At 43.4% G+C, this 72089-nt stretch overlaps 2 protein-coding genes across 6 annotated transcripts; both read left to right on the top strand.

Moving 5' to 3' along the window:
* The first annotated feature begins 3390 nt into the window (after window positions 1-3390).
* On the top strand, window positions 3391-12927 carry LOC110521232 (cytochrome c oxidase subunit 5A, mitochondrial). Of its 2 annotated transcripts, none has more exons than XM_021598670.2 (5): window positions 3391-3594; window positions 6534-6653; window positions 11417-11538; window positions 11854-11971; window positions 12744-12927. In XM_021598670.2, exons 1-4 carry the CDS (start codon window positions 3522-3524, stop codon window positions 11959-11961), a joined length of 423 nt encoding a protein of 140 aa, XP_021454345.1. In that variant the 5' UTR covers window positions 3391-3521; the 3' UTR covers window positions 11962-11971; window positions 12744-12927. The 2 variants fall into 2 exon arrangements, with proteins under 2 accessions (XP_021454345.1, XP_036824978.1); XM_036969083.1 differs by lacking the exon at window positions 3391-3594 and adding an exon at window positions 4755-4857.
* A 2731-nt stretch (window positions 12928-15658) lies between these two features.
* Window positions 15659-45321, top strand: LOC110521233 (AT-rich interactive domain-containing protein 3B). 4 transcript variants are annotated; one of them, XM_036969042.1, is made up of 10 exons: window positions 15659-15989; window positions 16156-16228; window positions 17951-18589; window positions 34247-34321; window positions 35827-35899; window positions 40611-40794; window positions 41135-41421; window positions 42672-42977; window positions 43184-43279; window positions 43452-45321. In XM_036969042.1, the coding sequence occupies exons 2-10, from the start codon at window positions 16205-16207 to the stop codon at window positions 43595-43597; spliced, it is 1830 nt and encodes a 609-aa protein (XP_036824937.1). In that variant the 5' UTR covers window positions 15659-15989; window positions 16156-16204; the 3' UTR covers window positions 43598-45321. The 4 variants fall into 4 exon arrangements, with proteins under 4 accessions (XP_036824937.1, XP_036824939.1, XP_036824938.1 ...); XM_036969044.1 differs by lacking the exon at window positions 16156-16228 and having other exon boundaries at window positions 15659-15858; XM_036969043.1 differs by lacking the exon at window positions 16156-16228 and having other exon boundaries at window positions 15660-15989.
* Window positions 45322-72089: the final 26768 nt, after the last annotated feature.

The raw sequence follows: 72089 nt of genomic DNA on the forward strand, positions 1-72089 counted from the left end.
CATTGCTTGTGTCTCTTGGCCCAAGCAAGTCTCTTCTTATTACTGATGTCCTTTAGTGGTTTCTTTGCAGCAATTCGACCATGAAAGCCTGATTCATGCAGCATCCTCTGAACAGTTGATGTTGAGATGTGTCTGTTAACTCTGAATGTATTCTCTGCAGCAGAGGTAACTCTGGGTCTTCCTTTCCTGTGGTGGTCCTTGAGAGCCAGTTTCATCATAGCGCTTGGTTTTTGTGACTGCACTTGAAGAAACTTGAAGTTATTGAAATTGTCCATATTGACTGATCTTCATATTTGAAAGTAATGGACTGTCGTTTCTCTTTGCTTATTTGAGCTATTCTTGACCTAATCTTTTACTAAATACGGTTATCTTCTGTATACCAACCCTACCTTGTCACAACACAACTGATTGGCTCAAAAGCATTAAGAAGGAAAGAATTTCCATGAATTAACAAGGCAAGTCTGTTAATTGAAATGCATTCCAGGTGACTACCTCATGAAACTGGTTGAGAGAATGCCAAGAATGTGCTAAGCTGTCATCAAGTCAAAGGGTGGCTACTTTTAAGAATCTCAAATATATTTAGATTTGTTAAACACTTTTTTGGTTACTACATGATTCCATGTGTGTTATTTCATAGTCTTTATCATATATGTCTTCACTATTATTCTACAATGTAGAAAAACTACTTTGAATGAGCAGTGTCCAAACTTTTGACTGGTACTATATATATATATATATATATATATAGAGACTGGGGAGAACAAGTATTTGATACACTTCCGATTTTGCAGGTTTTCCTACACACAAAGCACGTAGAGGTCTGTCATTTTTATCATAGGTACACTTCAACTGTGAGAGACGGAATCCAAAACAAAAATCCAGAAAAATCACATTGTATGATTTTTAAGCAATTAATTTGCAAAACATAAGTATTTGATACATCAGAAAAGCAGAACTTAATATTTGGTACAGAAACCTTTGTTTGCAATTACAGAGATCATATGTTTCCTGTAGTTCTTGACCAGGTTTGCACACACTGCAGCAGGGCTTTTGGCCCACTCCTCCATACAGACCGTCTCCAGATCCTTCAGGTTTCGGGGCTGTCGCTGGGCAATACGGACTTTCAACTTCATCCAAAGATTTTCTATTGGGTTCAGGTCTGGAGACTGGCTAGGCCACTCCAGGACCTTGAAATGCTTCTTACGGAGCCACTCCGTAGTTGCCCTGGCTGTGTGTTTCGGGTCGTTGTCATGCTGGAAGACCCAGCCACGACCCATCTTCAATGCTCTTACTGAGGGAAGGAGGTTGTTGGCCAAGATCTCGCGATACATGGCCCCATCCATCCTCCCCTCAATACGGTGCAGTCGTCCTGTCCCCTTTGCAGAAAAGCATCCCCATAGTATGATGTTTCCACCTCCATGCTTCACTGTTGGGATGTTGTTCTTGGGGTTGAACTCATCCTTCTTCTTCCAAACACGGCGAGTGGAGTTTAGACCAAAAAGCTCTATTTTTGTCTCATCAGACCACATGACCTCCTCCCATTCCTCCTCTGGATCATCCAGATGGTCATTGGCAAACTTCAGACGGGCCTGGACATGCCCTGGCTTGAGCAGGGGGACCTTGCGTGCGCTGCAGGATTTTAATCCATGACGGCGTAGTGTGTTACTAATGGTTTTCTTTGAGACTGTGGTCCCAGCTCTCTTCTGGTCATTGGCCAGGTCCTGCCGTGTAGTTCTGGGCTGATCCCTCACCTTCCTCATGATCATTGATGCCCCACGAGGTGAGATCTTGCATGGAGCCCCAGACCGAGGGTGATCGACTGTCATCTTGAACTTCTTCCATTTTCTAATAATTGCGCCAACAGTTGTGACCTTCTCACCAAGCTGCTTGCCCATTGTCCTGTAGCCCATCCCAGCCTTGTGCAGGTCTACAATTGTATCCCTGATGTCCTTACACAGCTCTCTGGTCTTGGCCATTGTGGAGATGTTGGAGTCTGTTTGATTGAGTGTGTGGACAGGTGTCTTTTATACAGGTAACGAGTTTAAACAGGTGCAGTTAATACAGGTAATGAGTGGAGAACAGGAGGGCGTCTTAAAGAAAAACTAACAGGTCTGTGAGAGACGGAATTCTTACTGGTTGGCAGGTGATCAAATACTTATGTCATGCAATAAAATGCAAATGAATTACTTAAAAAAAATTGTTTTAGATTCCGTCTCTCACAGTTGAAGTGTACCTATGATTAAAAAAAATACAGCCCTCTACATGCTTTGTAAGTAGGAAAACCTGCTGATTCAAACGATCACAGCTTGATGATTAGTTGCTGGGGCAAAAAAAACAACACTTGTACCCTTTGGGGTCCCGAGGACCGAGTTTGGGAAACCATGCATAGTGTTACCTGGTCTAATTAACAAAGTAAAGTTGTTCTAATTAAAACCTTATTGTCATTGGCTAACAAGTGTGGGTGGGGTTGAGGAGAAAATTGTTAAATTCTGTCCTTTTCATCCAGCTCAGGGTTGAACACCATTATTATAATTGTTTTAAACAAGGTGCTCAATAGCAGTTTGTTGTGTCTTGTATGTACAGGCAGTTGCTTTAGGCCAGGGCTGCCCAACCCTCTTCCTGGAGAGCTACTGTCCTGTAGGTTCAGTCCAACCCTCTTCTTGGAGATCTACTGTCCTGTAGGTTTTCAGTCCAACCCTAATTTAGCATATCTGATTCAGCTAGTTAAGGTCTTGTTGAGCAGCTAATTAGTAGAATCAGGTGTGTTTTAAATTAGTGTTGGACTGAAAACTCATTGGACAGTAGATCTCCAGGAAGTGGGTTGGACAGCCATGCTTTAGGCTGTTCTTGTAGACTATCTTTAGTCCCAGTAAGGGGAGAGTTAGGCTTTGTTTAGAATTGGATAAGGGGTAATCCCTAGTTATGCTGTTGAGCATTTAGGCCTAGTTTTAGCTGCAGCAGGAACCCAATTGAGGGGCTGCGCTTTAGACTCACAGTCATCTGTCATTTTTGTGAATTTTCTTTTCCTGACTGTTGCTATGGATAACTGTGTGAGGCAAGCCATGTGTCCTGAAATTCATTCATTCAAGTATTGTTTTTGTACAATGATGGGTCCTCATTCTATCACCTCCCTTGGCTACTCTCGGTTCACTCCCTTAAAAGTAGTTATTGTAGTCATTTTCAGCTTTTTAATCATTTGTAAAAATGTCTGAACAAAATTCCCCTTTGACATTGTGGGTTATTGTGTAGATCAGTGGCACAATATAAATTGATCAATCTTTAAATTCGGACTGTAACACAACCAATGTTAGGGGGAAAAATCAATTTTAAAAAGTCAAGGGGTGTGAATACTTCCTGAAGGCAGGCACTATGTATTAAATGTGAGCGGAGAGAGTTACTTTTATAACTTTGCGCATGCGCCGTGGGAACTTGGAATTGCGCTACCAGCTAACATCCTTGAGTCAAAGTCTGATCCCATCAAAATTTGCTTGTCCGTAACGTTAGCTGACTGTCCCTGCATCATGTTTCGAGCCGCCGTCCGACTTTCGGTGTCCGGTGCCCGGAGTTTGACACGGCCACAGCTCGGACTTACAGGTATTATTGTGTTATCACTTAATTTCGTAGTTTGGGACGTTCATGCGGAAATCACTGTCGGCAGTCGTGGCTGGCTAGCTACGTTAGCATGTTACTAGCACAATCAGTTGCGAATGGATAACTACAAAATACACGTTTTCGGTGAACTACAAGTGGTAGACGTGTTAGATGAGCTATACCCCTTTAATCCTTAAAACAAATGTAATGTTTAAAAAGGCTCTGTAATATTCAAGTGGATTTTTTAAAACATTTTTTTATTGATGTCCTTGCAATGACCGACTGCTTGAGGTGAGGCTTAGGCCTGTAACTAGCAAGTTAACTATCTAATGCCATAACCATGGCCTATATTTGTCTAATACTAGCTAGCGAATTAGCACTGGATAGCAGATGACTTGCCAGCCATGTCTAACTAGCTTACGTTTGCATATAGACTGGAATGGTTGTTAAACTCGATGCTAGATTGTGCTTTTAAATGAAGGACTGTAACATTAACTAGTACTAACAGGCAGCAACTCTAGCTAGCAAACCAGCTCGACTAACTAGTAGCGAACTACTGCTGGTTAATAGTACATTGCCGCATAACCCATTAATAGACCTGCTCACTGATTTGGTGCCTATTGACGATGGTATATTATGGCCAGGGGTATTTTAAGATCCCCGAAGCTCGTTCTGAACATGGGCGGCCACATGTACTAATTAGCTGGCGGGCTCCAAACACCGGTGTAAAGGCTTCGGTGTGGCTGGTGCCTAGCCGAATTTAGCTAACCGTGTATGTTACTCCCTTAAAATACCTTCGGCAATAGTACTGTCTGTCCATTTTTTTTTTACAATTTGAAGCCAGTATCCACTTCCTCAATAGTCCGAATTAATCTAAGAACTGAAATCGGTCAATAATTAGTTTTTGCAGATATCTTAATTGCACAATTTCAGATAATGTTTGGTGCAGTATTTTTCAATGAGGAAAATGGTCATGAAAACTAGTAGTCTCTCGTTGAATAACATACTTTTATTGAAGAGTCCCTACTGTTGACCAATCACCGATGAAGGGGTGTAGACTTCGGCTCCGTACTTCCGTTTTCCTCAAGATCATTTGTGCCCGAACAGCCGAAAAAAAAACGAAGTCCAAAACGAACAAACGATGTCATATGTTCGACTGGGGAGCATGCAGACGCCTTATGCGTAACTGGGGAGGAAGTGTCGTTCACTTTAACTGGAGACACACACACACACACACAGTTTATGGATATGTGCAAAGCTGCTACAGTAAGTGTTAAGACTATTTCTCGCTGATATGAAAGATAAGGGGCATATCAGTATATGGTTTGAAAACCATTTATCAAGTGACGATTATTGACTTTAAAACGTTAACACAGCGTCGGAATTTTAGTTCACCAACCGTGGCCGACGCTAACCACTGAAACCCCTACTGTTATATTAAGGGTTTTCTATAGCGAGGTGCTGCACTGCATAGCTCAAGCCATAGCAAATGGCATAACTTGTTAGCTATATTTTCTCAACATATATTGGAACATATTTGGTTCTTAGAAAGCATAACTTACTTTGTCTAGCTACCCAGACTCCTTGCTCTAGACAAACAGGGATGTTATTATATTCTCCACAATGACTGGTTACCTCCCTGCACCGAAAGCTCACACATTTGGGTCTGTCTGATTGGTCCAGAAACCGATTGGTTGGACCAGACCCAGCCCATAGGTGGGTAAAAGCAGCGTTTTAAAAAAAAAATAAAAAAAAGTTAATGACTTTGATACTCTGATTGGTTAGACGATCCAATTGCTGATTACTTTGTACAACACTCCTCATCACCTCAAATGACTAAAATGATGGCCGTCTCAGACCGAAGTATGTAGGGAACGACAGAGCAGGGGAAGCATTTAGTCAGTCGTCAGGCTATAATTTACTGTGCCTTCAATCCTGGCTTCCAATCCCTCACCCTGTTGGACTGTGAACAATTTAACCATTAATGGTGCCATGACTGCCATCTAGCTAGGTCATGCAAATACACTGGTCACACAATGTCAGTTTTTTACTTATTTACATCTACGGCCCTAGTAGATGTAGCTAAATACACTTGACTAGTGATGGCTCTGCTACCCGACCCCTGACGTTATACATCAGGTTAGGGCAGGCCTGTTCTCTTTTTTTCCCCCATCAATAACTAGGGTACGGGCAGGGCTCGGTTATCACTAAATTGATAATTTAGAAGCTTAGTGCTCTGCTTGCTGCGCAGTAAAGTCCCATCTGTCTAAAATCATAACATGGTGTCAGAAGTGCTTCAACCTCATCAAATATAAGACAAATTATTTCACAATGTTCGCGATTTATCGGAGTTTAGAGACGTTAAATCAACAACAACAACAAATAATTGTCATATGCGCCTAATTACAACCGGTGTAGACCTTACCGTGAAATGCTTACTTACAAGCCCTTAACCAACAATGCAGTTCAAGAAATGGAGTTTAGAAAAGATTTACCAAATAAACTAAAGTAACACAATAAGTTAACAATAATGAGGCTATATACGGGGGGTACTGAGTTAATGTGCAGGGGGTACAGTTAAGTTGAGGTAATTTGTTCATGTTTGTAGGGGTGAAGTGACTATGCATAGATAATAAACGGCCCAAGTGTTGTTGCTATGCATACTCAGCCCCTCCCATGTTTTGAACTGGGATCTGAATATCTGTGGCCCTGACTAGAGTCTGAGGCGATGCTCTAGTCAGACTATAGGCTCTCTATTCCCCAAAGAAAAGGGGTGGGGCTTAGAGAGCCTATAGTCTGACTAGAGTCTGAGGCGATGCTCTAGTCAGACTATAGGCTCTCTAAGCCCCACCCCTTTTCTTTGGGGAAGACTCCCAATATCCATGGTGGTATAAGACTGAGGTGACATTTTTCTTTAATAATCCCTGTATCTTTTCCTGCAGCTCCCCTGGTTCAGAGGTGTTATGCCCATGGTGGGAAGCTGGAATCGGACGAGGAGTTTGATGCCCGCTGGGTAACCTATTTTAACAAGGCAGATATTGATGCGTGGGAGCTGAGGAAAGGTGAGTGACGATGAAATCACATGGTCAGCCCTACGATTATGACGAAGAGCATAGTGCACAGCTGCATTGATTACTTGGAAGAGTGTGTGTGTATGTATGTTTTTATGTGTGTGTGTGTAAATCTCTATATACAGTTGACTAGATATCAGTAGTTCTCAACTAGGGTTGTGGAAGTCATGACATTTTGTCAGCCGGTAAGTGTCATGCAAATAACTGCTGGTCTCATGGTAATTGACCGTTAATTAACAAAGCATGTTTAGCATCTTCACTCATAGCCTACAAACCACTGATGCCGACCTTTGGAACATCTACAATTGAAAGTCTAATAAATCAATTTATATATATATATATATTTTTTTTTAATGCAACTTTAGTTGTGATCCGAACCTTAGGCCAAATGTTTTGGTTTCTAATACATTCTTAGGCTGCATGATAAAACTACATATGTTTTGAAAAAAGTTGCATGAAAGGCATGACCTCTGCTCAGTTAATTGGTCAGACTACACACAATCAGTCTCTCATTCACAATGTGACAAGGACTTGATGTTATTCTCACCATCAGACTATTCTCCATTTTTATTTGGTATTTACATATAACCTACAAATGTGTTGAATTATCTTTTTTTTTAGACATTTTTGCTAATTTTTTTTAATGGTGGTTAGACATTTTTGCTAATTTATTAACAAAACTTATATTACATTTACATAAGTATTCAGACCCTTTACTCAGTACTTTGTTAAAGCAGTGATTACAGCCTCGAGTCTTCTTGGGTGTAACACTACATGCTTGACACACCTGTATTTGGAGTTTCTCCCATTCCTCTCTGCAGATTCTCTCAAGCTCTGTCAAGTTGGATGGGGAGCTTCGCTGCACAGCTATTTTCAGGTCTCCAGAGATGTTTGATCGGGTTCAAGTCCAGGCTCTGGCTGGGCCACTCAAGGACATTCAGAGACTTATCCCAACCTTCGCCCCAGTCTGAGGTCCTGAGCGCTCTGGAGAAAGTTTTTATCAAGGATCTCTCTGTACTTTGCTCCATTAATCTTTCCCTCGATCCTGACTAGTCTCCCAGTCGCTGCCGCTGAAAAACATCATGCTTTCGCCACCATGCTTCGCCATAGGGACGGTGCCAGGTTTCCTCCAGGCGTGACGCTTGGCTTTCGGGCCAAAGAGTTCATCTTGGTTTCATCAGACCAGAGAATCTTGTTTCATGGTCTGAGAGTCCTTCAGGTGCCTTTCGGCAAATTCCAAGCAGGCTGTCATGCCGTCTGGCCTCTACTGTAAAGGCCTGATCGGTGGCGTGCTGCAGAGATGGTTGTCCTTCTGGAAGGTTCTCCCATCTCCACAGAGGAACTCTGAAGCTCTGTCAGAGTGCCCATCCAGTTCTTGGTCACCTCCCTGACCAAGGCCCTTCTCCCCTGATTGCTCAGTTTGGCCGGACGGCCGGCTCTAGGAAGAGTCTTGGTGGTTCCAAACTTTCATTTGAAGAATGATGGAGGCCAATGTGTTCTTGGGGACCTTCAATTCTGCAGACATGTTTTGGTGCCCTTCCCCAGATCTGTGCCTCTACACAATCCTCGACACAGTCTCTGTGCTCTACGGACAGTAGAAGTATTTCTGTTTAGTTTTTATAAACGGGCAAACCATTTCTAAACCTGTTTTCGATTAGTCATTTAGGGTGTATTGTGTGTGTGTGTGTGTGTGTGTGTGTAGACAGAGGGCGGAAAATATACATGTCATTTATTTTAGAACAAGGCTGTAACGTAACAATGTGAGTAAAACGTCAAGGGGCCTGAATACTTTCCCGCATACTAATTATACAAATCGGCCCTATTGTAATCAAATTCGCTAGCTTCTACTTGCTTTAGCATGGTTTAAATGATTCCTGTCTGTATGATACAGTACAGTAATACAGTTCACTCAAAGATTAGCCTAATGGAGCTAGTTTAATCGATTTACCCAAGAGAACATGTAGCTAGCTCCATCTATGGGCTTTTGTGTTTTTCCTCTCGTGCGGAATTTGCAGTAGTCTTTATCATATGTATTGGATAACGCCACAATCATTTGGGCTTCCTTGAGCTCATTAATAAATGTATTTTTTTTTGTTATATAGTACTCCTAAAATGTATTTCATGTATGGCTCGTTAGGTTCCGGTAGCATCGGGCTTGACTTTTATACCAAAAGCTATAATCAAATCCAGACATATTTATATACTTTGGAATGACACTTACGGTTTTAGCGGGAAATCCTGGGTTACCCGGGAGTAAAGTGATTTATTCTCGGGATGGAAAACATTTCTAAAATACGGGTATGCACTTGAACAGAGGACTCTCTTCCTGCAGTTCCTTTTCATGCCAGCCGGGTACGCTACTCTTGTCGTGAAGCGGCGCGATATTAATTCATTAACATTAGAGAAGTTGAGAAATAAATGGGCCTAGCCTATAGAACGCTGATGCGATCTTTTTAATACAGGCCATCAACTTTCTCACTCGGTTGCGTTAGCCTATAGAACGCTGATGGGATCTTTTTAATACAGGCCATCAACTTTCTCACTCGGTTGCGTTAGCCTATAGAACGCTGATGTGATCTTTCTAATACAGGCCATCAACTTTCTCACTCGGTTGCGTTAGCCTATAGAACGCTGATGTGATCTTTTTAATACAGGCCATCAACTTTCTCACTCGGTTGCGTTAGCCTATAGAACGCTGATGTGATCTTTCTAATGCAGGCCATCAACTTTCTCACTCGGTTGCGTTAGCCTATAGAACGCTGATGTGATCTTTCTAATACAGGCCATCAACTTTCTCACTCGGTTGCGTTAGCCTATAGAACGCTGATGGGATCTTTTTAATGCAGGCCATCAACTTTCTCACTCGGTTGCGTTAGCCTATAGAACGCTGATGGGATCTTTTTAATGCAGGCCATCAACTTTCTCACTCGGTTGCGTTAGCCTATAGAACGCTGATGTGATCTTTTTAATACAGGCCATCAACTTTCTCACTCGGTTGCGTTAGCCTATAGAACGCTGATGTGATCTTTTTAATGCAGGCCATCAACTTTCTCACTCGGTTGCGTTAGCCTATAGAACGCTGATGGGATCTTTTTAATGCAGGCCATCAACTTTCTCACTCGGTTGCGTTAGCCTATAGAACGCTGATGGGATCTTTTTAATGCAGGCCATCAACTTTCTCACTCGGTTGCGTTAGCCTATAGAACGCTGATGGGATCTTTTTAATACAGGCCATCAACTTTCTCACTCGGTTGCGTTAGCCTATAGAACGCTGATGGGATCTTTTTAATGCAGGCCATCAACTTTCTCACTCGGTTGCGTTAGCCTATAGAACGCTGATGTGATCTTTTTAATGCAGGCCATCAACTTTCTCACTCGGTTGCGTTAGCCTATAGAACGCTGATGTGATCTTTTTAATGCAGGCCATCAACTTTCTCACTCGGTTGCGTTAGCCTATAGAACGCTGATGTGATCTTTTTAATACAGGCCATCAACTTTCTCACTCGGTTGCGTTAGCCTATAGAACGCTGATGGGATCTTTTTAATGCAGGCCATCAACTTTCTCACTCGGTTGCGTTAGCCTATAGAACGCTGATGGGATCTTTTTAATACAGGCCATCAACTTTCTCACTCGGTTGCGTTAGCCTATAGAACGCTGATGGGATCTTTTTAATGCAGGCCATCAACTTTCTCACTCGGTTGCGTTAGCCTATAGAACGCTGATGGGATCTTTTTAATGCAGGCCATCAACTTTCTCACTCGGTTGCGTTAGCCTATAGAACGCTGATGGGATCTTTTTAATGCAGGCCATCAACTTTCTCACTCGGTTGCGTTAGCCTATAGAACGCTGATGGGATCTTTTTAATGCAGGCCATCAACTTTCTCACTCGGTTGCGTTAGCCTATAGAACGCTGATGGGATCTTTTTAATGCAGGCCATCAACTTTCTCACTCGGTTGCGTTAGCCTATAGAACGCTGATGGGATCTTTTTAATGCAGGCCATCAACTTTCTCACTCGGTTGCGTTAGCCTATAGAACGCTGATGGGATCTTTTTAATGCAGGCCATCAACTTTCTCACTCGGTTGCGTTAGCCTATAGAACGCTGATGGGATCTTTTTAATGCAGGCCATCAACTTTCTCACTCGGTTGCGTTAGCCTATAGAAAAATTGTACAATACGGCTTTAATAGAAAGTTATTTTAAATCCATGCATCAACCAGCAATGAGGAGCTGGCTCTCGCTGAACAGGTGCTCCTATTACGCTCCAACTCAATGCCAGGGCTCTGTTTTTATTATTTTTTTTATTTTTTTTATTTCATTAGCATTGATGTCAGAGATGAGAGGGACAATAGAGCACTGAGTACCAGGCCATCAGCAAGTTTTTGTAGGTTATGAATGACCATCAACGACATCCGAGCATTTTGGAGAAGCCTAGTTGCCATGACTTATGACTGCCGATGTGGCGGTAAGATGGTCACCATGCCAGCCCTATGCTCAACCTGTCCTGGTTACTGAACCCCAATCATATTTTCCTCTGCCCTGAGTCTTCCCCAGGGGTAATGGTAGTACGACAGAACCAGCGCCCTAGATGAGCAAAACCATTTTTTTTAAGGAATGATTTGAGTGAACAAAATCTATCCTTTTGGAGTCTCAAGTGACTTGCCGTCATTATTTATTTTTTTTAAATCAACTGTTGTGAAAAGTAGACCTCTTCTATCATCCTGTGGTAACTAACCCTGGCGTTGTTTGTCCAGGGATGAACACGCTGATTGGATACGACCTGGTGCCTGAGCCTAAGATCCTGGAAGCAGCTCTCCGAGCCTGCCGCAGATTAAATGACCTGGCTAGCGCCATACGTATCCTGGAGGCTGTCAAGGTGAGTTGGAGGATGCTCCTCGGAACACGTCAAAATGATAACGATCAGTTCTAGAAGAACGCGTGTTGAATGGCAATGACCCCTTTGACCCCCCCCCCCCCCTAGTCACTAGTCTATCCCCTTTCTGTATGTTTACTCTGAACATGAGGTATATTACAAACTCCCAATTTTATATATATTTTTTGTAATCATTCTGCCCAGAAATAAACAAAACATATATATATATATATATATACACATATGTGTGTGTGTGTGTTGCTGCACATCGTCCCTGACATTTTCCTCAAAGCAGTTGGTTTATGTTGTTTCCCCCAGGACAAATCTGGCCCCCACAAAAAAATCTACCCATACTTAATTCAGGAGCTGCGACCAACACTAGAGGAGCTTGGTATCTCTACACCTGAAGAGCTTGGCATGGACTAAGTATAGATGGGTAGGTATCCAATGGACATGCACTGTCTAAGCAATAAGGCCCGAGGGGGTGTGGTATATGGCCAATATACCACGGCTAAGGGCTGTTCTTAAGCGCGATGCAACGCGGAGTGCTAGGACACAGCCCTTAGCCGTGGTATATTGGCCATATACCACAAACCCCTGAGGTACCTTATTGCTATTATCAACTGGTTACCAATGTAATTAGAACAGTAAAAATAAATGTTTTGTCATACCTGTGGTATACGGTCTGATATTCCGGCTGTCAGCCAATCAGCATTCGAACCACCCAGTTTATTACAGTCTTTATACCCTGAATCCCAAATGAAACATAATCGGCACACGTTGTGTTTGTCATTTTAAATCATATTTATATTGGGGGGGGGGGGGACTCAATATGCTTTCAAATAACTAAAACCGAATTGAAACTGGTGTAGAAATTATAATTATTATTTTTACTGTGTCCACTAATCACTGAACTGAAAGCTAGATTTGTTTTATGCTCTTACTATCTAAAACCATGGGTGGAGGAGTATCTTAGGGCAAATTGACAGCAAATAAATATAACCAATTTTCAGTGCGGCCCTTCGGGCCTAGTTAAAGACTAAATGAGTCACGCCCTAGGCAGTTGTATAGATCTTAGAGGATTGGATAGGTGTAAGCAATATGGTGATGGCTCCATCTGGTATATTACCCTTTAGATAGGCCTGGTGGAAATGCAGCGATAGTGCTTACACCTGTTCTCTTAACTGAAATAATGTTTTCCTCCCTAGTTTTCTCTGGGCTGCTGTTTTCTCTGGGCTGCTGTTGTCTCTCTGGGAACCTTGTACTTCGTCTTTGCCTCGTATAAATGTGATATTTAATTTGGGCCTTTATTAAGTTATTTTGCTTGTATAATATTGATGAACCTAATAAAGGAAAAAATACAATTTTTATTTTTTTATTTTTTTAAATGTGTCAAATGTGCTTCTTGGTATCATTTTAGATATGTTTGCATTTCAACATTGCAGGTGGTTTTTATTATTATTTTCTTCACGTTTTTAAATGTAACTAGGGAAGTCTGTTAAGAACAAGGATGGCCTACACCGGCCAAACCCTAACCCGGACGATGCTGGGCCAGTTGTGCTCCGCCCTATGTGAATGCCGACTGACTGAACTACAGATTGCCTTGAGTCATAAATAACTATTAATTATTTGTAGATCAGTCACAATTTAACCAAAATGCCTCACGTCTGCTGGGGCGGCAGGTAGCCAAGTGGTAAGAGCTTTGGGCCGGTAATCGCAAGGTTGCTGGAGCGGATCCCCGAGCTGACAAGGTAAAAATCTGTAATTCTGCCTCTGAACAAGGCAGTTTAACCCACTCTTCCCTGGTAGGCCATTATTGTAATTGACCGTTGAGGTGGTGGGTGCGGTCTGTCAGGAAGTCTAGGACCCATTTGCAAGGACCATTCTAGTCATTTTAAAGTAGCCCATTATCATCGTCTGACTGCTCAACTCAGGAATCGCCACCCAGTTGACTACTTTAAAATGGTAGAAGCCCTCTGGCAATGTCCATGCTAAAACGCATTATCTGTGATTTAGTCTCTGACAACAGGCTGATGACAACTCTGATAAGTTTGTTTTTGGGTAAGTTGCCAAAAGGTGACCAAGCCATAGAGAAAGATAGAGGACTCATTTGTATCAGTGTTGTTATAGCATCCACTCAGTGCATTTATAACAACCTAAACATTCCAAACATCTATTAAATCAAATAAACCTCAAGCAGCAATTGAGCAATTACCTTTTTTTTGTTTACCAAATAAGACACTCATTGACCTCCATACAGAACTCCTCACTTCTGGGCAGTGTTGTAAAGTACTTCAAAATATTTTAAAGTACTACTGGAGTAGTTTTTGTTTTGTATTTCTACTTTAATATTGATATTTTTGGGAACTTTTACTTCACTACATTCCTAAATAAAATAATATGCTTTTTACTCCGTACATTTTTACATTTTGACACCCAAATGTACTCGTTACATTTTGACAGGAAAATGGTCCAATTCACACACTTATCAAGAGAACATTCCTGGTCATCCCTACTGAATCTGATCTGACGGACTCCAAACACAAACGTGGGCGTGTGCCCCTGGCTATCCGTCAATAAAAATAACGTGTGCTGTCTGGTTTGCTTAATATAAGGAAGTTAAAATGATTTATACTTTTATCAAATTGTATTTGTAACATGCGCCGATACAACAGGTATAGGTAGACCTGACAGTGAAATGCTTACTTACAAGCACTTAACCAACAATGCAGTTTCAAATAAAATAAAAACATTTGAGTAATTCCATTTACTTTTGATACTTAAGTATATTTAAAACCAAATACTTTTACTCAAGTAGTATTTTACTGGGTGCATTTTACTTTAGTCATTTTCTATGTTTTTACTTGGGTCATCTTTTACTCGGGTACGACTATTGAGTACTTTTTCCACCACTGCTTTGGGGTTTATTTTCGTGGACAGATTTTGGGCAGAGAAACCTCTCACTTTCGCTTCTTCCTCTGTCCATGGTCTCTGAGATCTTCCGTCCAACCGCGAACTGAATGATTTGCTTTTCAATGTTTAAATTCCTTATATTGCATTCGAGTAGCACTATAGCACCGGAGAACGTATCTACTAAACGAATGACTCTTGCACTGCTCTACCATGACTATAGCAACTGGTGATGCAGTGTTACATGCATGTTACAGTGTGTTTATGCCACCAGGGAGCAGAATCGAGTCCTGAATTTGATAAGTACTGTTAACATATTTTTATATGCGGTTTTGACTAGAATATAGTTTGTCGCAATTTACCATAATGCATTAAAAAAAAGCCAGTTAGGGGAACATACGCAGCAGGTTAGCATAACTAAGTTAAGGTTAGGAAAAGGGTTTAACTAAAATACACCACCAAAAAAAAATCCACTTTCGACTTCAATTTGACAAACTATATTATGTTTAAGCAATGACCTTGATATGCGCTCATCACGCTGAAGCGCGTGGATGGCCTCCATTATAAAATGGGGGAGACTACATCAACATGGCCAAAGAGCAGACCTAGATATAGATTGTAGGCATAAACATGGTATGGTTATAGTTTTTTAAACATGGTGGTATAGAAATATGCCATGCAAAGAAATTGATAACCGCTGTCTGGTCTCCGCACCAGTGTAACATGTGATCGTACTTCCTAGCATTGTGCTTTTAAAGAAACGACTGTCCAGCCAGTAAACCCAGTTGATTGGTGTTTCTTCTGATGAGCGGGACAACAGTATGTTGATGGTTGTAGATTAGTCTGTTGGCATGAAAATAACTGAATTAGCAGGGAGCTAATGTGACCATTACAATTACAGCATGCTAAGCTAACTCGCTGTTACAGCAATAGCATACAAAAAGCACATATCAGGACGCCCCCAACACCTAACAGGTACCATACATATATATAAACATAGTGAACTCATACACGTTGTAAATCTGAGAATATAATACAGTATTTCAGAACGTGACCGACTGCATGCATGTCAATATCAGACTGGGAAGAATGAATGTTCGCGATCCCCCCCTAATCTGCAAGCATGACCAATGGCGTAACACCTTTTTGATATGTCAATTCAACCAACCAATAGGAATACATAAACATTGAATACATATTTCTGCTGCCTCAAGTGGGAACGCAACTAACCCTGCTACACGTGTAAAATACGTGGATCACCCATGTGCATGTATTGTTGATGGTGTTGGTTAGTAGGATATAAACTATGCTATGAAAAACAGCTTCATATAGCAGGCTACAGTTGCGTCATTTGTTCTATAAACACTATTCATAGTGAATAGTATTTCACTTTGCTGTCTGAGGAGCACTGTGGTAAGAATTGACCAACACCATCATGTTGCGAACGAAGAGGCACCACTTTTGAAGTAGGGCGGGCCTTCTCTTGTTACTGTGGGGGTGTAGTAGACTACTAACCTATACAGGCAAAGACAATCAAGACCAGGGTGAGTTTTTTATGTTCAGGCTGCGGTCAGGGAGGTGAGGCCCGGCATTTACCCTACACTGGCCTCCTCGCCAATCTTCCTATCACAACAGTTACAGGCATTATATGGATTTCAACCGAACGTTTATCATAATAAACTATATTGGTATATAAATTGATTTACGTAGGAGAGAGAACGAGTGGAAAAGAAGGTTAAATTGGGAAGCTGAGGGGAGGATGGAAAACTCGAAATCGCAAATGGTGAGTTTCGATCGAGTCAGTTCGCTGCTGACGGACGGTTTCCTTTGGCACCGTTCCCCCATTTAGTTAGATACTGCAACAAATTGGGCAACAGTCGTGAAAGTGATACGTCGTTTTACACTTTTGAAACTAATATTTAATAAACCATGATGGGACGACATTTTGTTACCTGGTCGGTGAATTGTTTACCTTATTCCTATACGTGTTTAAAGATTGAGACACTACTTTTGGAAAAGTAGGCGACTGTTGTACACGTCATGTTTGCTTTACCATCACCACGGAGCAGAAGAGATCACCTTTCAGAAAGTTGTAGATTGATACATTGTTGTCGATGGAATCTCGTGAAATATACATTCGACAACATGTTTTCTATTCACCGTATAACCCTTCGTAGATCAATCGTAATTGTAAATTCATCTGTTGGAATGGTTTAAATGTAATGTAGACCAGGCGTGAGATTGTATTTATCTCAACAATAAGTTTGTTTGAGCCATCCACGTGCCAGTGTATCCTATTTATATAAAAAAAAAACGGTCATTTCGATGTACTAACGGTCATTTCGATGTACTAACGGTCATTTCGATAGGGGCATATTTTATTTAACTACTTTGGTTTAATAAGTAATATTTAATTAATCATATTTTCATATATTTCTATACCGTGTGGTAGGTAACTGCCCCTGTTTATCAAAGAAAACATGCCTCTCCTTGAATCGCTTTTTAAATAACTTTGAACATGCTGAAAAGAAAAGCCAATTATAGAAACTGTGTTGACTCTTACACTGCCGCCATTTTCTTTCAGGGTAACTTATAGACCTATATGTTAACAGCTGACCATACACTGTGTAGGTAAAATTCTGAAGTGGAGTGGTCGAGGCTCTACCCAGAACCCTAGCCAGCAGATCCGACATGCTTGCTTACTGGCTGCACTAGGATCCCTGTGTATATTAAGGACACTGTGTAGCCATTGTGAGATATGGCTTGGAAAACGTACCTCAATCCAGGGATGAGATATGCATTGGACTCCGAATTGGCCCATTATTCCAACTGTTAAACTGAGAAGATTGAACAACTGCTATACTTATTAAGCTAGCAGTTTAATCTTTACTGTGTAACAGTTAGGATAATGGGACAATTCGGAGTACAACGCATTTCTCTTCCTTGGATTGAGGAACATCTTCAGAGACATATCTTGTGCTAAATCAGCACAACACAGCTGATTTAAATAACCAACCCATCATTAAGCTTTCATTCTTTGAATTGTCTGTGTAGTGCTTGGGGGAAAAAATAAAAATAAATGCAGTTAGGGGGAAGGGGGAGAGCTGATTTAGTTTGGAAACCCTGTCTTGATATACACAGGAATGCTGTCTGACCCTGGTGCAGCTGTAACCGAGCAGGTTGGATCTGCTGTCTACCCAGAACCCCATATATAGGACACAATCTTACACCCCTGTAACACCCGGCCATCAACTACATAACTATACAAATAAGAAAATTCTATCTTTGGGAAAATCTTAATTATTATATAACAGTTATTTAAATTGCTATTTAAAATGACGGCCTCCACAATGTATCTGTGTGTACATTGTTTATCTCTAGTCTATAAATTCCATAATGTATCTTTTTGTACAATATTTTTTACTTCCTTACATCTGTGGGGAAAAATAAGATCTCTGTTTACAATATATTTACTCTACATTTCGTTGCTTTCCTCTCCCTACAGCCCAACCTATCGCAGGAGGCTGGGGGTGGTCTGGGTCTGGGTAGCCCTGTTGGTGTCAGACTAGAGGCTGTGATGGAGCAGCTCCAGAGACAGCAGGAGGCCAAGCTGGAGATGGACCGGCAGGAGAAACACCTCCGCCAGGCCCAGATGATGTTCATTAAACACGTAACTGCCACCCGGAACACTGGAGCCCCCCTGGACTCTGCCTTCCTGGGCAAACGGGTGGAAGGAACCGGGACAGGAAGGACCCCTCAGATGGGTCGGCAACAGACCGAGGCTGGTGGTAGTAACACCAACACTCAAAGTGGTGTGCATAGAGAGAACGGAGAAGAGGGACTGGGAGGTGAAGGGTCAGAGGAAGATGATGAGGAAGAAGAAAGGATGGCATATGAAGAAGAGAACAGTGAGGATGAGGATGATGGTGGCCACATGACGAAGATGTCTCCACTCCAACAGGATAGTTCCTTATCTTTTCCTCTGTATTCGACCTCTCCGTCAGCGGCTGCTGAACACAGCGCCCTTCCTATGAATCTAAAGCAAGAGTCTGAGGAGAAGGACCAGTCTACCACAGAACAACACTCCTTCACATCGTCCAATGGATTTGGAGATTGGAGCTTTGATGATGGACCATTCAAACAAGTAAGTTGTATTTCACCATTCAACCCCTTACACTCTTGTCAATGTTTTGTGGTAAGAGTTTACATTCCAAAAGCCAGGAGTGTGATCTACTTCCACTTGAAGAACATTGAAATGGGTCTCTACAGGGAATGTGCAGCCTAAACTGTGCAGTCACTTTTAATGACTGGCTTCATATGAAACTAATGCTTCACAGTGAGGGGTGGCATTTTTTTTTTTCTCGTCTTCTGTTGTTTTGTTTCCATCCCTCCTTACTCTCTGTTGACCCACTCACACTGAGAGTCAAGGACCGAACACTGCCATCTCTGCTCCTGCTGCTAAAATAATATAGTAACGTACAATGTCCCACTTTAGCAAAACTGTGTTTTTATTCAAAATGACTTGGTAGACTAGAGTGATTGCATAGAGCCTACATTTTTCTATTCTCTTGACGGGCTGTTAACATAAATGGAATAGCTGGCCAGCACACTGAGATTAATGCATTCTTTAGTAGGGGTGTGATCCTTATTGGACATGAACTCATGACTTTGGCATTGCTTGTAGCACCACTGAAATCCTCTTAACAATTGAGTTTACACAGACAGCCTGCACTGCTTCTGCTTCCTGTTTCTTCACATGTAGAGGTCAGGCAGAGAGCACAGAGAACTGTGTTCTCCTGGCAGCTAGCCCAACAGGAAGGGGAGAGGAGGTTATTCTCCCACTTTCTTCTTTGTCATCGTGTCTTCCTGGCCACTAGCCCAACAGGAGGGGAGTTTATTCAGCCTGGCGCTCCAGGGGTTTTCCCACCTTCTTTTGGCTCGTGTGACTTCTTCTTGTTTACGTCCCAAATGGCACCCTATTCCTAATATAGTGCACTACATTCTACATGGACTCTGGTCAAAAGTAGTGCACTATATAGGGAATAGGGTGCCGTTTGGGAGGGTACCCTCCACACTCTTCACACAGAAGGGTTCTTGGCAGAGCTAAGTAGCCTTGGCCTCTGTCCAAGATACTGTTGAATGAATGGGAACTACTGGAAGCAGCTGGTTCAGAATGAGATGTGATAGGCCGTAAAGTGTGAGACTAGTATTTGTGAATGAATATGACATCAAATAGTTTTATGGGGGGGGCAATCGAATCAAATTCTATTTGTCACATGCGCCGAACACAACCGGTGTAGATCTTACAGTGTAATGCTTACCTACAAGCCCTGAATCAAAAAATGTTGTTAAGAGAAATACCTACAAAAATAAGAAATTTAAAGTAACAAATAATTAAAGAGCAGCAGTAAAATAACAATAGCGAGGTTCTATGCAGGGGGTACCAGTACAGAGTCAATGTGGAGGCTATATACAGGGGGTACTGGTACAGAGTCAATGTGGAGTCTATATACAGGGGGTACCAGTACAGAGTCAATGTGGAGGCTATATACATGGGGTACCAGTACAGAGTCAATGTGGAGGCTATATACAGGGGGTACCAGTACAGAGTCAATGTGGAGGCTATATACAGGGGGTACCAGTACAGAGTCAATAGCGAGGCTATATACAGGGGGTACCAGTACAGAGTCAATAGCGAGGCTCTATGCAGGGGGTACCAGTATTTTATATTTTAATTAGGATCCCCATTAGCAGCAGCTACTCTTCCTGGTGTCCACACAAAACATGAAACATTATACAAAACATCATTACACAAGAACAGCTCAAGGACAGAACTACATACATACATCTTGGCCATGTTCTGTTATAATATCCACCCGGCACAGCCAGAAAAGGACTGGCCACCCCTCATAGCCTGGTTCCTCTCTAGGTTTCTTCCTAGGTGTTCTGGCCTTTCTAGGGAGTTTTTCCTAGCCACCGTGCTTCTAAACCTGCATTGCTTGCTGTTTGTGGTTTTAGACTGGGTTTCTGTACAGCACTTTGAGATATCAGCTGATGTAAGAAGGGCTTTATAAATACATTTGATTGATATATTTTTTTAAAGGCACACGTAGCCTACATGTGAATGCATACACACAAACTATCTAGGTCAAATAGGGGAGAGGCGTGAGGTGTTGCTTTGTCTGTTTTTTTGAAACCAGGTTTGCTGTTTATTTGAGCAATATGAGATGGAAGTTCCATGCAATAAGTGCTATGTATAATACTGTACGTTTTCTTGAATTTGTTCTGGCTTTGGGGACTATGAAAAGACCCCTGGTGGCATGTCTGGTGGGATAAGTGTGTGTGTAAGTTGACTAGGCAAATAATTTGGGATATTCAACACATTAATGTTTCTTATTAAATGAAGTGACGCAGTCAGTCTCTCCTCAACTCTTAGCCAAGAGAGACTGGCAGCATAGTATTAATATCAGCTCTCTGATTACAATGAAGAGCAAGACGTGCTGCTCTGTTCTGGGACAGCTGCAGTTTAACTAGGTCTTTCTTTGCAGAACTGGACCATATGACTGGACAATAATCAAGATTAGATAAAACTAGAGCCTGCAGGACTTGCTTTGTGGAGTGTGGTGTCAAAATAAACGGAGCATCTCTTTTTTTTACGGCCAGACCTCTCCCCGTCTCTACAACCATTGAATCTATATGTTTTGACCATGACAGTTTACAATCTAAGGTAACAACAAGTAATTTAGTCTGCTCAACTTGTTCAACAGCCACACCATTTATTACCAGATTCAACTGAGGTCTAGTACTTAATTTGTTTACAGAGAAATAGCATTGTATTTGTTCCAACACAATTTTTTCCAACAGTTTGCTAAGAGCCGGCAGCAAGCTTATAGGTCTGCTGTTAGAACCAGCAAAGGCCACTATACCACTCTTGGGTAGGGACAAGACTTTGGCTTCCCTCCAGGCCCGAGGACAAATACTTTCCTCTAGGCTCAGATTAAAGATATGACAGATAGGAGTGGCTATAGAGTCAGCTACCATCCTCAATAACTTTCCATCTAAGTTGTCAATGCCAGGAGGTTTGTCATTATTGATCGTTAACAATAATTTTCCACGTCTCCCACACTAACTTGACAAAATTCAAACTTGCACTGCTTTTCTTTCATTGTTTTTTTTATACATGAATATAATTGCTCACTTTTTGTCGTTGGGCATTTCCTGCCCAAGTTTGCCCACTTTGCCAATGAAATAATCACTCAAATAATTGGCAACATCAAATGGTTTTGTGATGAATAAGCCATCTGATTCGATGAAAGATGGAGTTGAATTTGTCTTTCTTTGTGCTCCACAACCTGCTCCACCCGTCGATGAGAATGGGGGCGTGCTCCGTCCTCCTTTCCCTGTAGTCCACAATCATCTCCTTTGCCTTGTTCACGTTGAGGGAGAGGTTGTTGTCCTGGCACCACACGGCCAGGTCTCTGACCTCCTCCCTATATCCTGTCTCGTCGTTGTTGGTGATCAGGCCTACCACTGTTGTCATCGGCAAACTTAATGATGGTGTTAGAGTCGTGCCTGGCCATGCAGTCATGAGTGAACAGGGAGTACAGGAGGGGACTGAGCATGCACCTCTGAGGGGCCCACGTGTTGAGGATCAGTGTAACAGACGTGCTGTTGCCTACCCATACTACCTGGGGGCTGCCCGTCAGGAAGTCCAGGATCCAGTTGCAGAGGGAGGTGTTTAGCCCCATGGTTCTTAGCTTATTGATGAGCTTTGAGGACACTATGGTGTTGAACGCTGAGCTGTAGTCAATGAACAGCATTCTCACAGGTGTTCCTTTGTCATCCATTCTTATAAGCTTCCGGGTTAGAGTCCTGCTCCTTGAAAGCAGCAGCTCTACCCTTTAGCTCAGTGTGGATGTTGCCTGTCATCCATGGCTTCTGGTTAGGGTATGTACGTACAGTCAATTTTCGGGACGACATCATCGATGCACTTATTGATGAAGCCAGTGACTGATGTGGTGTACTCCTCAATGCCATCAGAAGAATCCTGGAACATATTCCAGTCTGTGCTAGCAAACCAGTCCTGTAGCTTAGCATCTGCTTTTTTTTATAGACTGAGTCACTGGTACTTCCTGTTTTAGTTTTTGCATGTAAGCAGGAATCAGGAGGTTATAATTATGGTCAGATTTGCCAAATAGAGGGCAAGGGAGAGCTTTGTATATGTCTCAGTGTGTGGAGTAAAGGTGGTCTAGAGTTTATTTATTTATTTTTCTCCATCTGGTTGCACATTTAACATGCTGATAGAAATGAGGTAAAACGCCTTGTTTCCCTGCATTAAAGGTATTTCAGTAACAAACCTCCAAGAACTAACAAAAGGTTGGACATAGACCGGGAAACACTTTTATTAAACTTTGAGTTAGCTGGGTGTGGGGCGACTTTTACCTGGGTGTGGGGCGACTTTTACCTGGGTGTGGTGTAAGATGATGAGTGCGGTGGGGATTTCTTTAGAGGTGCCTGACGTCAATCTTTTACTTGTTATTTTTGAAGGTAGTAATCCATTCTTACATTATTTTAGCCGCCCCCCCCCCAAGGTCATGTATCCACTACCCCGACCCCTTGTAATTTCAACCATTCCATTTATTTTTCGTCTTTACTGCACCCTATTGTCTTCCTCTTTGGTCCTAGTGTCAGTTTTCATTAAAGATGGTGGTGGAGGTGAGAGGATTTGTTTGAGATTATTACATCTTTCTGATTTTCCTTCTGTGTTCAATCCAGTTAAGAAACCATAAAGAAAGATACTTCCTCCATTTGAGTTGGATGGGTGTAGTACCAGGATAGTGTCCCGGATAAAGAATAAGTCTGCCTCCAAATGCTTTAATTCCCTTTCATCTTTTACTGCAGCCTATAGACTAGTTTTCCTCCTTAGTCTCAGGGTCAGATGTCATTAAAGATGGAGGTGGAGAGCCAGACTGGTTTGATGGTACTGTCTGTCCGTACAAAGGCTAGCAGATGCCATAAAATCCATTTACAAATGAGCGATTGGAGGATGGGTTTTAATTTTTAAAGCTTTTTGCTCAATAGATGTAAATAAGAATTTGTTCTTAACTGACATGCCTAATTAATTAAAGGTTAAATTTATAAACCAATAGTAACATAGGCATAGAAAGCATAAAGTACACACACATGATAACATACGCACTACATACACACGTTCACATTGATTTTGAGTTGTAGATATGTGGTAGTGGAGTATGGGCCTGAGGGCACACACACTTAAGTGTGTTGTGGATTCTGTCATTAATTTATTGTAATGTTTTTACTGCCTCAATTTTGCTGGACCCCAGGAAGAGGAGTTGTTGCCTTGGCAGCAGCCAATGGGGATCATTTAATAAATGCAAATACAAAATGGTCGTCTGTTTCTCAGTTGGTAGAGCATGGTGCTTGCAATGCCATGACAGTGGGTTAGATTCCCGGGACCACCCATGCGTGAACTGAATGCACGCAGCACTATATCACTTTGGATTTTGTTTTTAAAAAGTCTGCTAAATACTATATATTATTAATGACAAAATCGATACCATAAACATGAGTTTAAAGGGGCCTGACCTTGTGAGTGGGCCCGAGAGGAGATCTTCTTTTTAGTACTTCATTTCTGTCAATAACAAAGTTAATTTGTCTTAACGAGGCTAGCCTGGTTAAATTAAATCAATTCAGTACTTACGTCATGGACCACCCCTGGTCCTTGCATAATTCCGCTGTTGCTCGGCAACGCTTTGTGCTGCAGTTTTAGCACAGCTGCACATGATCAATGGAGCCCTAAACACGGCCCTGATTTTGGTTTTACTCTGGCCTCCATTTACGTTGATTGATGAGGACCAACTGTCTTGTAGAGAGATACAAGATGGTTTATAAACCAAATAGAGAAAGTTAAAGGGTCTGTCTTTACATTAGTTCTGCCTAGGGGTGTAACAGTTCACCGAACCCATGGTTTTGTACATATTACAGTTTTGGGGAAAGTTTAAATGCCATTCACAATGCTCAGCTTTCATAATGTTCCTTGCATTGTTGTTGTGACCGGATCGACACGTTAGGCCTCTCAAGTTTCCATTCTGATGCTGCGTTTTTAACCATGTAGGAGGTGGGAATTTAAGTCAGAAAGGTTGCATGAATTCATGTGGTTTGAAGTAGTTGAGAAATGCCATTTTGGCTAATGGCCAACCAGGTGTGTCAACCATACACTAAAAGTACAGCTGTTATGCTGTCATCCCATAGGACGGCACACAATTGGCCCATTGTCGTTCTTGGTTAGGGGAGGGTTTGACCAGGCTAGACCGTCCATTGTAATTAAGAATTTGTTATTCACTGACTTGCCTAGTTAAAAGTTAAATAAAAAATAAGTGACAGCCCAATCACATTACCCCATCGTGCTACAAACATGCCTCCTTTTATGAGGGTCACAAGTGTGCATCTGGCGCTGAAGGAGGCGGTGTCATGGTGCGTTCGTAACCAAGTGGGAATCTACCACATACGACTGGGAAGAAAACACTTGAAAAGCTCTCAAACTGGTGATTTACTCATTCTCACACGTGGTGACCTCATTTACTAAAGAAATGGCCTCTAGTACAGCGTTTTCGGCAGTTAAATACAACAACAAAACAGTATTTTATAAAAAGCAATCTATTCATGTGGTTTATGAACTCAGTTATTTGTTTACAAGCATTTTTTTTAATTTAACGTTTTATGTAACTTGACAAGTCAGTTAAGAACCAATTCTTATTTACAATGACAGAATACCCCGGCCAAACTCGGACGACCCTCATATCCGTGGCTATAAACCAAAATATATACCTACCACTCTTGTAATTTATTCTGTCCCGGTCAGAATTAGCTGCCAAGGGCTGCTTGAATTCAGAGGGGAGACAATGTTTCTTTTCGTGCCAGTCCGGTGTACTGGGGTGATGTCTGCGTGACATGGGTCAACGTGTGTGAGGTGTTGGCAGCTGCATAGGCTATTGTTGTTGAGCGTGGCAACACACTGCTTAATGTTTTGATCCACAACTCTCTGTACATCATTGGGAATCTTCTGGGATGCTAAAATGTTCCCAAACTGGCGATTTTTAAAGGACAATGGCAGATCCTCCAATTCTGGTTTATCCACCCATCCACTCGACATCATATAGAACTAGTTCCCGGCTGCGCCTCACAAAAGGACAGTTTTTGGAATGCGTCATTTAAGAATAGAATTTTACACCTTGTGTATAGTCTCTCGTTAAGGGAATAGCCTGGCATGTTTTCAGCTCAGATTTACTCGAGGCCTAGACCGCAGCATAGCCTAGTGGCCTTTGTTTTTATTTTGTACATTTTTGGTAGGTATTAATTAGGATTCACAGTGCGGACTGAACCATCGGTACGAATACATGTACCCTTTACACCCCTAGTCCTGTTCCACCCTATGGGTTAAATGTCTTTTACATTAGTCCTGCCACTCTGGAGAGTGTGTGTGTGTGTGTGTGAAATGCATGCATACATACAGTTGAAGTCAGAAGTTTACATACACCTTAGGCAAATACATTTAAACTCAATTTTTCACAATTTCTGACATTTAATCCTAGTAAAAATTCCCTGTTTTAGGTCAGTTAGGATCACCACTATTTTAAGAATGTAAAATGTCAGAATAATAGTAGAGAGAATTATTTATTTAAGCTTTAATTTCTTTCATCACATTCCCAGTGGGTCAGAAGTTTACATACACTCAATTAGTATTTGGTAGCATTGCCTTTAAATTGTTTAACTTGGGTCAAATGTTTCGGCTAGCCTTCCACAAGCTTCCCACAATAAGTTGGGAGAATTTTGGCCCATTCCTTCTGACAGAGCTCGTGTAACTGAGTCAGGTTTGCAGGCCTCCTTGCTCGCACACGCTTTTTCAGTTCTGCCCACAAATTTTCTATGGTATTGAGGTCAGGCTTTGATGGCCACTCCAATACCTTGACTTTGTTATCCTTAAGCCATTTTGCCACAACTTTGGAAGTATGCTTGGGGTCATTGTCCATTTGCAAGACCCAGTTGCGACTAAGCTTTAACTTCCTGACTGATGTCTTGATGTTGCTTCAATATATTCACGTAATTTTCCTCCCTCTTGATGTCATCTATTTTGTGAAATACACCAGTCCCTCCTGCAGCAAAGCACCGCCACAACATGATGCTGCTGCCCCCGTGCTTCACGGTTGGGATGATGTTCTTCGGCCTGCAAGCCTCTCCCTTTTTCTTTTAAACATAACGATGGTCATTATGACCAAACAGTTCTATTTTTGTTTCATTAGACCAGATTAAATTTCTCCAAAAAGTACAATCTTTGTCCCCATGTGCAGTTGCAAACCCGTAGTCTGGCTTTTTTATGGAAGTTTTGGAGCCGTGGCTTCTTCCTTGCTGAGCAGCCTTTCAGGTTATGTCGATATAGGACTTGTTTTACTGTGGATATAGATACTTTTGTACCCGTTTCCTCCAGCATCTTCACAAGGTCCTCTGCTGTTGTTCTGTGATTGATTTGCACTTTTTCGCACCAAAGTACGTTCATCTCTAGGAGACAGAACGCATCTCCTTCCTGAGCTGTATGATCCGAAACGGCTGATTTTTAATGGAATATCTACATAGGCGTACAGAGGCCCATTATCAGCAACCATCACTCCTGTGTTCCAATGGCACATTGTGTTAGCTAATCCAAGTTTATAATTTTAAAAGGGTAATTGATCATTAGAAAACTCCTTTTGAAATTATGTTAGCACAGCTGAAAACTGTAGTGCTAATTAAAGAAGCAATAAAACTGGCCTTTAGACTAGTTGAGTATCTGGAGCATCAGCATTTGTGGGTTTGATTACAGGCTCAAAATGGCCAGAAACAAAGCACTTTCTTCTGAAACTCGTCAGTCTATTCTTGTTCTGAGAAATGAAGGCTATTCCATGCAGGATATTGCCAAGAAACTGAAGATCTCATACAACGCTGCATACTACTCCCTTCACGGAACAGCGCAAACTGGCTCTAACCAGAATAGAAAGAGGGGTGGGAGGCCCCAGTGCACAACTGAGCAAGAGGACAAGTACATTAGAATGTCTAGTTTGAGTAACAGACGCCTCAAGTCCTCAACTGGCAGCTTCATTAAATAGTACCCGCAAAACACCAGTCTCAACGTCAACAGTGAAGAGGCGACTCCTGGATGATGGCCTTCAAGGCAGAGTTCCTCAGTCCAATGTTTGTTCTTTTGCCCATCTTAATCTTTTCTTTTTATTGACCAGTCTGAGATATGGCTTTTTCTTTGCAGCTCTGCTTAGAAGGCCAGCATTCCGGAGTCGTCTCTTCACTGTTGATGTTGAGACTGGTGTTTTGCGGATGCTTTTCTTTCAAAAACATGGACATATCTAAGTGACCCCAAACTTTTGAACGTGTGTGTGTACACACAAACTATGATCCCTTATTGATGTCACCTGTTAAATCCACTTCAATCAGTGTAAATGAAGGGGAGGAGACAGGTTAAAGAAGTCTTGAGACATGGATTGTGTGCCATTCAGAGGGTGAATGGGCAAGACAAAATAATGAACATGGTATTATGGTACTAGGTGCCGGTTTTTCCACACTCACCAGTTTCCCCTGTCTATCAAGAATGGTCCACCAGCCAAAGTATATCCAGCCCAACTTGACACAACTGTGTGAAGCATCGAAGTCAACATGGGCCACCATCCCTGTGGAATGCTTTCGACACCTTGTAGAGTCCATGCTCCGATGAATTGAGGCTGTTCTGAGGACGTGTAACTCAATATTAGGAAGGTGTTCCTAATGTTTAGTATACTCAGTGTATAGCGTGGAGAGGGGTAGTGGTGTGGAGAGGGGTAGTGGTGTGGAGTTTAAAAAAAAAATATATATATATATATATATATATATATATATACGTTTCTTATCATTCATTTGGATTTATTTTGCATTGTGTAGTACAGGATGGTAATGTTTGAAAAGAGGTTTAAGATTCTAGAAATATCTAAAATGGAGTTAATTATTTTTTTTAAATGTCATCAATTTTTTTTAGCTTTTATTGGGAAAAGCAATAATACAATAATGTTGTAGCAATCTGGTCTCTTCGAATGTTTCCTTTTTTTTTAAACAAATAGCTTTGGAGATTAATACATTCATATTAAACATCTCCAATCCAAAATCAAATCTAGAATCTGCTTTCTATTTCGCAGCAAAGCCTCCTTCACTCATGCTGCCAAACTTACCCTAGTAAAACTGACTATCCTACCGATCCTCGACTTCGGCGACGTCATCTACAAAATAGCTTCCAACACTCTACTCAGCAAACTGGATGCAGTCTATCACAGTGCCATCCGTTTTGTTACCAAATCACCTTATCCCACCCACCACTGAGCTGTATGCTCTAGTCGGCTGGCCCTCGCTTCATATTCGTTGCCAGACCCACTGGCTCCAGGTCATCTACAAATCCATGCTAGGTAAAGCTCCTCCTTATCTCAGCTCACTGGTCACCATAACAACACCCACCCGTTCCAGCAGGTGTATCTCACTGATCCTTCCCAAAGCCAACACCTCATTTGGCCGCCTTTCCTTACAGTTCTCTGCTGCCAGTGACTGGAACGAATTGCAAAAATCACTGAAGTTGGAGACTTTTATTTCCCTCATCAGCTAACCAATCACTGCAGCTGCATCTGTAAATAGCCCACCCAATCTACCTACCTAATCCCCATACTGTTTTTATTTTATTTACTTTTCTGCTCTTTTGCACACCAGTATCTCTACTTGCACATCATCATCTGCTCATTTATCACTCCAGTGTTAATCTGCTAAATTGTAACTGTTCGCTCCTATGGCCTTACGTCCTCATGCCTTTTGCACACGCTGTATATATACTTTCTTTTTTTCTACTGTGTCATTGACTTGTTTATTGTGTTATTGGCTTGTTTATTGTTTATTCCATGTGTAACTCTGTGTTGTTGTCTGTGTCACACTGCTATGCGTTATCTTGGCCAGGTCACAGTTGTAAATGAGAACTTGTTCTCAACTAGCCTACCTGGTTAAATAAAGGTGTTCTCAACTAGCCTACCTGGTTAAATAAAGGTGTTCTCAACTAGCCTACCTGGTTAAATAAAGGTGAAATAAAATAAAGAAAAAAATCAAAGTCTTGAAACGTGCAGAATACACACACCACCCGACGAGAAACAACTTCCACAGTGCTGGTGCTGGGTCAGGGCCAGCCATGTTTAATCCTTGCGTGTGACCAGGCACACCGGCTAACCATGACATCACTGAGCTAACGCTGTTGGATAAAGACCCTTATCCGCTCAGATAACCCCGGGCACAGCAAAGGGCCAGACCAATTATTTCGACTTGTGGAGGGGAGAGTGGAGGCCCAATAAGTTGATTAAAGATCATTTGGATGAAAGATTTGCCCCCTGCCCCCCCACCCCCCCCCCCCCCCCCCCTGCTGTAACTGTATGTTTTAGGGATAAGGTTTCACTGCAGGAGCAGCTGCACCTCTGGTAATGAAGCTCATTACTAGAAAAGCTACGGACAATGAACACAATTGCATCTAATCGATGGCAATTTGAATGCACAGAGATACCGTGACGAGATCTTGAGGCCCGTTATCATGCCATTCACCCTCTACCTTCACCTCATGTTTCAACATAATGCACGGTCCCATGTCGCAAGGATCTGTACACGACTCCCGGGAGCTGAAAATGTCCCAGTTTTTCCATGGACTGCATACTCCCCAGACATGTCACCCATTGAACATATATTTTGGATGCTCTGGATCGACATGTATGACAGTGTGTTCCAGTTCCCACCCATATCTAGCAACTTTGCACCATCATTGAAGAGGAGTGGGACAACATTCCACAGGCCACAATCAACAACCCGATCAACTCTATGTGAAGGAGATGTGTCTCGCTGCATGAAGCAAATGGTGATCACACCAGATACTGACTGGTTCTCTGATCCACGCCACTACATTTTTCTTTTTAAGGTATCTGTGACCAACCGACGCATATCTGTATTCCCAGTGATGTGAGATCCATAGAATTACTGATTTCCTAATATAAACCGTTTTTATATTTTTGTTCACTATAGTTAGTGTATTATTGGATACATTTAGATTTTTAGATCAACTAAGTGATTTATATTGTGAAAAAAATATATAAGTTCCCCGAATACTTTTACCCTGATCTGCGTTTTGCTCTCTGTTGTTGTAGGGTCCTCTTATCTTAAACGAACATAAAGTGGTCAGAATTGAAAGCCTAGAAAGTAATCACTAAAAGGAGATGACTAAGTGGAGCTTTTTTGTCAATAGACAGATCCATAGTGGGATTTCACTATCTCCTCAACAGGGAAGCAGATTTTATTTTCACTTTATTACCAACGAGTCACTCAGATCAGGGCAGGGGCATCTGCTTCCTCGTCAATAGAAAGGTCCGGTCTATTGGTCGGTTGCCCGGGGCAACCAGACCGCCATTATTAGAATAATATATAGCCACTGGTTTGGCCATTACTGCTGCTTCATGCGACAGCTGTACTCACAGGGGTACTGTTACGGCTCGACAATACGGCCTTTACAATGGATTGGCTGTATCTGTCTGTATGGACGGACTGTTGTTAAAAGCGTAACACACAGGGAACCATACAGGGCTTTTCAATGGATTTTGTGTAGATGGACTGTTCCTAAAGAATAGCCCCCCCCCCCCTATTCCAGGTCTGGTGGTCTCCAGAACTAACATGTATCTGGCTACATGAGAGAACCGAAGAATAAAAAAACAACACAGGGAGCTTGAAGAAAAAGTATTGTTATGCGGAATACAAATTAATCATCCATTTAAGTGGATCTTGCGAGACATTGATTCGTCAGGCGGCTTTTACAAAAGTGATTTTATACTACATTTTCCAAAGCGACCACCGACTAGCTCCGTAGGACCATGTTGGAAAGGATTCATATCTCCATAAATAACTGGTACATAATGCCCAATGAGGGCTTAAAAATGTTAGTTGGTGTCTTGAACACCTATAAAGAGCCATTGATATTTGTCCTTTTTGAATATTTTGAAGAAGGTACCCAAAAAACTACCCAAAATACTGATTCTTGAACATACTTTCGTCTTACTTTTCTGTATTTTACATGTAAACACTCATCTGTCAAATTAGTGTTTCCTAAAGTCTACTAAATACAGTGATTTATAAAATTTGACATTCTGCATTTTGTCAATTTCTAGAAATGTGACGAGAAACCTCCCCTGTACATAGAATGTTGACAATGGGACCATGGACATGAAGCCATTTCCAATATAACTCTACCTTGATGGAATGGGACATGATACTAAGGCTACCATTTACTTTTTGTTTAACCACTGTTTTGGTACATGTTCTATATCATTCTAATCCAGAGATATTACACTATATTTTGAAATCATTAGGAGCATGTTCAAAATGTTATCCTCTCAATCGCGGGATCAAAATATATTTAAAAAAAAAATCTGATTTAGACAGCATTTTGGGCACATTTTTGGTCATATTTAAAAAATAATAATAATAATTTTAAAAAACATGATCTCTTTGATTGTATTTTCTACTCTCCATGAACATTTTAAGCCATCATTATGTAATTTACTAATGGCCCATTATAAATAACAGAACAGTAATTTTAGGGGACATTTCCACCACATTTCTGCATAAAGTTTAAAGGACAGTGCATTCAGAAAGTATTCAGACTCCTTCACTTTTTCAACATTTTGTTACGTTACAGCCTTATTCTAAAATTGATTAAAGTAATTGTTTTCCTCAATCTACACATAGTACCCCATAAAGAGAAAGTGAAAACAGGTTTTTAGTTTTATTTAGCAAATGTATAAATACCTTATTTACATAAGTATTCAGACTCTTTGCTATGAGACTCGATTGAGCTCAGGTGCATCCTGTTTCCATTGATCATCCTTGAGATGTTTTTAACACTTGATTTGTAGTCCATCTGTGGTAAACTCAATTGATTGAAAATTATTTGGAAAGGCACACACTTGTCCCACAGTGGACATCAGAGCAAAAACCAAAGCCATGAGGTCGAAGGAGTTGTCTGTAGAGCTCAGAGACAGGATTGTGGAGAGGCACAGATCTGGGGAAGGGTGCCAAAAAAAGTCTGCAGCATTGAAGGTCCACAAGAACACAGTGACCTCCATCCTTATTAAATGGAAGAAGTTTGGAACCAACAAGAGCTGGCTCCCCGGCCGAACTGAGCGATCGGGGGAGAAGGGCCTTGGTCAGGGAGGTGATCAAGAACCCGATGGTCACTCTGACAGAACTCCAGAGTTCCTCTGTGGAGATGAGGAGGGGAAAAAATGAATGTCACTACAGCAACAAAAAAAACGTATTTAAACATGACCTAGCTGGGTGTGAAATTTAGTGGCTCTGTCACACTTTTGTAATTTTGTTTCACGTAGCCACTGGACTATGGTCAAATTTACTTTTAATATTACCCCTTATTCAGATCTTAACAGTACTTTATGATCAGAGTTTTCTGTATAATTGTTTCAGTGCTTGGGAGCAGAGCTGTCTGGAGTAGGTCATTGTGTCCTTGAAGCCAGGGGAACAAACAAAATCCACAGCTGTGTAAATGGAGAACATCTCTCATGGGTCACGCTATGCAAATAAAGGTGAAGTCACACACACACACACGTTTCCATCCACTGGCTCTCCCTGAACCCTGTTTTGTAGCTGGTAGAAGATTGAGAATATAGGGCAAAGAGTATGGGGGTAAGAAACCGAGGTGTTAGATACAAAAGAACACAGACACTGGACAGAGGAACTCTGCCTAGAAGGCCAGCATCCCGGAGTCGCCTCTTCACTGTTGACGTTGAGACTGGTGTTTTGCGGGTACTATTTAATGAAGCTGCCAGTTGAGGACTTGTGAGGCGTCTTTCTCAAACTAGACATTCTAATGTACTTGTCCTCTTGCTCACTTGTGCACTGGGGCCTCCCACTCCTCTTTCTACTCTGGTTAAAGCCAGTTTGCGCTGTTCTGTGAAGGGAGTAGTACACAGCGTTGAATGAGATCTTCAGTTTCTTGGCAATTTCTCGCATAGAATAGCCTTCATTTCTCAGAACAAGAATAGACTGACGAGTTTCAGAAGACAGTGCTTTGTTTCTGGCCATTTTGAGCCTGTAATCGAACCCACAAATGCTGATGCTCCAGATACTCAACTAGTCTAAAGAAGGCCAGTTTTATTGCTTCTTTAATCTGAACAACAGTTTTCAGCTGTGCTAACATCATTTCAAAAGGGTTTTCTAATGATCAATTAGCCTTTTTAAAATGATAAACTTGGATTAGGTAACACAACGTGCCATTGGAACACAGGAGTGATGGTTGCTGATAATGGGCCTCTGTACACCTATGTAGATATTCCATTTAAAAAATAATCAGTTTCCAGCTACGATTGTTAATGTTGTAAATGACTACGTCTACACTGTATTTCTGATCAATTTGATGTTTATTTTAAAGGACAAAAAAAATGTTTTGCTTTTCTGTCAAAAACAAGGAAATTTCTAAGTGACCTGAAACTTTTGAACGTGTGTGTGTGTGTGTGTGTGCGTTTTTATTAAGTCTTCGTAGGTTTATTGTATAGAAAGAGGAGACGGTGCTGACATGGCACTAGCACGGATTCAGACCCCTTCTGCTGCAGCACACATGCACTGGAGGCAGCAGCCCTTTTGTGTGTGTGTGTGTGTGTGTAACCATGTTTTTTTTTGTGTGTGTTTACAGAAAGGCAGTGTGGGCTGGGCGGAGGAGAATGAAGGAGGCAAAACAAGAGGAGAGCCGTCCAGAGACTTCGCCAAGGTAATCAGATTTTAAAGAAGGATGTAAGCTGATGCATTAAGCTCAGCTAAACTAAAACTAATCCACACAGACCCGTCTGAGCAAAGCTAAGCTACATTCCGAAGCTCTACTTGTGTATTTAGAAGGAGCGGGACTGGTGTCAGGAAATATGGTGGAAACCCCTTCCAACTATGCTTGCACCAATCCAATGCCTTTTTAAATGCCTGAGTGGGTAGTGAACAAGTGCACACTTCTTGGAGGGTAGAGAGTAGGTACTCAGCCCTATACTCCAAACTGGATTCCTTTTTGATGATTCATTTTGTACACTTGGATCTTGATGTGTTCTCCTATTTTGTCAAATGTTCAGTGTGGCAGTTGACAGCCAGTCTTGTTGAGATGAGTCTAGATTTTCTCCAATGGTCTTCGTGGGCCATCCACTGGATAGTATGTCTGAATAGTGAATAAACATACACTTGTGTTTGGATGGTTATTAACCCAATGAGTCCCACCGTAAGTCTGGCCTATTTTGGACTTTTAAATCCTTTTTTTAATATATATTTATATATTTATAACATTTTTATATATTTTTTAAACATTTTGTGTTTGGGTGTCAATTCTGGGTTTGTACCTTTTTTTTAAAAATAGATTGGTTTCCTCTGCATCTGTATATACCAACCATTAGTGCGCGATTTAACGGGGTCTGACGGCAGATCCCGAAGGGGCTCGGGGCCGTGTCTTTTTATACAAAAGAGTCCGAAGGTTTGTAGCTCAAACCAATCTATGACAAGCTGAGACCCTCAAGAACACGCACATGTAACATGTTGTGCTCAATGACCCCACAAGCTACGCTAGTCGTTAGAAGGTAAGGGGTTCTTCTACATGGATCATAGTAAATCCCAGGACATCGTGTCTATAATACTGTAAGGGGGTTCTTCTACATAGAGATCATAGGAAATCCCAGGACATCGTGTCTATAATAATGTAAGGGGTTCTTCTACATAGATCATAGGAAATCCCAGGACATCGTGTCTATAATACTGTAATAAGCTCACATAGTTGATGTCACAAACTCCTGTCACTGACTTTGAATTTGTCAATAAAACTCACGACTTCAACTGTTTTGTCAAATTGTAGTGTTCTACTTGTATCCCTGGTTGTCCTGAAAAGACATCAGTAACTCTTCATTGTGAGGCTACATGTAATTGCTGGGCGGGCAGATAAATGAAAGTCAGATCAAGGAAAAGCCGATTTTTGGCTGTTATCTCGGGGCTGATGGGGTTAACTAAGTTAGTTATAAAGTTGATTATTAAAGTGAAGGAACAGAGGTCTGGTGAATTTTGGGTTAAACTACGTAAGTATTTTTAAAAACCTCCCGCTTTTGGCTGGTTGTGACAATAAGTAGTTCCTGCATGCAGAATCAATGAACAGAATTACTGTCTTAACTCATTTAGCAACGGAATCCCTAGTTTGAAAGCGACTATTTAACTCTGTGATAAAGTTATTAACAAGTTAATTTCCACCCCCAGCTGTATGAATTGGACAGTGACCCAAACCGGAAGGAGTTCCTTGATGAACTGTTTGTCTTCATGCAGAAAAGAGGTAAACCTCCAGTCTTTTTTTTTTTTTTACTATAAAGCCAGTTCTGCTTTTGTCGAAAACATTGCACCTGTGGATTCCTCACTTGGAGTGAACATGTGAACCTTCAGTCGAGCGGTTTTAAGATTATACTGCACATTCTAAACTCTCATAGAATAACGTAGCATGCCACTCATCTAAACTCTCATAGAATAACGTAGCATGCCACTCATCTAAACTCTCATAGAATAGCGTAGCATGCCACTCATCTAAACTCTCATAGAATAGCGTAGCATGCCACTCATCTAAACTCTCATAGAATAACGTAGCATGCCACTCATCTAAACTCTCATAGAATAGCGTAGCATGCCACTCATCTAAACTCTCATAGAATAGCGTAGCATGCCACTCATCTAAACTCTCATAGAATATCATAGAATAGCGTAGCATGCCACTCACCTAAACTCTCATAGAATAACGTAGCATGCCACTCACCTAAACTCTCATAGAATAACGTAGCATGCCACTCACCTAAACTCTCATAGAATAACGTAGCATGCCACTCATCTAAACTCTCATAGAATAACGTAGCATGCCACTCATCTAAACTCTCATAGAATAACGTAGCATGCCACTCATCTAAACTCTCATAGAATAACGTAGCATGCCACTCATCTAAACTCTCATAGAATAGCGTAGCATGCCACTCATCTAAACTCTCATAGAATAGCGTAGCATGCCACTCATCTAAACTCTCATAGAATAGCGTAGCATGCCACTCATCTAAACTCTCATAGAATAACGTAGCATGCCACTCATCTAAACTCTCATAGAATATCATAGAATAGCGTAGCATGCCACTCACCTAAACTCTCATAGAATAACGTAGCATGCCACTCACCTAAACTCTCATAGAATAACGTAGCATGCCACTCATCTAAACTCTCATAGAATAACGTAGCATGCCACTCATCTAAACTCTCATAGAATAACGTAGCATGCCACTCATCTAAACTCTCATAGAATAACGTAGCATGCCACTCATCTAAACTCTCATAGAATAACGTAGCATGCCACTCACCTAAACTCTCATAGAATAACGTAGCATGCCACTCATCTAAACTCTCATAGAATAGCGTAGCATGCCACTCATCTAAACTCTCATAGAATAACGTAGCATGCCACTCATCTAAACTCTCATAGAATATCATAGAATAGCGTAGCATGCCACTCATCTAAACTCTCATAGAATAACGTAGCATGCCACTCATCTAAACTCTCATAGAATAACGTAGCATGCCACTCACCTAAACTCTCATAGAATAACGTAGCATGCCACTCACCTAAACTCTCATAGAATAACGTAGCATGCCACTCACCCAAGACTTGTTTAATGTTCAATTTCCTCTTTCAGTTTGTGAAAAAATGAGCGACTCTTTCCAGAACCAATCTTTAAGAAGTAAGGATCGATCTTAACCTTATGTCCTAGGAGCCATGTCTGTGGGTTTGATTCCCTGGGATCCCTCTAAACGGGTTCCTGAAATTCCTCCAGCTTTATTTGTAGACTGCATTTCACGAGAAAATGAGAAAAATATGAATGGTTTATGAGTGCAATACTGCAGGAATGTCAGTAATGGCGGGTTAAACAGTTCAAATCCTCCAGTTCAAATGTTATTGAAGATGTCAGCTGTGATTAAAGCTAAGGCCATTCTTTCCGCCTTACAATAATGTACCCTCTTTAGCCCCCCTAACCATGCTTCTCCGTATGTTCAGTCTTTCCCCTATACTCAAATATTGATATTTTTCAAATGTATGTATATTTCTGCTTAATGCGCTTTTAAATTAATAATTGTTAGCTCAACGACTGGAAGTTTATGGGAACGGCTAGCATGTTATTGCGCTAACGCTATTAGCAATGCAAAGTAGGGTTATGGAGGGTGTGTTTGGGTGAGGAGGGGGGTATGAAGGGGGTTAAGGGTCTGGATTAAGGGGCCCCTGGGTTTCAATTAGGCCTGATGGATGAACAAGCCTCTAATTCAGGGCCTCTTCTTTCATACAGTGCCTTCAGAAAGTATTCACGCCTAGGGGTTGTTAGTGTGACTATATTACCGCCACACTGGCGGTCAAGACTCATGACCGCAGTCGAATTCCACGTGACCATTCGGTCACGGTAATGAGGTTTCTCCAAGCTCTGATGCTGCTTATGGTCATTAGTAGACATGACAGGTGTATGATAATGGTCCATTCTAAATCCAAACTAATTTCACACAAACAGCATTCGGAAAGTATTCAGACCCTTCACACTTTGTTAGGCTACAGCCTTATTCTAAAATGGATTAAATCGTTTTTTTCCCCTCATCAATCTACACAGAATACCCCATAATGACTAAGCAAACACAGGTTCGTAGATTTTTTTTTGCAAATGTATTAAAAGTAATTTAAAAAAAAACTGAAATCACATTTACATAAGTATTCAGCCCCTTTACTAAGTACTTTGTTGAAACACCTTTGGCAGCGATTACATCCTCGAGTCTTCTTGGTTGTGACGCTACAAGCTTGGCAAACCTGTATTTGAAGTTTGAGGAATTCTTCTCCAGTTCTATCAGGTTGGATGGGGAGCGTCGCTGCACAGCTATTTTCAGGTCTGTCCAGAGATGTGAGATCAGGTTCAAGACGGGGTCTGGCTGGGCCACGCAAGGACATTCAGAGACTCGTTCCGAAGCCACTCCTGCATTGTCTTGGCTGTGTGCTTAGTGTTGTTGTCCTGTTGGAAGGTGAACCTCCGCCCCAGTGTGAGGTCCTGAGCTCTCGGAAGCAGGTTTTCATCAAGGCTCTCTCTGTATTTTGCCCCGTTCATCTTTCCCTCGATCCTGACTAGTCTCCCAGTCCCTGCTGCTGAAAATTATCCCCACAGCATGAATGCTGCCACCACCATGCATCACCGTAGGGATGGTGCCTGTTTTCCTCCAGATGTGACGCTTGGCATTCAGGCCAAAGAGTTCATCTTGGTTTCGTCAGACCAGAGAATCTTGTTTCTCATGGTCTGAGAATCCTTCAGGTGTCTTTTTGGCAAACTCCAAGTGGACTGTCGTACCTTTTTACTGAGGAGTGGCTTCCGTCTGGCCATTGTACCATAAAGGTCTGATTGGTGGAGTGTTGCAGAGATGGTTGTCCTTCTGAAAGGTTCTCTCATCTCGACAAAGGATCTCTGGAGTTCTGTCAGAGTGACCATCGGTTTCTTGGTCACCTCCCCGACCAAGGCCCTTCTCCCTCGATTGCTCAGTTTGGCGGCCAGCTTTTTATTTTTCACCTTTTATATAACCAGGTAGCCCAGTTGAGAACAAGTTCTCATTTACAACTGCGATCTGGTCAAGATAAAGCAAAGCAGCGTGACAAAAACAACACAGAGTTACACATGGAATAAACAAACTTTACAGTCAGTAACACAATAGAAAAACCCGTATACAGTGTGTGCAAATGAAGTAAGGAGGTAAGGCAATAAATAGGCCATAGAGGTGAAATAATTACAATTTAGCATTAACACTGAAGTGATAGATGGGCAGATTATTATTATGAAGTGCTATTTACAGATTGGCTGTGTACAGTTAGTTATAGTTACAGTGATCGGTCATAGATGGAAATGGCTTCATTTTACATATAATTTTATATCTCTGAGGTGTTGGACTTCGTTGTCAGGGTAGGGATCAATTCCATTACAAATCAGTTAAGCTGAAAATAATCAATTCAATCTTCCTAATTTATTTTTAATTTTATGTTATGAAACAGTGGTTTACAAGACAAAATACAGGTTCTTCATGAGCTGCTGAATAGACTTCTAGCTTTACTGTAGGTTTGTAGGCTAATGGACCCACAATAGAGGACATCGTTTGGGACAGACATCTACAGAAGTTTACTGGTTGTGCTACATGTTAGCCCTTCCTGCCCTTAATTCCCCACCCGGCAACAAATGGCATGATTTGAAAACACGTGTGTGTGTGTTTTATGTGCGTTTTACACACTCATCCCGATGTCTAAAGTAAGAAATAATCCCAACCCAACAACTGCCGTTTAGCCCCCTTCGTTAATTGGTTTTAGGATTGACTGTCAATCCTCACTCTCTTCCTCTCCATGACTCGGTCCACCTGCCATTTACAATAGTTCTCCTATTACCTGACTGTTTTAATCTGGGTTAAATAGGTGTTCTTCACGTTGGGCCCAGTAACCAAAAGGTTGCTGGATCGAATCCCCGAGCTGACAAGGTAAAAATCTGTCATTCTGCCCCCGTGCAAGGCAGTTAACCCACTGTTCCCCGGGTGCCGAAGACGTGGATGTTGATTATGGCAGCCCCCCCCCCCCCCTCAGGGGGGTTGGATTGCAGATGCAGAAGACACATTTCAGTTGAATGCATTCAGTGTTACCCATGTTTCTCCAGGCACCCTGGTCAACCACATCTCCGTCATGATATCTGCCACCATCTTGGATCTGTAGACGTCTAGTTTCAAGTCTTCTACCTGTTTTTACCTCTTTCTCCAGGCACCCCGGTGAACCGCATCCCCATCATGATATCTGCCACCATCTTGGATCTGTAGACCTCTAGTTTCAACTCTTCTACCTGTTTTTACCTCTTTCTCCAGGCACCCCGGTGAACCGCATCCCCATCATGATATCTGCCACCATCTTGGATCTGTAGACGTCTAGTTTCAACTCTTCTACCTGTTCTTACCTCTTTCTCCAGGCACCCCGGTGAACCGCATCCCCATCATGGCGAAGCAGATTCTGGACCTGTACATGCTCTACAAGCTGGTGACGGAGAAGGGCGGCCTGGTGGAGGTCATTAACAAGAAGATCTGGAGAGAGATCACGAGAGGACTCAACCTGCCCACCTCCATCACCTCAGCAGCCTTCACCCTCCGCACACAGTGAGTCTACTCTGGACCATGTTCATTCTGCACCAAAACAGAAGGAAATGCTCCCGAAATTGAGATCAACGGGGGAGGTACTATGTGAACCTGTCCAATAAGAAATGTTTTTTATTTTTCCTTTGCAAACCAATTTATACCGTCTTCTTACAGTGTGCCCAAATGAACACAACCCAACACTATCTACAACTACCAACACCCCATCTACTCTGTAGATGTTAGTTGTTTTCAAATGAGAAATTATTTCTTTATAGGCAACAAACATTTTTCTGTTCATGATAGAAATGTACTTCTAAATGCATAACAAATCCAACCACTGCCTTGTCATACGTCCACCCAGGTATATGAAGTACCTGTACCCGTACGAGTGTGAGAAGAAAGGGCTGAGCTCTCCAGGCGAGCTCCAGGCTGCTATAGACGGTAACCGGAGGGAAGGCCGAAGACACAGCAACAGCCTGTACCACTTCTCCCCCTCCACCACCCCTGGCCACCCCCACCACTCCCTCCTCTCTCCCCCCAAGATGCCCCACCACTCCCTCCTCTCCCCCCCCAAGATGGCCCACCACTCCTCAGCTGGTCACAACGGCCTGCACACCTCCCCCAGCCCATCTCTGAAAAGATCCACAGGTATTTGTATACATATTTTAAAGGTGTAATTGTTTTTGGTATGTAGATTGGAAATCCACCATGGTGTTCATCTAGTGTGAAAGCTGCTATCATGTGACGGGTACCTTGTGACGGGCTACCTAGTTTTGAGATCACATTTACAAAGAGTTCATGTGTTATGACACCCTCTGCTGTTTAGTTTGTTTATTTTATTTAACCAGGGAGGCCAGTTGAGAACAAGTACTCATTTACAACTGCGACCTGGCCAAGATAAAGCAAAGCAGTGTGACACGAACAACAACACAGGGTTACACAAAAAAACGAATCTAATGGCCATGCTTCTGAAACTAATCTAATGGCCATGCTTCTGAAACGAATCTAATGGCCATGCTTCTGAAACGAATCTAATGGCCATGCTTCTGAAACGAATCTAATGGCCATGCTTCTGAAACGAATCTAATGGCCATGCTTCTGAAACGAATCTAATGGCCATGCTTCTGAGACTAATCTAATGGCCATGCTTCTGAAACTAATCTAATGGCCATGCTTCTGAAACGAATCTAATGGCCATGCTTCTGAAACGAATCTAATGGCCATGCTTCTGAAACGAATCTAATGGCCATGCTTCTGAAACGAATCTAATGGCCATGCTTCTGAAACGAATCTAATGGCCATGCTTCTGAAACGAATCTAATGGCCATGCTTCTGAAACGAATCTAATGGCCATGCTTCTGAAACGAATCTAATGGCCATGCTTCTGAAACGAATCTAATGGCCATGCTTCTGAAACGAATCTAATGGCCATGCTTCTGAAACGAATCTAATGGCCATGCTTCTGAAACGAATCTAATGGCCATGCTTCTGAAACGAATCTAATGGCCATGCTTCTGAAACGAATCTAATGGCCATGCTTCTGAAACGAATCTAATGGCCATGCTTCTGAATCTAATGGCCATGTTTCTGAATCTAATGGCCATGTTTCTGAATCTAATGGCCATGTTTCTGAAACTAATCTAATGGCCATGTTTCTGAATCTAATGGCCATGTTTCTGAAACGAATCTAATGGCCATGCTTCTGAAACGAATCTAATGGCCATGTTTCTGAAACGAATCTAATGGCCATGTTTCTGAAACTAATCTAATGGCTATGTTTCTGAATCTAATGGCCATGTTTCTGAATTGAATCTAATGGGCATGTTTTGAAAAATGGTGATTGTTGAATGTGAGTATTTCAAATGTTGATATTTGAGGGGTGATTAATCTATGAAAAGTTCTCTCCCTCTGTTCCCTTTCAGAGGAGATTTCAACCCCCATGCTTCCAAGCCGTCTACCCATGGCCCATGCTCTCTCCCTAGGGCAGCAGCAGCAGCTAGCCCAGGCCGCCACCTTGGAGCACCTTCGAGAGAAGCTGGAGAGGGCTGCTGGCGGAGGAGAGGGTCCAGACATGAAGATGGCTCGTTTGGCCATGGAGGAACAGCAGAGAGTGATGCAACAGGCGTTCCAACAGAACCTTCTGGCTATGGCCTCTCACTTCAACCCCGGCATGAAGCAACTCAAACTCAACAACAACAGAAACGGTTGGTACTGGGCTGGGTGTGTTGGCTACCAGTTAGTTGTCATATTCTACCACTTACGTAGTCGGGTTTAGCCTGTTCTCAGATCTGTTTGTTATTTTTCTAAACTCCATTTGCAGCCCATTGTCAAGCCAAACATAAACATTTACTCACATAATTGAATTTTAAACATTAACAGAATGTCTCATTTTGTCTTTGTCCCACCTCAGAGAGTACCACTGAACAAGACCTGTCTCTCAGTATTTCCAGTAGTGGGGCAGCCAGCATCAGTGTGTCTGTGGAGGTCAATGGAACTCTATACTCAGGTGAGAGTAATCAAATGATTAGTAATGCTGTATTTCAGATTCTTGAGACATTTCGGACCCGTTCAGAAACAACTCCGATCCCCTTATTCCTTAGGCGGTGTGGCATTGAACTTGTCACACTCGCACAGAGGCCCACTACTGACCAACAAATGTGTTCTTGTCTCCCCTGCAGGAATGCTGTTTGCCCAGAAGACTCCTGGTGCAGCCTCTGTGATGTCAGAGACAGTGGCTCCTGCTGGACAGAGTGGTTTTGGTGTCCTCTCCTCCTCTCAGAGCCCTTCCTCCGCATCCTCCTCTTCCTCCAAGGGGCCAAACTGAGCATGGTGCTCCCTCAGTCTCTCTCCAGTGTTACTCATGTTATTCTATTGGCCTTGAGGACAAATTAGTGCTCAATCAAATACCTCTTCTTTAGTCAAACTGAATTTGTCTGTGTTACTGACGACAAATATGGGAGTGGAAAATCAAAGGAATTTACCTTAAAAAACGAATTTACTTTTTTATTAATAAGTTCATTTTTTTCTAATTCCACCCCTGACAACCAATCAACTGTTGTACAATCACTTTATCTTTTGTATTGAACACAAATGCATTTTGGGAGAAATCTAAATTAGAACCAGGTGAAGAGGCACATTTTGTATTCTGCAATGTTTTTATTTTTTTTTTATTTCTTTTAATTTCACGTATTACAAAAAAGTGCTGTTTTCTTTGTATACCTCAATTCATTGGCTGTGAGAGCTACAGTATTAGTAAAGAACAGTTTCCCTTATTGCCACATCACAAACTGCTTGTGAACCGACTAATCTATTTAAGTCATGTAAGGAGGACTCACAATTGGATTTTAGTTTATTTTCTAAACCTTTAGAATAAAGCAAAAAAAAGCATGATTTGAAAAGGTTTGTGAAAAAAACATTTTTTATTTTTTTTGTGTGTTTTTGTTTTTACATCAAAATACTGTGTGGTGATTGGCTATACTCTGGAGCCGATTAGTTGTCTACCTCATTTGATGGTTTTAACATTATGTTGCCGTCACTTCTGTTTACGATATGTTATTATAGCCATCAGCAGGACAATATGGATGCCAATAAGGACTTTCAACCGGTGCGTTCATTTTAACTCGCCTTTGTCGTCGGTTGGGTGGAGTTGGCACATTTTAGACCATCCTAAAGTGCACGCCCCCCCTGTTCCCAGGCAGGGTGAGGTGAAACTGATGCACCCAAAAGTCATGTTCTCTTACAATTAGCTAAAGGTAAACAACTGGTAACAGCTCAGAGACGAGCTGTTTTGTAAAACAGGAAACGATACACGTCTTACCTCATTTAAAGGGGAAGTTCAGTATTTTACAACTTGATGTTTACATTGTTCCTCACCCTGAACGTAGTCTATGGCCCTGGAGAAACTGTCCTTTCAGGGTGAGGAGCCATCTAGCGTTTAAGTTGTAAAATACTGAACTTCCCATTTTTAAGGCATTTCCATCTCGGGAAGTGATTTTCTCAGGAACTCACAGGACCAGGGTAGTCTGTCTTAGAATACTCTTCAGGAAAATAGTTCAGTTTTCATACAGTGGGACACTGAAATAGGTCTACCTCACTTGTGACATCTGTGTCATGGGAGCTGGGTTGTGTTCATTAGCGCAAAATGCTTTGAAAGTAGTTGGCTGGGGTGGGGGGCTCAGCTACCTGTCTATCTTTCGAACCAGTCATTGGTCAGGGACCTTATTTAATATGATAATTCTGTATGTACAATCATGGGGCCATAATCATAGCCTGGTAAAACCATACTGAACGAATGCTGTGTCAGTGTTTCCAGATCAGCGTTATCTCACTTTGCGAAAACATTCAGTCTGGTTTAACCAGGCTAACAATCATGTATAACTCACACTGCAAACTACACAAATCACACAAAATGCCTCAATCACCAGCTAGCTGCATTATATACCAAAGACCTGATGTATTGATAGGAAATGATTCAAATGTTTTTGGTGTTTGTTCACTCAGTGTATTCTTATGTGGACAAGAGAAACTAAATAAACTTGAGGAAATAAGTCCCTTTCTCACTTTTTATTGCTATTTGTCATGCTGCTTCATAAGACCCAAAGCCTGGTTGGTCTTAATGCCTCAGACCTTCCTGGCCTGACGACTCCTGGCTGTCCCCAGTCCACCTGGTCATGCTGCTGATCCAGTTTCTGTTGTTCTGCCTGCGGATATGAGACGTTATAAGCACGTGTGTCATGCATTATGAATGTGTCATAACTGACATAAGGTGTTATGTTTACTTATGCATTATGAAGAGGGTATTCATGGGAAGGATGCAGTATAGGATGGATGCAGTATGATCCAGTGACCTGTTGGGGGCGGCATTGCCTCTTAAACAGATTACATCCAGTGACATCTCTGGAGCAGAGTCCATATCTGTGCTCTGTTTATTTACAAATGTGTATTACTATTTTATTAAGCCTCTACCATAACCTCACAGATATCTGGTGTCCTTTGTGATCTTAAATATTCTCCCATCTTTCTCTCGCTCTCCCAGAGGACCTGAGCTCTAGGACCATGCCTCAGACCTTCCTGGCCTGACGACTCCTGGCTGTCCCCAGTCCACCTGGTCATGCTGCTGATCCCGTTTCTGTTGTTCTGCCTGCGGATATGGAACCTGGATCTGCTGTTTCGACCTTCTCTCGCTCTCTTTCCTGCGAACACACTTTCTGTCCTGTCCTCTGAATGCTTGGCTATAAAAAGACAACTGACATTTACTCCTGAGGTGCTGACCTTTTGCACTCTCTAGAAGCACTGTGATTATTATTTGACCCTGCTGATCCTCTATGCACATTTGAACATCTTGAAGAACGAGCTAGCCTTAATGACCCTTATACACCTGGCACAGCCAGAGTCTGGTTTCTTCCTAGGTTCCTTTCTTTCCAGGGAGTTTTTCCTAGCCACTATATAATATTTCAAAGACAAATACAGGACGAGAAGTCAATAGAGAACTAACGATCAATGGAAATGTAATAGGGGATTAATGGGAGGAATTTGTCTATATTTTATTTTATAGAACAAATTCTGCAATGACAGCCTAGGAACAGTGGGTTAACTGCCTGTTAACAATTTGTATCTTGTATCTCAGCTCGGGGGTTTGAACTTGCAACCTTCCAGTCACTAGTTCAACACTCTAACCACTAGGCTACCTGCCGCCTCTACACTCTAACCACTAGGCTACCCTGCCGCCTCTACACTCTAACCACTAGGCTACCCTGCCGCCTCTACACTCTAGCCACTAGGCTACCCTGCCGCCCCTACACTCTAACCACTAGGCTACCCTGCCGCCCCTACACTCTAACCACTAGGCTATCCTGCCACCTCTACACTCTAACCACTAGGCTACCCTGCCGCCTCTACACTCTAACCACTAGGCTACCTGCCGCCTCTACACTCTAACCACTAGGCTACCCTGCCGCCCCTACACTCTAACCACTAGGCTACCCTGTCGCCTCTACACTCTAACCACTAGGCTACTCTGCCGCCTCTACACTCTAGCCACTAGGCTACCCTGCCGCCCCTACACTCTAACCACTAGGCTACCCTGCCGCCCCTACACTCTAACCACTAGGCTATCCTGCCACCTCTACACTCTAACCACTAGGCTACCCTGCCGCCTCTACACTCTAACCACTAGGCTACCTGCCGCCTCTACACTCTAACCACTAGGCTACCCTGCCGCCCCTACACTCTAACCACTAGGCTACCCTGCCACCCCTACACTCTAACCACTAGGCTACCCTGCCACCTCTACACTCTAACCACTAGGCTACCCTGCCGCCTCTACACTCTAACCACTAGGCTACCTGCCGCCTCTACACTCTAACCACTAGGCTACCCTGCCACCCCTACACTCTAACCACTAGGCTACCCTGCCACCCCTACACTCTAACCACTAGGCTACCCTGCCACCTCTACACTCTAACCACTAGGCTACCCTGCCGCCTCTACACTCTAACCACTAGGCTACCCTGCCGCCTCTACACTCTAACCACTAGGCTACCCTGCCGCCCCTACACTCTAACCACTAGGCTACCCTGCCGCCCCTACACTCTAACCACTAGGCTACCCTGCCACCTCTACACTCTAACCACTAGGCTACCCTGCCGCCTCTACACTCTAACCACTAGGCTACCTGCCGCCTCTACACTCTAACCACTAGGCTACCCTGCCGCCCCTACACTCTAACCACTAGGCTACCCTGCCACCCCTACACTCTAACCACTAGGCTACCCTGCCGCCTCTACACTCTAACCACTAGGCTACCCTGCCGCCCCTACACTCTAACCACTAGGCTACCCTGCCGCCCCTACACTCTAACCACTAGGCTACCCTGCCACCTCTACACTCTAACCACTAGGCTACCCTGCCGCCTCTACACTCTAACCACTAGGCTACCTGCCGCCTCTACACTCTAACAGCTAGGCTACCCTGCCACCCCTACACTCTAACCACTAGGCTACCCTGCCACCCCTACACTCTAACCACTAGGCTACCCTGCCACCTCTACACTCTAACCACTAGGCTACCCTGCCGCCTCTACACTCTAACCACTAGGCTACCTGCCGCCTCTACACTCTAACCACTAGGCTACCCTGCCGCCTCTACACTCTAACCACTAGGCTACCTGCCGCCTCTACACTCTAACCACTAGGCTACCTGCCGCCTCTACACTCTAACCACTAGGCTACCCTGCCGCCCCTACACTCTAACCACTAGGCTACCTGCCGCCTCTACACTCTAACCACTAGGCTACCTGCCGCCTCTACACTCTAACCACTAGGCTACCCTGCCGCCTCTACACTCTAACCACTAGGCTACCCTGCCGCCTCTACACTCTAACCACTAGGCTACCTGCCGCCTCTACACTCTAACCACTAGGCTACCCTGCCGCCCCACATATATTAAGTCTGAAAAAGGATATGTGTTATTTGGCCATTGGCCAGATAAAGATGTATGTGTATAGATGTATGTGTGTAGATGTATGTGTATAGATGTATAGATGTGTGTGTATAGATGTATATGTTTAGATGTGTGTGTATAGATGTGTGTGTATAGATGTGTGTGTATAGATGTATGTGTATAGATGTATATAGATGTATGTGTATAGATGTATAGATGTGTGTGTATAGATGTATAGATGTGTGTGTATAGATGTGTGTGTGTATAGATGTATATAGATGTATGTGTATAGATGTATAGATGTGTGTGTATAGATGTATATAGATGTATGTGTATAGATGTATGTGTGTAGATGTATAGATGTGTGTGTATAGATGTATATGTTTAGATGTATAGATGTGTGTGTATAGATGTGTGTGTATAGATATATATAGATGTATGTGTATAGATGTATGTGTATAGATGTATAGATTTATATAGATGTATGTGTAAAGATGTATGTGTATAGATGTATGTGTATAGATATACAGTTGAAGTCGGAAGTTTACATACACCTTAGTCAAATACATTTCAACTCAGTTTTTCATAATTCCTGACATTTAATCCTAGTAAATATTCCCTGTTTTAGGTCAGTTAGGATCACCACTTTATTTTAAGAATGTGAAATGTCAGAATAATATTAGAGACAATATTTTCTTTCAGCTTTTATTTCTTTCACACTTTTTCAGTTCTGCCCACAAATGTTCTATAGGATTGAGGTCAAGGCTTTGTGATGGCCACTCCAATACCTTGACTTTGTTGTCCTTTAGCCATTTTGCCACAACTTTGGAAGTGTGCTTGGGGTCATTTTTCATTTGGAAGACCCATTTACGACCAAGCGTTAACTGATGTCTTGAGATGTTGCTTAAATATATCCACAAAATGTTATTTCCTCATGATGCCATCTATTTTGTGAAGAGCACCAGTCCCTCCTGCAGCAAAGCACCCCCACAACATGATGCTGCCACCCCCGTGCTTCACGGTTGGGATGGTGTTCTTCAGCTTGCAAGCCTCCCCCTTTTTCCTCCAAACATAACTATGGTCATTATGGCCAAACAGTTCTATTTTTGTTTCATCAGACCAGAGGACATTTTTTTCTGAGATCTTGGCTGATTTCTTTTGATTTTACCATGATGTCAAGCAAAAAGGCACTGAGTTTGAAGGTAGGCCTTGAAATACATCCACAGGTACACCTCCAATTGACTAAAATTATGTAAATTAGCCTATCAGAAGCTTCTAAAGACATTGCATCATTTTCTGGAATTTTCCACACTGTTTAAAGGCACAGTCAACTTAGTGTATGTAAACTTCTGACCCACTGGAATTGTGATACAGTGAATTTTAAGTGAAATTATCTGTCTGTAAACAATTGTTGGAAAAATTACTTGTGTCATGCACAAAGTAGATGTCCTAAGCAACTTGCTAAACTATAGTTTGTTAACAAGAAATCTGTGTAGTGGTTGAAAAACGAGTTTTAATGACTCCTCCGCAACATCTTCAAGTGTGTTTTTGTCCATGTGTGTGTGGAACGGAGAGAAGGAGTTTGTTTCCGGATTAGGAGAGTCAATTCCTGAACTCGGATGTGCAACAGACGGATGACAGTGGACATGCTAATAGAAGTGACAGCTTAGGGAGGGGGGGGGGGGGGGGGGGGGGGGGGGGGGGGTTGGTGTTGGTCTATGTACATGGATGAGGGGTGAAGGGTAAGTGTACTGTGTGTGTGAGAGAGAGAGGTCGGTACTCGCTTCACTGCTGGATTGACATCTGGAGCAATGGTTTAATTCATCCTGTAACCCCTCCTTCCTCCCCCTCCCAGGCCCCTCCTCCTGGGCCCCTCCACCCACCCTCCCGGCCCCTCCTCCCCCTCCTGGCCCCTCCTCCCCCTCCCGCGTACCCTCCTCCTCCTCCTGGGCCCCTCCACCCGCCCTCCCTGCCCCTCCTCCCCCTCCCGGCCCCTCCTCCCCTTCCCGGCCCCTCCTCCCCCTCCCGCTTTCCCTCCCCCTCCTCCTCCTTCCGGCCCCTCCTCCCCCCTCCCGCCTTCCCTCATCCCCCTCCCGCCTTCCCTCATCCCCCTCCCGCCTTCCCTTGTTCCCCTCCCGCCTTCCCTTGTTCCCCTCCAGCCTTCCCTCCTCCCCCTCCCGCCTTCCCTCCTCCCCCTCACGGCCCCTCCTCCCCTTCCCGGCCCCTCCTCCCCCTCCCGCCTTCCCTCCTCCCACCCTCCCGGCCCCTCCTCCCCCTCCCGGCCCCTCCTCCCCCCTCCTGCCTTCCCTCTTCCCCCTCCTGCCTTCCCTCCGGCCCCTCCTCCCCCCTCCCGGCCCCTCCCCCCCCTCCCACCTTCCGCCCTCCCGGCCCCTACTCCCCCTCCAGGCCCCTCCTCCCCCTCTCGCCTTCCCCCCTCCCCCGCCCGGCCCCCTCTCCCCTCCCGCCTTCCCCCCTCCCCCGCCCGGCCCCTCTCTCACTGGGGAGTCTCTCTGTAGAAGAGGGAATTACCAAAACGTTTAATCTCTGGAATTATTATCCTGGCTGGATTGAGACAGTTGAATCACAGAGAGGACATTGGAGAAGGACTGCAAGATTGGTCAACCCATCCTTGAAGCAGTGTGGAAACGGGGATTTTTGGAATGATATAAGGTTGATGCATCATTAAAAATTTGAAGATCAGACTTTGTGATACTAATAATAACTATGGAGTTGTACAGATTAGATCTTCCTGACCATTCTGTCATGTCATCTAGATGTCAAGGACATTGTGATGTTGACTGCCAAAATTCAAAGTTGTGTTTTTCCTTTCTTTGTGACTTTGATCATCACTCTGAAGCAATGTGGGGCAAACAAAGAGCCTTCTGAAGAGAAAAGCTAAAGAAGAAAGAAAGAAAGAGATTTTGGATTGGGAATGAAGACACGGAGCAGGGATAAGGACACGGAGCAGGAGTAAAGACACGGAGCAGGAATAAAGACACGGAGCAGGAATAAAGACACGGAGCAGGGATAAAGACACGGAGCAGGGATAAAGACACGGAGCAGGGATAAAGACACGGAGCAGGGATAAAGACACGGAGCAGGGATAAAGACACGGAGCAGGGATAAAGACACGGAGCAGGAATAAAGACACGGAGCAGGGATAAAGACACGGATCAGGGATAAAGACACGGATCAGGGATAAAGACACGGAGCAGGAATAAAGACACGGAGCAGGGATAAAGACACGGAGCAGGGATAAAGACACGGAGCAGGAATAAAGACACGGAGCAGGGATAAAGACACGGAGCAGGAATAAAGACACGGAGCAGGGATAAAGACACGGAGCAGGGATAAAGACACGGAGCAGGGATAAAGACACGGAGCAGGGATAAAGACACGGAGCAGGGATAAAGACACGGAGCAGGGATAAAGACACGGAGCAGGGATAAAGACACGGAGCAGGGATAAAGACACGGAGCAGGGATAAAGACACGGAGCAGGGATAAAGACACGGATGAGGGATAAAGACACGGATCAGAGGAAGTACTGACATGAGTGAAACGCTGCTCTGCTTCACAGAATGCAATCATCCTGCAATCCGTCCTAACTCGGCAATCCGTCCTAACTCGGCAATCCGTCCTAACTCGGCAATCCGTCCGAACTCGGCAATCCGTCCGAACTCGGCAATCCGTCCGAACTCGGCAATCCGTCCGAACTCTGCAATCCGTCCGAACTCGGCAATCCGTCCGAACTCGGCAATCCGTCTGAACTCGGCAATCCGTCCGAACTCGGCAATCCGTCCGAACTCTGCAATCTGTCCGAACTCGGCTATCTGTCCGAACTCGGCAATCCGTACTAACTCGGCAATCCGTCCTAACTCGGCAATCCGTCCTAACTCGGCAATCCGTCCGAACTCGGCAATCCGTCCGAACTCGGCTATCCGTCCGAACTCGGAAATCCGTACGAACTCTGCAATCCGTCCTAACTTCGGCAATCCGGCCGAACTCGGTAATCCGTACGAACTCAGCTATCCGTACGAACTCTGCAATCTGTCCGAACTCGGCAATCCGTCCGAACTCGGCAATCCGTACTAGCTTCGGCAATCCGTCCGAACTCTGCAATCCGTCCTAACTTCAGCAATCTGTCCGAACTCGGCTATCCGTCCGAACTCGGCAATCTGTCCGAACTCGGTAATCCGTCCTAACTCGGGAATCTGTCCGAACTCTTCTGGATTCTCTGAACTGGTACGGATGTTTCGAAATAAAGTGAAGTACCTACAGGATTTAATCTCAGGCTCTTCCCTGTGCTGCACAGAATGACAACAATCCTAAACCAGAACTGTCTCTTCTTATGCTGCACACAATAACATATCCATCCTAAACCCTAACTGTAGTTTTGTGGAACCTGGTGGATGTTTAGATACCTCATATCTAAACTCAGGGTTTCCCTTTACTGAAGAATGTACTACCCATCCTAGCTCAGCAATGAGTCCTAACTCTGTGTAATGGATCCAGTGGATGTTTAGAGGCACCATATTTCTGTGGAGAATTTCCAGTAGGACCCCACGATTCTCTGGAGACTAGCACTGTTGAGGCCCTCTGCTCCACTAGGAGCTGAACGGAATAAGTCAAGTCCCAATAAGACCTCTGGGACCCAGGTCCTCCCTGTAGAACCACTTATATATCTACGAATTCTTCTGGATCTAATATACTGGAGTAGGAGTTGAGCTATGGAGTAAGCTATCTCTCCTAGGATCCATATTTAAGTTGAAGTTTCTGCTCACTCAATAGAGCCCAAGGGCATCCACGAAGATGCACTCTTAAGACATTTCGCTTCACTTAAAAGAATAACTCAAGTCCAATAAGACGTTCGGGCATCACCAGCACCATGCCTTACCACGATGAGGAATACCCTGACCAGACCCTGTGGCAGGCAGTGGTACTCTTCTGCTGTAAAGGAATGATCGAAGGCATTATGGTCGTACTGTTCTTCTGGCTGCTCATACAGGTCCTGTTCACCAAGCAACTGGAAGGTATAGTTCAGCTGGAAGGTATGGTTCAGCAGGGATGTATGGTTCAGCAGGGAGGTATGGTTCAGCTGGAAGGTATGGTTCAGCTGGAAGGTATGGTTCAGCAGGGAGGTATGGTTCAGCTGGGATGTATGGTTCAGCTGGGAGGTATGGTTCAGCGTGAAGGTATGGTTCAGCGTGGATGTATGGTTCAGCGTGGATGTATTGTTCAGCTGGGAGGTATGGTTCAGCTGGGATGTATGGTTCAGCTGGGAGGTATGGTTCAGCTGGGAGGTATAGTTCAGCTGGGAGGTATGGTTCAGCTGGGAGGTATGGTTCAGCTGGGAGGTATAGTTCAGCTGGGAGGTATGGTTCAGCGTGGAGGTATGGTTCAGCTGGGAGGTATAGTTCAGCTGGGATGTATGGTTCAGCTGGGAGGTATGGTTCAGCTGGGAGGTATAGTTCAGCTGGGATGTATGGTTCAGCTGGGAGGTATAGTTCAGCGTGGAGGTATGGTTCAGCTGGAAGGTATGGTTCAGCTGGGAGGTATAGTTCAGCTGGGATGTATGGTTCAGCTGGGAGGTATAGTTCAGCGTGGAGGTATGGTTCAGCTGGAAGGTATGGTTCAGCTGGGATGTATGGTTCAGCTGGGAGGTATGGTTCAGCTGGGAGGTATAGTTCAGCTGGGAGGTATGGTTCAGCTGGAAGGTATAGTTCAGCTGGGATGTATGGTTCAGCTGGGAGGTATAGTTCAGCTGGAAGGTATAGTTCAGCTGGAAGGTATGGTTCAGCTGGGAGGTATAGTTCAGCTGGGAGGTATAGTTCAGCTGGAAGGTATAGTTCAGCTGGGATGTATGGTTCAGCTGGGAGGTATAGTTCAGCTGGAAGGTATGGTTCAGCTGGAAGGTATGGTTCAGCTGGGAGGTATAGTTCAGCTGGGAGGTATAGTTCAGCTGGAAGGTATAGTTCAGCTGGAAGGTATGGTTCAGCTGGGAGGTATGGTTCAGCTGGAAGGTATAGTTCAGCTGGGATGTATAGTTCAGCTGGAAGGTATAGTTCAGCTGGAAGGTATGGTTCAGCTGGGAGGTATAGTTCAGCTGGAAGGTATAGTTCAGCTGGAAGGTATGGTTCAGCTGGGAGGTATGGTTCAGCTGGGAGGTATAGTTCAGCTGGGATGTATGGTTCAGCTGGGAGGTATAGTTCAGCTGGGATGTATGGTTCAGCTGGGAGGTATGGTTCAGCGTGGAGGTATGGTTCAGCGTGGATGTATGGTTCAGCTGGGAGGTATAGTTCAGCTGGGATGTATGGTTCAGCTTGGAGGTATAGTTCAGCTGGAAGGTATGGTTCAGCTGGAAGGTATGGTTCAGCTGGGAGGTATAGTTCAGCTGGGAGGTATAGTTCAGCTGGAAGGTATAGTTCAGCTGGAAGGTATGGTTCAGCTGGGAGGTATGGTTCAGCTGGAAGGTATAGTTCAGCTGGGATGTATAGTTCAGCTGGAAGGTATAGTTCAGCTGGAAGGTATGGTTCAGCTGGGAGGTATAGTTCAGCTGGAAGGTATGGTTCAGCTGGGAGGTATAGTTCAGCTGGAAGGTATAGTTCAGCTGGAAGGTATGGTTCAGCTGGGAGGTATGGTTCAGCTGGGAGGTATAGTTCAGCTGGGATGTATGGTTCAGCTGGGAGGTATAGTTCAGCTGGGATGTATGGTTCAGCTTGGAGGTATGGTTCAGCTGGGAGGTATGGTTCAGCGTGGATGTATGGTTCAGCTGGGAGGTATGGTTCAGCTGGGAGCTATGGTTCAGCAGGGAGGTATAGTTCATCTGGGAGGTATGGTTCAGCTGGGAGGTGTGGTTCAGCGTGGAGGTATGGTTCAGCTGGGAGGTATGGTTCAGCTGGGAGGTATGGTTCAGCGTGGATGTATGGTTCAGCTGGGAGGTGTGGTTCAGCGTGGAGGTATGGTTCAGCTGGGAGGTATGGTTCAGCTGGGAGGTATGGTTCAGCGTGGATGTATGGTTCAGCTGGGAGGTATGGTTCAGCGTGGATGTATGGTTCAGCGTGGATGTATGGTTCAGCTGGGAGGTATGGTTCAGCTGGGAGGTATGGTTCAGCGTGGATGTATGGTTCAGCGTGGATGTATGGTTCAGCGTGGATGTATGGTTCAGCGTGGATGTATGGTTCAGCGTGGATGTATGGTTCAGCTGGGAGGTATGGTTCAGCTGGGAGGTATGGTTCAGCTGGGAGGTATGGTTCAGCTAGCAAAAAAAACCTATATGTTGTTATAAATCATCTCAGCGTAAAAAAATATGACTAATATTATCAAATACTGTACAAATAATGTAACAATGTCAAGTTTTCTTTTAACTTAAAATGTGGTTGTTGACTTATAATGCTTAGCTCAGGTCTGTAAGGAAAAGGTTGATTTAATGCTTCCTTCTCCATTTTGTACCATGATCATTGTCAATGACTTACTAGCTAGCAGATGTGGACTGGGACTAGAAATCAGTCCTGCTATTTCACACGGCCCATTTGAATTATATACACTGTTCAAAAAATCCCTCAGGAGACCATCCGCCACCTCATCAGGAGCATGCCCAGGCGTTGTAGGGAGGTCATACAGGCACGTGGAGGCCACACACACACTACTGAGCCTCATTTTGACTTGTTTTAAGGACATTACATCAAAGTTGGATCAGCCTGTAGTGTGTTTTTCCACTTTAATTTTGAGCGTGACTCCAAATCCAGACCTCCATGGGTTGATAAATTTGATTTCCATTGATCATTTTTGTGTGATTTTGTTGTCAACACATTCAACTATGTAAATAAAAAAAGTATTTAATAAGAATATTTTATTCATTCAGATCTAGGATTTTTTTGAGCAGTGTATTTCACACGCCCATTTGAATGATGTATATATACTGTATATAATTCAAATGGGCCGTGTGAAATAGCAGGACTGATTTCTAGTCCCAGTCCACATCTGCTAGCTAGAAAGTCATTGACAATGATTATGGTACAAAATGGAGAAGGAAGCATTAAATCAATCAATATATATATATTTTTTAATCTTCCTTGTTCTGTAGTCCATCTGCAGGTTCTGCTGTTGGTTGGCTTGGTGACATTCTGTCTCTGTCTAATCCTGGGCTGTGTGTTGTGCTGGAAGAGGAGTAAGACCTGTCCTCTCCAAGACCAGGAGCCCAGAACTCCACCACCACCTGGTGACACCATGACCCTGGGAGTCCAGGCACTGAGCCCCGCTTCACCTCATCCTCCCCAGGCAGGGACCACCGCAACCAGGCAGCAGGATGAGGATCTAGACGGGGAGGTGGTGGAGTACCCCACCACCTTCAGCAGCTCTACTCCCTCCGATGACGACTTCACCACCCTTCCCCTCTCCTCCGACCGCTCCTCCCGTGGAGCCTCCTCCGAGCACAAGGAGCAGCATCCCAAGTCCTACTTCCCCCTGCGTCGTCTATCCACACCCTCCATCGCCTCCCCGCACTACAAGCCCATGAACTCCCACCATGGCGGTGGACGCTCCTCTTTCCCCTCCCTCCCTCGTCTGGGTCTCATCTCCAAGACTCGCCAGACTCTGGAGCGGAGTTGCTCCATCACAGGACACAGCCTGTACAGCGAGCGCAGAAGACTCACCAGTACATCCTCATACCATACCCCTTCCACCTGCGCCCCCGAGGATGGCCACTTCGCCCCCATCCCACTCCATACCCTCCACTACGGGTCCAGCTGCAGAGCACCAGCTCGGCCGGCCCCAACCCTCCACTTCACCATGTCCTTCTCCTCAGAGAAAGGCACCCTGAGCATCACGGTCCTCAGCCTGACCGGAACCACTCACCGCCTGGGGGAGGTGTCTGTGATGGCCAACCTAGCCCCTCTGTGCCCCTGCCCCCTCCAGGCCTCCACCCTCTGTAGCCCCAGCCTTAGCCCCAACTCCAGCCTTAGCCCTGGGCCTAATCCGGACCCCCACACCCTGGGCTTGACCATGAAGGCTGGTTCCCTGGAGGAACTTCAGCACTGTGTGCTCAGACTGGTCGTGTACACACGAAACCTACCCAGCCTGAGGGGGTCTCTGCTTGGGGAACTAGAGGTACAGCTGGGGGGAAAGGACTGGAAGACAGATCATTCCATCTACTGTACTAAGGAGCTTAGCCCCAAGAAGTGGAAGCTAAAAAAGGTAGTGGTCTTTGGTCGTTTGAATTGATGTGTTCAGCAAAATATAATTGTGATGGTGATACTGATGACGTGTTTTGAATTGACTTCTGTGATCTGTGATCATGGATGAGTTTATCAATTGAATCAGTGTAAATTAGGTTAATGTACTGTATTGGAAAGAGCATTAGTATGAGAGAGATGATACATCTACTGGTGTTTTGAATTGACGTCAGTCTGGGGATCTGTGACGAAGAGATCTAAGGGTGAACATGGGATTGTTATGTCCAAGACAGATGGAGTTTGTGATTTTATCATTTGAAATTAGGTTAATGGTAATGTAGATGAGCATTTTAGTATGAAAGACAGCGTGAAGAGAAAAATAGGTTACATCGATCAAATAAATTTATATTTTCTTCTGTTATGTCGTGTTACGTGCAGCGTCAAGGGTAAGACCTGCTCTGTGATAGCAGGGATCATGGTACAGGCTTAGTTAGTGTCCTTTAGTCATGTGACAATGATCCAAGCAGTTTGACATTATTAACTGTTCTCTGCTGTATGAAAACAGTCCGTCTGGGTGCGTTCCAGAACCGTTTGCAAAGCAATTGTTTTGCTGCACAAATTAACCACTGAATGAATGCCACGGCATCTCGATCGCAGTCAGTTGGGCATCGGATTGCGATGTTATATTGATGTGATTACTGACGTTACATGATTAACATTTATCCAGGTGTTGTGAGATTTGGTACTCAACTGACGGCCTAGGAACAATGGGTTAACTGCCTTGTTCAGGGGCAGAACGACAGATTTGTACCTTGTCAGCTCGGGGATTTGAACTTGCAACCTTTCAGTTACTAGTCCAACACTCTAACCACTAGGCTACCCTGTGTCCCAAGGCTTGTTTTGTAAGGCTACAGGTTGTCTGTGACAGAATTCCATGCCTTCTAGATTGCTTACAGTCGGGCATCAGATTGTTTGCCCTTTTTTACCTTTGACCCCGTGCAGAGCCTGACCTCCCAGGATGCGGCGACCAGTAGAGGACTGAGCCTCAGCCCACAGGTCCAGGGTCAGCTGTTTATTCTGCTCCAGTATCAGACCCTGGTCCACCGCGTCAAGGCCATGGTCCTCCAAGCAGATAACCTGGCCAACCTTACACCAGGTAACCCAACCTCACACACTAGGAGCACCAGGTAACCCAACCTCACACACTAGGAGCACCGGGTAACCCAACCTCACACACTAGGAGCACCGGGAAACCCAACCTCACACCAACACACTAGGAGCACCAGGTAACCCAACCTCACACACTGGGAGTACCAGGTAACCCAACCTCACACACTAGGAGCACTAGGTAACCCAACCTCACACCAACACACTAGGAGCACCAGGTAACCCAACCTCACACACTAGGAGCACCAGGTAACCCAACCTCACACCAGCACACTAGGAGCACCAGGTAACCCAACCTCACACACTAGGAGTACCAGGTAACCCAACCTCACACACTAGGAGTACCATGTAACCCAACCTCACACACTAGGGGCACCAGGTAACCCAACCTCACACCAACACACTAGGAGTACCAGGTAACCCAACCTCACACACTAGGAGCACCAGGTAACCCAACCTCACACACTAGGAGCACCAGGTAACCCAACCTCACACACTAGGAGCACCAGGTAACCCAACCTCACACCAACACACTAGGAGCACTAGGTAACCCAACCTCACACACTAGGAGTACCAGGTAACCCAACCTCACACCAACACACTAGGAGCACCAGGTAGCCCAACCTCACACACTAGGAGCACCAGGTAACCCAACCTCACACCAACACACTAGGAGCACCAGGTAACCCAACCTCACACACTAGGAGCACCAGGTAACCCAACCTCACACACTAGGAGTACCAAGTAACCCAACCTCACACACTAGGAGCACCAGGTAACCCAACCTCACACCAACACACTAGGAGCACCAGGTAACCCAACCTCACACACTAGGAATACCAGGTAACCCAACCTCACACACTAGGAGTACCAGGTAACCCAACCTCACACACTGGGAGCAGCAGGTAACCCAACCTCACACCAACACACTAGGAGCACCTGGTAACCCAACCTCACACACTAGGAGTACCAGCTAAACTACTCTGTCTCTAACGTTGTCTCTCTGTATCTGGTCAACCTCACGTATAGGAGCAAACCCAAACACTAGGAAAAACAGGTGGAACATCTCTCACTCCCTCTCTGTCTCTGACTCTTGGTCCCAATCTCTCCCCCTATTTCTTTCTCTCTCTCCCCCTCTCGATCTCAATCTCTCCCTCCCTCTCTGTCTCTCTCTCTCTGTCTTTACCTCTTGGTCCCAATCTCTCCCTCTTTCTTTCTTTCTTTCTTTCTTTCTTTCTTTCTTTCTTTCTTTCTTTCTTTCTTTCTTTCTCTCTCTTTCTCCCTCTCTTGATCTTAATCTCTCACTCCCTCTCTCTTTCTCGTTCTCTCTCTCCATCTTCGTCTCTCTGTCTCCTTCCCCATCTCTCACCCTCTGCATCTACCTGGGTTCTATTCCCTCACCAAACAGCCATATTGTGTTCATCCATCCATCCACTCAGATCCAGACATTGTGTAAGGTGGTTGAGCTGCGTGGGTTGTTGCCCTGGCCTCTGAGCTTTGCTTTTTAGGGCCAGAGGTAACAGTAAAGTAAACCCTCATGTTTGCTTTTAATGTTTGGGGGATTAAATGATGTCTTACAGGAGCCAAATTAATGCAGCAGGAGATCATCCCTTCTTCTTTTTTAAATTACATTGTGATTGTGGTTTAATCCTCTCTGTCTCTCTCTTCACAATCCTCCAGACAATGTTTCAATCCCATCTAGCCCAGTGCTGATTTAAAGAGCTGCTTCTTGGTTGGTCAGCTTTAGACTGACAGTTTAATGCTGGGATACTGGAATGAGAGTGTAATTTATAGCATCGATCCAGCCTTCCTGTTCACTGTTGTGGATTATATGCCTCTCGGACTCTAGAATAAAATGTGAAATGTTTATTATATTCATATTAAATCATATTTCTTTGCTGAATAGGTGTCTTTCTCTCTCTCTCTCTCTCCCTCCCTCTCTGTCTCTCTGTGATTATTGTTGGTCCTCTCTTACCACAGCTGCTCTATTTCCACATCTGGAAGTGCTGTAGTAATACTGTAGTAATACTGTAGTAATACTGTAGTAATACCCTGAAGCAGTTAGCATTTGTGCTGTTGAAGAGAGGTAGTAGAGTCTGATATTTGTATACGTCTCTACTCTCTACAGACTCCCATGTGGTGATCAACCTGCGTCACGACGGGTTGGTGATCGGAACCAAGGAGACCAAGAGTGTGGGCGGGGCCAACACCCCCTTCCTGTTTGACCTGCCCCCTGGTGATGTCACTACGCTGCCCCTCGTGATGGAGTTCATCGTCATGCAGGTAGGAGGAGCTACTTTCCTCTGCTTTTCATATGACATATGATTATCTCACATTAGATAAATAACTATAAATATGGGTTTCTGTAAAAAAGACCCTGCAGAAATAGCATAACCCCTTCTATAATTGACATTGTAGTCATTTAACAGACACTTATCCAGAGCGAGTTACAGACAGTGCATTCAACTAAAGTAGGAAAAACAACCACATATAAAGATCACAACTATTGCAAGTAAAACCTTCTCCCCCCCCCCCCCCCCCCCATTGTGACAGGAGCACGTGTACTCCAATAACACGGTGCTGGGGAGAGTTCTGATTGGTTCAGAGGCTCCAGAGACGGGACGTTCTCATTGGAGGGACATGTGTAGCCAGGGTCAGGTGGAGAGGGCACGCTGGCACACCGTCGAACAAGAACCTTTGGAAAACAATAAAAACCAATCAGACTCCAGAACATTGGGATACTAAACTAATAAGAGGACAGATCCGGCTTGGGCCGGATTACCGAATGGGCACGCAGGATTACCGCCCCCCCAGATAGTTTATGATAGTAAAATGTGTAGAATAGCAGAAAATTAGCTTCAAAACGGCAACATTTTCTCATAGCCTAGATCCAACCAATTACACTCCAGAATTCTGAGATACTGACCAACTGGAACCTCTATAGGACATCATCAGCCAATCTCTGATGTACTCTGGACAATTCAACCAGTTCACCTTTGGCCCTGATGGACTCAAAACAATCTGAGACAGCCATACCATGAGAAAATCCATTGGCTAGAAAGACCTCTTCCCACCAACATTTTCCTGGGATTGAGCAGATCATAGACTGCTAATATAGCTGGATGGAGTGATACTGTACCATCTGGTGAGCATGACTGGAAGTGAACGTGAGCATGACTTTTTGGAGAGACACTTGAAAAGGAAAACTAGCATGCTTTAAACTGGCATTTGAACTGGAGAATACAAGCATTGAATATGATATAATCATACCGCTTGGTGGAGGTACTGTAGCTATGTGCTGTAAATACACTACATGACAAAAGTATGTGGATACCTGCTCGTCAAACATCTCATTCCAGGAATGGGCATTAATATGGAGTTGGTCCCCCCTTCTTTGCAGCAAAACAGCCTCCACTCTTCTGGGAAGGCTTTCTACTAGATGTTGGAACATTGATGCGGGGACTTTCTTCCATTCAGCGACAAGAGCATTAGTGAGGTCGGGCACTGATGTTGGGCGATTAGGCCTGGTTCGCAGTCAGCATTCCAATTCATCCCAAAGTTGTTCGATGGGGTGGAAGTCAGGGCTCTGTGCAGGCCTGTCAAGTTCTTCCACACCGATCTCGACAAACCCATTTCATGAAGCTCCCAACGAACAGTTATTGTGCTGTCATTGCTTCCAGAGGAGGTTTGGAACTCGGTAGTGAGTGTTGCAAGTGACGACAGAAGATTTTTAAGCACTGCACGCTTCTGCACTCGCCGGTCCCATTCTGTGAACGTGTGTGGCCTACCACTTCAGGGCTGAGCCGTTGTTGCTCCTAGACGTTTCCACTTCACAATAACAGCACTTACAGTTGACCGGGGCAGCTCTAGCAGGCCAGAAATTTGATGAACTGACTTGTTGGACTTATTGGCATCCTATGACGGTGCCACGTTTAAAGTCACTGAGCTCTTCAGTACGGGCCATTCTACTGCCAATGTTTGGCTATGGAGATTGCATGGCGGTGTGCTGGATTTTAGTAGAATCTACTAATTTGAAGGGGTGTCCACATACTTGTCTTGAGATGTTGCTTCAATATATCCACATAATTTTCCTCCCCTCATGATGCCATCCATTTTGTGAAGTGCACCAGTCCCTCCTGCAGCAAAGCACCCCCACAACATGATGCTGCCACCCCCGTGCTTCACGGTTGGGATGGTGTTCTTCGGTTTTCGGGCTTCCCCCTTTTTCTTCCAATCATAACGATGGTCATTATGGCCAAACAGTTCTATTTTTGTTTCATCAGACCAGAGGACATTTTTCCAAAAAGTACAATCTTTGTCCCCATGTGCAGTTGCAAACCATAGTCTGGCTTTTTTATGGCGGTTTTGGAGCAGTGGCTTCTTCCTTGCTGAGCGGCCTTTCAGGTTATGTTGATATAGGACTCGTTTTACTGTGGATATAGATACTTTTGTACCTGTTTCCTCCAGCATCTTCACAAGGTCCTTTGCTGTTGTTCTGGGATTGGTTTGAACTTTTCACACCAAAGTACGTTCCTCTCTAGGAGACAGAACGCGTCTCCTTCCTGAGCTGTATAATGGCTGTGTGGTCCCATGGTATTTATACTTGCGTACTATTGTTTGTACAGATGATCGTGGTACCTTCAGGCATTTGGAAATTGCTCCCAAGGATGAACCAGACTTGTGGAGGTCTTCAATTTTTTTCTGAGGTTTTGGCTGATTTCTTTTGATTTTCCCATGATGTCAAGCAAAGAGGCACTGAGTTTGAAGGTAGGCCTTGAAATACATCCACAGGTATACCTCCAATTGACTCACATGCTTCTGTCAGAAGCTTCTAAAGCCATGACATCATTTTGTGGAATTTTCCAAGCTGCTTAATGGCACAGTCAACTTAGTGTATGTGAACTTCTGACCCACTGGAATTGTGATAAAGTGAATTATAAATGAAATAATCATTCTAAACAATTTTTGGAAAAATGACTTGTGTCATGCGCAAAGTAGATGTCCTAACCGACTTGCCAAACTATAGTTTGTTATTTTGTACATTGTAGAATAACAGTGAGACATATAAACTATGAAATAGCATATGGAATCATGTAGTAACAAAAACATATATTTTATTTTTGAGATTCTTCAAAGTAGCCACCCTTTGCCTTGATGACAGCCTTGCAGACTCTTGGTATTCTCTCAACCAGCTTCACCTGGAATGCTTTTCCAACAGTCTTGAAGGAGTCCCCATATATGCTGAGTCCCCATATATGTTGGCTGCTTTTCCTTCACTCTGCGGTCCAACTCGTCCCAAACCATCTTAATTGGGTTGAGGTCGGGTGATTGTGGAGGCCAGGTCATCTGATGTAGCACTCTATAAACTCTCCTTCTTGGTCAAATAGCCTGGAGGTGTGTTGGAGGTGTGATAGTCCCACAAGCACAAATCAGATGGGATGGCATATTGCTGCAGAATGCTGTGGTAGCCATGCTGGTTAAGTATGCCTTGAATTCTAAATAAATCACCGATAGCACCCCCACACCATCACATCTCCTCCTCCATGCTTCACGGTGGGAACCATATATGTGTAGATCATCCGTTCCCCTACGCTGTGTCTCACAAAGACCTGGCGGTTAGATCCAAATATCTCAAATTTGGATTCATCAGAGCAATTTACAGATTTCCACCGGTCTAATGTCCTTTGCCCGTGTTTCTTGGCCCAAGCAAGTCTCTTCTTCTTATTAGTGTCCTTTAGTAGTGGTTTCTTTGCAGAAATCTGATCGCGAAGGCCTGATTCACGCAGTATCCTCTGAACAGATGATTTTGAGATGTTACTTGAACTCTGTGAAGCATTTATTTATTTAGGCATTTATTTAGGTTGCAATCTGAGGTGCAATTAATTCTAATGAACTTATCCTTTGCAGCAGAGGTAGCTCTGGGTCTTCCTTTCCTGTGGTGGTCCTCATGAGAGCCAGTTTCATCATAGCGCTTGATGGTTTATGCGACTGCACTTGAAGAAACTTTAAAAGTTCTTGAAATTTTCCGTATTGACTGATCTTCATGTCTTAAAGTAATGATGGACTATCGTTTATCTTTGCTTATTTGAGCTGTTCTTGCCATAATATGGACTTGGCTTTTTACCAAATAGGGTTATCTTCTGTATAACACCTCTACCTTGTCACAACACAACTGATTGGCTCAAACGCATTAAGATGGAAAGAAATTCCACTATTGAACGTTTAACAAGGCACACCTGTTAATTGAAATGCATTCCAGGTGACTACCTCATGAAGCTGGTTGAAAGAATGCCAAATGTTTGCAAAGCTGTCATCAAGGCAAAGGGTGGCTTTGAAGAATCTAAAATCTAAAATATATACTTTGATTTGTTTAACAATTTTTTGGTTACTACATGATTCCATATGTGTTATTTCATAGTGTTCATGTCTTCACTATTATCCTACAATGTTGAAAATATAGAAAAAACCCTTGAATGAGTAGGTGTGTCCACATTTTTGACTGGTACTGTATGTAAATAAAGTACTTGTAAAAATTTCTAAAAAACTGCTTTCACTTTGTCATTATGTGGTATTGTATGCAGATTGATGAGGATTTGTTTTTATTTAATGCATTTCAGAATATGGCTGTAACATAACAAAACGTGGAAAAAGGGGAAGGGGTCTGAATACTTTCCGAATGCACTGTAGACAGATAGATAGATCTTTAACACCTCCTCCAGGGGACACCATCTGTAGTTCTGCCCTCACCTGGCCCCAATCCACCTCATCCAGGGACACCATCTGTAGCTCTGCCCGCACCTGGCCCAAATCCACCTCCTCCAGGGACACCATCTGTAGCTCTGCCCTCACCTGGCCCAAATCCACCTCCTCCAGGGACACCATCTATAGTTCTGCCCTCACCTGGCCCCAATCCACCTCATCCAGGGACACCATCTATAGTTCTGCCCTCACCTGGCCCCAATCCACCTCATCCAGGGACACCATCTATAGTTCTGCCCTCACCTGGCCCAGCTCACTATCCGACTCCTCCTAAGACACCTGTGCAGCCTGTGTCTGTAGTGGTATACTAGGACATAACAAATGTAAAATGTTCCTTTGTCTCTGTATAAATCCAGATGTATTGCATTTAGAGTCTAGAGAAAGACAACAGAAAGACACGGTTATGGTTCATCAGAATTCATACGTTACTATGCTTATGCAAGTCGTCCTAGTTCTAAAATCAAGATCCATAGATAATACTAAACAGTTATATATTGAATAATCGGCTCACTCTGTCTCTGTTCCTTTATCAGAAGTGTGTACTCCTTCCCCACCTGCAGAGGACAACAGTAAAAAACAGGAGTTTATCGCCCCCTTGTGCTCTGTACCATCAAGATATGAAGTTTAATATCAAAATATGAGGCTTCACCCCAAAATATGAGGTTTAATCCCAAAATAAAATATGAGGTTTAATCCCAAGATATGAGGGTTGCCTTTTACCTTTGAGTTTGTTGTGCAGAGTCAGACTCATGCTGCTCTCCAGCTCCGACTGTTGTTTACAAGCATCCAGCTCTACCTTCAACAGATAACCAGTATATTTTCTGACTCTGCTCAGCTCTACCTTCAACAGATAACCAGTATATTTTCTGACTCTGCTCAGCTCTACCTTCAACAGATAACCAGTATATTTTCTGACTCTGCTCAGCTCTACCTTCAACAGATAACCAGTATATTTTCTGACTCTGCTCAGCTCTACCTTCAACAAATAACCAGTATATTTTCTGACTCTGCTCAGCTCTACCTTCAACAGATAACCAGTATACTTTCTGACTCTGCTCAGCTCTACCTTCAACAGATAACCAGTATATTTTCTGACTCTGCTCAGCTCTACCTTCAACAGATAACCAGTATATTTTCTGACTCTGCTCAGCTCTACCTTCAACAGATAACCAGTATATTTTCTGACTCTGCTCAGCTCTACCTTCAACAGATAACCAGTATATTTTCTGACTCTGCTCAGCTCTACCTTCAACAAATAACCAGTATATTTTCTGACTCTGCTCAGCTCTACCTTCAACAGATAACCAGTATATTTTCTGACTCTGCTCAGCTCTACCTTCAACAGATAACCAGTATATTTTCTGACTCTGCTCAGCTCTACCTTCAACAGATAACCAGTATATTTTCTGACTCTGCTCAGCTCTACCTTCAACAGATAACCAGTATATTTTCTGACTCTGCTCAGCTCTACCTTCAACAGATAACCAGTATATTTTCTGACTCTGCTCAGCTCTACCTTCAACAGATAACCAGTATATTTTCTGACTCTGCTCAGCTCTACCTTCAACAGATAACCAGTATATTTTCTGACTCTGCTCAGCTCTACCTCTGTACTGGCCCAGTGCAGAAGAAGATTCTGAATCTCTTCCCTGAGGAAGACCAGATGTATTAGTAATGTTATGGTTATAAGCATAGACAGTCAGGGATGTATATTTGTACATGCTCAGGGTATCATGTAGGGTACACATCATGGAAGGTCCGTACTCACTTGTCTCTCTGCCCCTCTCTGTCTGAAGTGACTCAAACCTCCACCATGAGCTGTCCTTTTCTTGAAGCTGGAGTCAACATATTACACATCAACAGTTTTTAATAGTACAGACAGCACTATAATGCTAATCTGAATCAAATCAAATTTATTTATATAGCCCTTCGTACATCAGCTGATTTCTCAAAGTGCTGTACAGAAACCCAGTCTAAAACCCCAAACAGCAAGCAATGCAGGTGTAGAAGCACGGTGGCTAGGAAAAACTCCCTAGAAAGGCCAGAACCTAGGAAAGAACCTAGAGAGGAACCAGGCTATGAGGGGTGGCCAGTCCTCTTCTGGCTGTGCTGAATGAGTTTAATGTGGCCCCAATGGTACATAATATGGTACATAATGAATCATGTTATTGGTTGGTTGGTTGGTTGAGACATCTTAATGGATGGATGGATGTCTAACAGGATACATTAGATATGATTTTACTAAATCGCCAGGTTTCTTCTCTCTGAGTTCCTCTACTTCTGCCTAGGACGGTGTGCAGATCCATGGCCACATCCTGCCACTTCTCGCTCCAGCAGTTCTGCAATCTCTGGTATTTCTGACTCAAGGGCATCCTTGAGATTCAATAGTGACATGATGTGAGACATGACAATCCCATCATTAATACATGTGCGCATAGCTCTTGTGCATGATTTTCTAAGCGTAAAAGTGTCAGTGACATTTTGTGTGTTTTTTTCTGCAAGGAGAGGCACAGATTAGCTTTTTCTTGATCACATGAATGAGTAGTTATTTGGGATGCATGATCTAGATCAGTGACTCTACGCAGAGCCTTTCTCAGGCCAATCCTTTCAAACATTTAGTTCATTTCTGTGATAAAGTGTGTGGTGATGTTTTGCCAGTGCCATATCTCCAAACGTGCATCACATCTACTCATTAGTCTATTCCTCCCTCCTCTCACTTGAGCTGACAGCATATCTACCTCAGTTCTGTCACTTCCTGCTCCTGTCCTCCATCCCCGTCAAATAGCGCTCTGCAACATCCTTCTTCTCTCCAATCAGCTGGCTGCGCCCGGTCCCCAGAGCTGCGATCTGATTGGTGTGGATGACTCTCTCCGCCCCTAGCTCCTGCAGCTGAGCCAATGAGAACTCCAGCCTCTGTTAGGTCATCTCCAGCTGTGATATCACCTTTTCATTCATCTGAAGACCATGTCATAGACAAATCTATGATTATAGTCATATTTGAACAGGCATAACCATTGAAGAAGAAGAATTTATTGTCTATTTTCACAGTCCAGTCACATGCCACAATCCATAACCCACCAGTATCCATTCATATCTCCCACGTATCTCACAGTCATTAGTTCCTCCTTCATCTGCCACCTGCCTGTTGGTGTGGACCTTGGTGTCAGCCAGCTGGTTGCTGAGCTCACACACCTGTCCCTCTGGCTCCTCTCCAACTGCAGCTTCAGACTCCGAGTGGGGTTGTCTTTAACCAAGCCTGTACAAAATATTTTTTGTTCAATGAGGTTACTTTGAAATACAGTAGTTGTACAATGTACCTCTCTGTAAGTCTTGTTGTGTAACAGATAAGGTTTTTCTCAGTGACTTGTTGTTAGCTCTTGAGGCTGTAGGTTTGATAACGTTCCCCCTCTCCAGACTTGGTCTCATTTTTAATATGTTAATTTACAAGCTGAAGGACCCTTTCAATGTAAACATTCAAGTATACCCTTCAATTGCACATGTACAGTATTAAGTATTCAGACCCTTTGACTTGTTCCAAATTTGGTTGCATTACAGCCTTATTCTAAAATGGATCAAATATTTTTTCCCCCTCATCAATCTACACACTATAACCCGTAATGTCGAAGTAAAAACAGGTTTTTAGATTTTTTAAAAACATTTATTAAAAATGAAACAGAAATATCTTATTTACATAAGTATTCAGACCCTTTGCTATGAGACAGTATATTGAGCTCTTGTGCATCCTGTTTCCATTGATCATCCTTGAGATGTTTCTACAAGTTGATTGGAGTCCACCTGTGGTAAATTCAATTGATTGGACATGGTTTGGAAAGGCACACACCTGTCTATATAAGGTCCCACAGTTGACAGTGCATGTCAGAGCAAAAACCAAGCCGCGAGGTCAAAGGAATTGTCCGTAGAGCTACGAGACAGGATTGTGCCGAGGCACAGATCTGGAGAAAGGTACCAAAAAAGTTTGAAACCCAATTGTCAAACTTGACTAAAGGTAAAGATACCTTAATAGGACATTTTGTGAAGTAAAAGTAAATATTGTCAAAAATACCAGGCTGTATCACATCCGGCCATGATTAGGGCGCCGCACAATTGGCCCAGTGTCGTCCGGGTTTGGCCGGAGTAGGCCGTCATTGTAAATAAGAATTTGTTCTTAACTGACTTGCCTAGTTAAATAAAGGTTAAATAAATAAAAAAATGTAATAAAAATTAATAGTAAAGTACAGATACCCCCCAAAAAACTACATAAGTAGTACTTGAAAGTATTTTAACTTAAGTACTTTACATCACTGGTAAAGGGTCTGAATACTCATGTAAATGTAATATTTCAAGGTTTTTTATTTTTAATACATTTGCAAAACTATTCTAAACCTGTTTTTGCTTTGTCATTATGGGGTATTGTGATGTCATTATGGGGTATTGTGATGTCATTATGGGATATTGTGATATCATTATGGGATATTGTGATGTCATTATGGGATATCGGGTGTAGGTTCGTGATGGGAAAACTATTGAATACATTTTTAAAATAAGGCTGTAACGTAACAAAATGAAGGAATCTGAATACTTTTCCAATGCACTGATAACATATTGTTTGTTGTGTATGTTTGTTGTCATTCTATTTGTATCCTAGCCAGCAATAATTGCCCCTCGTGGATTAATACAGTTTATTAAAGCTAATTGAATTGACGATCTCCTAAGGAACACTTTGCCATGAATGCCATTCTTAACAGCTTAGTCATCATCCTCACTTGTCTTGCAGTTCTCCTCCTCCTCCTGCTGCTCAACAGCACTCACTGCATCTGCCAGCTGCTGTAGGACACACCAGAGTGTGGGTGAGGAAAAGGCCAGAAAGAAGACAAAAGAGTCACAAAAAAAGGGGAGCCACAAATACCAGTATCACTCATAGAAGTAATTCAATAACGAAGAAGAATGTACTTATCCCAGCACTGATCCCCCTTCCCGTGTGTTTCATCTCCAGTATCTGTGCAGTACTACCACTGTGCTGCAGCTGTGTGTCTCTGTTCTTCAGCGGGTCTGTCTGACTGTGTAGACGTCCACGGGCCTCCCAAGCCTCTGCTCTCACCTGGTGCTCATTTTCTACAGGGACTTGTATTGTAGCACAGTTACTTGCTACTGTCAACAGGACAGTGAGGAAACACTGCAAGCCACTGACTGAGTCCAAAATGGAATGGGACACCGACATCATCACTTTGAGACAATATCGGTATATATAGCCTTTCTCTCATTCACACCATGTTGTTTGTGGCTTTCTAGGTATTTTATCAACCAAACATCACGTCCTATATTTACTCCATAAAATACATTTGATAACAAAATCATACATTTTATTGTGCTGTGTGTTTCATATCTGGTCAAGTGGACGGCTTGATACCCCCCCCCCCCCCCCCCCACACACACACACACAACTGTGATTACTTTTATTTAGAAATGTGTATGGAAGTTGTGCGACCCTAGCTCATGCTACTGAAACTAAGCTAACCATTCAACCAAGGACCCTTTATTTAATACATTTCGTGGACAACAGTTCAAAGCCTAAATTAAAACCGCCGTTATACGGAATATCACAAAAGGTATGCTAATTTCTCCATGAAACAATAAGGCATGTATTGCCATTCTGAATGAGAAAATGAGAAGTCAAGAGGCCATATTTTAGCTAACGTTAGCCAGAGCTAGCTAGCTGAGGAGACTGAGCTTGCAAACCTGACTCTTTTCATTAATGTTACACAAAATCATTAGCTAATTCACACTCGGTTGCAACTGACATTCTATAGTCTGTTATTGAACTAACTAGCTAAGATGCTAGCTATCTAAGTTAACCAGTAGAAAACAATTGGCTAGCTATCTACATCCTCAGTAACCACTAGCTAGCTGGGTAATATAGCAAAAGTTATTTAGTGGTGAACTCATATTGTATTTAATCTAGCATTGGCCTAGTACCCTCAAACTCAATTCTGGACCTCAAAGCCAGTTCCACTGTGCTTTTCATTTTCCCCCTCTAATCAAGGGACCGATTTAGACCTGGGACACCAGGTGGTACAAGAAATGATCAGGTAAAACACAAAACTAGCAGGCTCCAGACCTCGTAGGGTAACAGTTGATTACCCCTCCTAGTAGAACACAACCCTTCTTATGATATGTGTTCATAAGATTCACTAAAAACACGCCACTTCAATACAGCTATAACCTGAAGTGACTTTTGTTGCTGTTGTTGTTGTCCCTCAGTCAACCCTTACACAATGGAGTCAAGTGCCCTGTGCCTGAGGTCACTTTTAGGTACAACTGTTTATAGTTTCCTGAAATCTTTGAATGGAAACATAAACGGTACTGGCACCCAAAATGAATACAGGCACCTATTTCAGTCCAAGGTAAACACTGGTTCTAGGCAATGGACCAAAACAATGATCTTAGTTCTACAAAGCTTTCAGGAAATTCACCCCTGTTTATTATGACAGTGACATGTGTCCTACATGTGCAAACCAACAGGGATGGAATTTAAGGATTTTGGGGACTGGCCAGCTAGGCTAGTAGACTGACATTTTTACTAGCCACAGTCCAAAATGTGTGCCATGCGATATTTGAGAAGACAACATTTCCCTAGCCAGCTAGTTGGGCACATTTTCTACTAGCCCTTTCTGAAAAGTACTAGCCTCGGGCTAACGGGCTTAATTTCCATCCCTCCTCAGACCCCAAAAGACAGATTATGTTTCACACTTCCCTCTTGTGAAATTATACAAATGTACAC

The sequence above is a fragment of the Oncorhynchus mykiss genome, chromosome 30 (genome assembly GCF_013265735.2).
Source record: "Oncorhynchus mykiss isolate Arlee chromosome 30, USDA_OmykA_1.1, whole genome shotgun sequence".
In the NCBI taxonomy this organism is placed as follows: Eukaryota; Metazoa; Chordata; class Actinopteri; order Salmoniformes; family Salmonidae; genus Oncorhynchus; species Oncorhynchus mykiss.

What these genes read in the sequence shown, in the direction of transcription:
- LOC110521232 (XM_036969083.1), top strand. Translation starts at nt 4,770, where the DNA reads ATGCGTAACTGGGGAGGAAGTGTCGTTCACTTTAACTGGAGACACACA. An exon ending in ATATGTGCAAAGCTGCTACA is followed by an intron (nt 4,858 to 6,533) that starts GTAAGTGTTAAG and finishes CTTTTCCTGCAG; the next exon opens with CTCCCCTGGTTCAGAGGTGT. An exon ending in GTATCCTGGAGGCTGTCAAG is followed by an intron (nt 11,539 to 11,853) that starts GTGAGTTGGAGG and finishes TGTTTCCCCCAG; the next exon opens with GACAAATCTGGCCCCCACAA.
- LOC110521233 (XM_036969042.1), top strand. Translation starts at nt 16,205, where the DNA reads ATGGAAAACTCGAAATCGCAAATG. An exon ending in AAAACTCGAAATCGCAAATG is followed by an intron (nt 16,229 to 17,950) that starts GTGAGTTTCGAT and finishes CTCTCCCTACAG; the next exon opens with CCCAACCTATCGCAGGAGGC. An exon ending in CAATGGAACTCTATACTCAG is followed by an intron (nt 43,280 to 43,451) that starts GTGAGAGTAATC and finishes TCTCCCCTGCAG; the next exon opens with GAATGCTGTTTGCCCAGAAG.